Source organism: Cynocephalus volans, chromosome 13, assembly GCF_027409185.1.
Source record: "Cynocephalus volans isolate mCynVol1 chromosome 13, mCynVol1.pri, whole genome shotgun sequence".
In the NCBI taxonomy this organism is placed as follows: Eukaryota; Metazoa; Chordata; class Mammalia; order Dermoptera; family Cynocephalidae; genus Cynocephalus; species Cynocephalus volans.
This window is the reverse complement of record NC_084472.1, coordinates 55,724,658-55,796,746: the sequence shown is the minus strand read 5'-3', so window position 1 is coordinate 55,796,746 and position 72,089 is coordinate 55,724,658. Positions and strand designations below refer to the sequence as shown.

At 37.4% G+C, this 72,089-nt stretch overlaps 1 pseudogene; it reads right to left on the bottom strand.

Moving 5' to 3' along the window:
* Positions 1–19,548: 19,548 nt before the first annotated feature.
* LOC134361683 (tigger transposable element-derived protein 1-like) lies at positions 19,549–52,672 on the bottom strand (annotated as a pseudogene).
* Between the last annotated feature and the right edge of the window lie 19,417 nt (positions 52,673–72,089).

The window sequence follows — 72,089 nt, the reverse complement described above, 5'->3', positions numbered from 1 at the left end:
GCAGCAGGATTTGAGAGGATTGACTTCAATTCTAAAAGATGTTCTACTTGGGTAAAATGCTATCAAACAGTGTGGTAAGCTACAGGGAAATTTTTCATGAAAGGAAAGATTTCCCTGTAGCTTGAAAGACTGATGCAGCAAACTTTGTGGTCTCATTTTAAGAAACTGCCAGAGTCACTCCAGACTTCAGCATCAAACACCCTGATCAGTCAGCAGCCATCCACATTGAGGTAAGACCCTTCACTGGGAAGATTTTGACTCACTTAAGGCTCAGATGATCATTAGCATTTTTTAGCAAGAAATTATTTTTGTAAATTAAGATATGTACATTCTCTTTTAGACATAATGCTATTGAACACTTATTTACTATAGTATAGTGTAAACATAACTTTTATATGCACTGGGGAACCAAAAAATTCATGTACCTCACTTTATTATGATATTCACTTTGTTGTGGTGGTTTGGAATCAAATCTTCAATATCTCAGAGGTATGCCTGTATTAGTTTCTTAGGGCTGCTGTGCAAAGTATCAGAAAGCAGGTGACTTAAAATAACAGAATTTTGTTCTCTCATAGTTTTGGAGGCTAGAAGTTCAAGATCAAGTTGTCAGCAGGGCCACACTCCCTCTGAATCCTGTAGATGAGGATCCTTCCTTACTTCTAGCATTTGGTTTTTGCCATCATCCTTGGCATTACTTGGCTTGTGGATACATCTCTCCAGTCTCTGTTTTTATTGTCACTGACATTCTTCTCCCTGTCTGTCTTAACTCCTCTTCTTTTAAGGACACTGGTAATACTAGAATAAGGATCCATCCTACTCCAGGATGACCTCATCTTAACTACTTATATGTGCAATGATACTATTTCCAAATATGGTTATATTTTGAAGTCTTGGAGGTTAGAACTTTAATGTATCTTTTACCAGAATAATCACTGTAGTTGATACTTATCAAGCACAGATAATTATTAAACAACCTGAAAAGCCCAAGGCACCGGGTTTGGTTGTTTATGCACTGACCCCCCAAAGTATAATGCACTATTCCTTTAGTCCGGTTGGAAAGAAAAGATATACTTCCATAAAAATAAATGTCAATGATTGGTAGTTCAGACATGGTGAGTTTTAAGTGACAGAAATACATGTGAGAAGAAATACCTCACAGAAGTTTAGAGATAAGGCTCTGGAGCTTAAAAGAGAAGGTAGGGCTGGAAATTGAGATTAGGAGTAATGCACACAGAAGGGAGAGTAAAGCAGCGAGAGTTGGTGGGAACTCTGATGGTCAGAGTCATACAGAGCAGAGTACTGGCCTTCCATCAAGAAATCAGAGCCGAGTCTCTAGAAAAGAGAGATGCTGCAGCACAGAGAAGTTCAGACGTGGCAAATGCTATGCATCAGAGAGCAAAAGAGAACAAAGAGGAGAAAAGGCCACTGGGTAGTAGAATAAGAATGTTTTGGGAAACATGAGTATGCAGTTTCAGGGGTGTCAGGGTCAGAAGTCTGATTGTAGTTCGAACTTACGGTGGTGAGGACAAAAAGCTGAACTTTGAAGACAACTAGATGATCAAGAGAGAATGGGCTTACTCACAAGGAGGTGCTGTGTGTGATTTCTTGATTTCTGGTGATCATGATTTTGAGTATGTAAGAACTCGGGGTGAGGAGAATTGAATTTTAACACTACCTGTAGGTTCTAAGCTGAGGCATATTGTAATGGAAGAATGAAAAATTATAAGGAAAGTAAGTCTTTTTATTTTTATTTTTTTAGGATGTAAATAAACTTTATTCATTTTTAGTTGTATGACACAAATTTTTTATTAGCATATTCGTTATTACAAATCACGATTATTCTTTATCCTGCTTACCCAACCAATCCCTCCCCAGAACCCCTCCCCCTGCACCCCCTCCTCCTCATCTCTAGTATCCTTGAGTTTGTTCTCTCCTTCTGAAAGTACGTTTTATCATGGTCTTTTCTTTCTTTCTTTCTTCCTTCCTTCCCTCCCTCACTCCCTCCCTTCCTTCCTTCTTAGCACCCAGTTATGAGTGAGGACATGCCATATTTCTCTTTTTATGTCTGGCTTATTTCATTTGACATAATTTTCTCCAAGGTCATAAAAGATGTTTGTTACATGTTTTTTAGTGAATTATGAAAGGATGGTATGCTGACTCTAAAACAATGTCACGATGCTTAAAAGAGTGTCTCTTTACAAGTGTGGTGGTGATGCCCATTTCAAATTCATCATTAGAAGGGTGTCTTTGTGCAAGAAAGGGACTGCAGCATTGTTTCAGTTCAAAGGTCTGTGGATTTCTGATTCTGGAAAACTATTTTGGTATCAGAGACATTTGTTGTTTTGAAAAACCTAGCTGGCAAATTTTTTTTTTTTTTTTTATGTCTAAAGGGTGATAAATTACATCCAAATCTTTTATTTTGCATAGGCTCATGTTTTAAAGTTCTGATATAAATTGGGGGCTTGAGAATGGCATTTCTGGCACGGACGGTGGTGGTCTGGTGGAGAGAGATGAGAGGGCAAAGGGCTCGAGACAGTGCTGGCACTCCCACCTCCCATTCCCCAAATCCTCCAAAAGAACATACTCTCACATGACAGTGCCAAGAAAATAAGGTCAGTATGCATCGAAATAAATAGCAAAAGGCCCTTACTGTGCAGTAGGCAGCCAAGCCTGGAGAGCCATGCTGGGCTTTGAGTTATCACCAAATGTACCAGCTCTGTGGGAGAACTGCTTTCCTTGTCTTTATTGTGCTGGGGAAAGGAAGGCTGCTGCTGGTCTTCCACTGCCATCTTTACTGACGAGATACACAGTGACGGTGGCCTGCGGCTTCATCAACTGAGAAAAGCATGGTAAATTGGCAGCTGCTGTAATGGTTAGCATGTTTACTTCCCTGCCTGATTCTTTTTGTAAAGAACACGAGAGCGTATGGGAATGTGTGTCCTATTCTCTGACTTAAATGCATCTTCTCTACTGACCTGTTGATGATGCTGGTTATGTTTCCCTTGATGGCCTGGATCTATACTGATAGGCATCATAAAAACAGATAGAAACACACAGCCATGACTGCAAACTCTCATCACATAGCTGAGGCTTAACAGTCCAAAGTAGCAAATGGATCACATTTGACTCTGTAGTAAGATTTTATGTGTAATCATGACAGATGTTCAGGAAGATTATCCTTTTCCATCTCCGCCCTGCCTCCCTGCAACTGGCTCATGTAGGACTTGCTCTAAAATAGCCTCTCTTTTATAAATAGATGAAGCTTAAGGCCTTCAACAGTACAAAGTCAACATTCAACTCATCAAGCATTTGTTTCCCCAGCAGATGGATGCTCCTTTCTTTTAGGCCAGTACCAGGCTGCCCTGAAAGTCTCCTGCTTGGCTTTTTATGCCAAGAGCTACCTGATGCCAACCAGAGGCAACTTCAAAGCTACTTTATGTCATAATGAAACTTTAAGAACTTGTTCCCTATAATGATTGCATACTGGATAGTAAAGATTTTTTTGATGTGTATTTACTTTGTCGCTAATCTCCTTTCAGGAGTTTAAAAGTGAACAGGCATAATAAAATGTTCCTTGCTGTTTCACTTCAAATTTAAGGATTGCCTGCACCACATGCTTTCCATAGACTTATTTGGTTATCTCTGAATAAAAGCTTTTCTCCCTAAAGTTCTCAATTCCCAGTGATAGTTGAAGAGTGTTCTTTTTCCCAGCATTTCTCAGTTAAATTGTGACACCATATATATAACACCATCTAACATCAGATGAACTTCTCCAAGATTGGAGTGAAGGAAAAGCATAAGGGCATAAGGATCTCTTTGGAAAATTCTTTAAAGCAGGGAGTTACAGATCTATTTGGGCTAGTAAATAATACCTCTATTCTGTTTCTATTTTGTATTGTTTCTTATGCCTTTAAAAATTTTACTATTTTCTGGCATTTTCTCATTATTTGTTTGCATTTTCTAAGTTAAGGAAAAGGTATGATTAGGACTTACCTAGAGGGCACACACATTTAAATATTAAAAATTTTCCTATGCAAATATATTTAGTAAGGAGGTAAAAAAACAGGCTATTGAGAAAGAAGAAATGCTTTCATAATTCATTGTGGTCTTTAGGGCGCTCTAGAAGCTAATTAAGAGCAACTCATTGCTGTGTTGGTGAATACTTGAAACACAGAGCTGAACAAAACAGCAAGTATAAAGAAGAACCCTCATCAGTAGTCTGACCCCGTCTTCCATGAAGCACACTAGTTGCAATTCAGGTGCCACACCATACAAGTTCCTAAACTGTAAGTGAGGTTAGAAATCTTTAGCTTGAAAATTTGCAGTCATATGGGACAGTGAAGTCATCCAGATCAGCCCTCTCATCTCAATAGTGGATGCCACTAAAGCCTAAAGGAGCTTGGAAGGATTTGTACAAAGTAGTAAAACAAATTAGGCACTAGAAACTAGACCTCAAATTCCCTTGACAATTATTCCTTCTTCCAGGTGACAAAGGAAATGATTCCCAAAAGAATTTTTTCTTTTTTTGGATGTCTCAGTACCATGTCATTCCATTTTCTGAACTAATAAATTGTATGAGTAAAACAACAGATCTATACAAATCCATTTTGATTGGTCATTTATTTCTCTTTGAATCCTGTTTACTTTATTTTTGATTATCTTTCTCATAAATTCAGCATGGTTCTAATTCTAAGTAACATTCAGCCATCCATTTTAAAGTAACTTTTTCATACGTGTACTAGAACTTATATTCTAGGAAGATACCATATTGCCTAGGCGTTGGGAGACACAGAATGATTAGATATTAGGTATTTATCCTCAGGGAGCTTATCATTAATTTTTGGAAATGAGGAAGTTATGGGAAATAGTTAAGAAATAATCCAAGATGGCATAGAGCACAATGTTGAATATATGAAAGCTTGAGAAGGCTTCATGGAGGAGATGTGACTCAGGTAGATCTTAAAGAAATTGCAGGATCTCATTGGCCAGAAAAGAAAAAAGTAATATTAAGTGGTTAAAGTTTGGCCAGTAAAACCCAAGTATGGCTCCATAGTCTTTGTGGTCTGAAAGACTTCTTTTATTTCCAAATTTCAAAACTGATCCCACTGTACCTAGTTCTTGGGAAGATCATCAGACAAGCCAATCTGTAGGATTGTTTGAATCCCATGTGTTTAGCATTTGGATTAAATTAAATTAAGAATAAATTATGACATTCAAATTTCTTCAATGAACAGAAAGACTGTGAGGGTCCTCTATCTTTTCATAATTTGCTATTTATCTTCATTAGCTATGATGATGTGTTTTCAGAAGTGTGGAACTAATGAAGACAGTTATTAGTTCAATCTAATCATTGGCCAGTTAGTTTCATTTGATTTTATGGCCGTTGTTTGTAGGCCAAACATTTCACCAACATGTACTCTTAATTACAATGGAGCTCAGATGACAGGGTGCAAATGGCTCAGTGAAGAGGAATTACCACTGTTCTAGATTGTCCTCATCAAAAGGATGTGAAGAGAGAAAATAGAACCTAATAATAGAAGCAGGCAATAGTGTCCACCCTGCAGAAGAAAAAGGGCAAACCATATAGAATTCAAAAGTTCTGTTATATACTACATATATTGAAGACCCTTAATGTTGTGAAGGATCTGAAGTTCCAAGTGGTCTATTTGCTCTTTGATAATGGACTCAGTTTCCATGTCTCTAAATTCTTTGGGGGTATTCTAGAAGGACATAATTGACCTGGAAGTTGAAGGCATTCAACTTTATGTCCAGTCTGCTTAAGAAAAGCTTATTTATGGGATGTAGTAATCAAATTGGAAATGTGACTTTCTCTGCTTTCCCTTCTGCCAGCCCCCTCAGGCTCTCAGTTGACTGATGGGTAGGACCTCCCTCCATATGGCCCCCAGTGATCCCTTCTATTCATGCCCTTGTGTAATCCTCTACCCTTGAGTGTGGATGGAACTTCCAACCTGCTTCTAAACAATAGAATACAGCAAAGATGATGGGATGTCACGTAAGATTTTCACTTCTGTTTTACTAGGAGAGTCTCTCACTGGTTTTAATGAAACAAGCTGCCATACTGTGCACTGTCATATATAGAGAGGCCCATATGGCAAGGAACTGAGGGAAGCCTCTGGATGACAACCAGCAAAGAACTGAGGCCCTCGGTCAAACAGTCTACAAGGAACTGAATTTTTCAAACAACTGTGTGGGTTTGGATGGGAATTCTTCCCCAGTGGAGACTTGAAGTGAGACCTCAGGCCCAGCCAACACCTTAATTGCAGCTTTGTAAGAGACCCTGAAACAGAGAACCCAGCTAAGCCATGGGTGGACTCCAGATCTGTGGGAACTCTGAGATAATAAATATGTGTGGCTTTAAGCCAGTTTGTGGTCATTTTTTACACAGCAATAGATAACGAATACACTTCTACCTATCAGTTGTGAATGGATTACTATTCTTTTGTGTTTTGTGCATGTTGCACTGTGCCCCCTCATAATCATTCTTCTTAGGTGGCGGCTAAAGAGCCAACTCAGTTCTCTCCACAACTTTCCAAAGAACAAGAATCTATATTAGAAGATGCACTTCAGTCTGTTTTAGTTTTGTGTTTTCTGTTGTCCACCTCCAATGACTGAGGCTGGAGATTGGAGCAGCATTGCAGTTGGGGATGGGGAACCTAGAGGGGCTTTGCTTTCAGGGTCTGAGAATGAAGACAAATTTCTCCGTGCAAGCAGTTTGCAGAAGAGGGAATTTTGATCCCTTAATTATAAAATTAATAAGATGGCTATTTCTTGAAATGCTTCTCCTGTGACCTACTAGCTTTTACTACTTCTGTATATTGGAGACACCCAAAAACTCAGCCAAAAAGCAGAGAAATACATTTAGCAAGTAAGGTTTATTTATAAATTAGTAACTGGGAACTTCAACTTTCATAACAAGCTGATAAAAAGTTATCCTATTTGTGAATTCTACTAAAATATTCACTTGGTTAGTCTCAAAAAATTTCCAGGGGAATATGCAGTGAACTTTAATGCTGAATGTGGTAGCCTCCTGGCTTTACATTGGCATTAGTTTGAAGATTTCTAGCTAATATATTCCATTAAGAAGGCTGAAATAGATTATAGATTGTTTTTTTCTATCCCTGACGTTTTTTTTTCTTTTCCTTCAACTTCTCTCTTGAGAGAAAATTGAGTGTATGACAGGTAAGACAAGCATGAAACCTCTCATAATCCAGGCTTGTGTTCTTAAGAGATTGTTCTTGATATATGAGGCTGCTCAGTGGGTATTTCCTGGACTTTATTTATTTGACCACATTTCTCCAGACTTAAATGCCTCATTAATCAATACTGAGCTTCTCCACACTGAGTCTACAGATGAGAACTTTTTAATTAAAAAAAAGTAAGAAATATCCTAGCTGTATACATAATCCTTGGAGAAATAGCAGATCTATTACTGGCTGATAATATATTCACTGGCAATTGAGTTGTATTTTTGTTCTTATTTTAGGATTACTGATGGGATTGGGGTGAGAAGGAAGCAGTTTACTTAGAAACTTATTAAAGGGGCTGGGATTCTTCAAGATTTTAAGGCAAGGGCATTTCAGTTCATTCTTTGTCCATTGTCTCACCCATTCAATGAATATTTGAACTTCTACTATATTCCAGAAACTGTGTGCTTGCCTGTTGGACTATCTTGTGAACAAAACTGTCCCCACTGACAAGAAACTAGCAATAGAAGAGGATGAGATACATGGTAAATTGCCAATTATATTGGAGCTTAATAAAAGTTACAGTAAGAATAAGTTTAGGAACATCCAAACCTGTGTGTAAGGAAAGACTTCCTGTTATGGAGAGAAATGAAGACAAAGCCAAAGTAGCCTACTAATGATTCATCTGACTGTGAAACTTGAACTAGCACTTTATAACCCACTGAATACACTTTCCGTATCAGCTATGCTAGGATTACAAGTAGGCTTATGGGGGAAAACCAAGGTGAATGGGACTAGTATGAAAGTCCTGAACACGCTTCTTGGCTACCAGAATATCATTCTTTGTGCTATCATTTCTTTTTGTATCTGTATAGTTTAAGTTTTGCTTTGCTTTCAAACTAAAATGAATTTTAAATTAGTGGACATGGCATGCACTTTGATGTGGCAACACCTACAGAAAAAAATATCATTCATTCAATTCACATTTATTGAGCATCTATGATGCACTGGTACTTAATTAGGATGGAGACATACGCTGTCTTGTAGTTGGGAGACATTTCATTCTTAAAACAATGATGAACATATATATTATATAATGATAAATATACCATATATATAAAATCCTAAATATGTGGCTTCTGAGTGTGTAGTTCTTTGAGGTGTCAGCTTCATGAGGATAAACTAGGAGGACAAAAGAGAGGACAGCAGCCGTTTTGCAACATACACATCTTCTCCCAGTTATTCAATCAAACACCAATCTAGGTGCTGCTGTGAGGGGATTTTACAAATGCGATTATGGTTTTTTTTGAAATTGAAAATATTTTTATTAAAAATATAAAATAATTTGATTTAATAATTGTAAGTTTACTTTTTTACTTTATTTAACTGTTAAGTATTTTGACATGTTTTCAATATGTAAAATCTGTAACATTTTGGATTATTGTACCTTTTCCTGTTTTGTTTTGTTTTGTTTTATTGAATCGTAATTGATTGTACATTGGGACTCAATGTTGACATATGTTGATCAAATCAATATTACTAGTATGTATATTGTTACAAATTGTACTTACTCTTTATGCCCCTTGTCCAATCTCTCCCTATCCCCCTCTCTCTCCCCCCTCCTGCCTCTACTTACCCTAGATTTCTTCTCTTCCTCTGAAAAAGTAATGGTTGTTCTGTTGATTTGTTGCCTAGATGATCTGTCCAATGCTGAAAGGTGTGTTCAGGTCCCCTAATATTATAATAGAGCAACTACTTCTTCTGTCACTCTGTAATGGGCTTTGTGGAGAGAGACATCCTCTTCTTTTCTTTGGTCTCTGCTGGTGACTCTCCTTGTGTCAATGTACTCCAGTGGCTGGCAGACCATCTGTGTGATGGTTGTGATGTCTAGCCTCTTTTGCGGCAGCCGTGGTTACTGTGGTGGCTGTGGTAGGCCACCCACATGGAGGTGATGTTTTTGGCATGCTCCTTGGTGCTGGTGGTGTGCCTGGTTGTGGGCAGGGGGTCTGGTCCCTGGCTCAATGCCCTGGGCCCCCAGGTGGGTCCCAGAGGTGCTGGCAGTGTGCCTGGTTGTGGGTGAGGTACAAATGTGATTGTTATCCCTAATAAATTGACTTTAAATTATGGAGATTATTTTTGGTAGGCCAGTCCTTTCCAGATGATCCTTTAAAAGGGGCTGTACTTTTTATGGTGAAAGAGATTCCCAACAGAAGCTGGGTCTACAATGATTCTCCCTTCGATGGATCTGCCCTTCTTGACTGCCTGCCTTACTGATCTTAGAATTGCTTAGGTAACCTCCTCAGTAATGTGGAGCTGATTCCTTGTAGTAAAATTGTAATTGTAAGCTGATTCCTCATAGTAAATCAATCTCTCTCTCTGCCTGTGTGTGTGTTTATGGGGAAATAGGATAATTTAGTCAGGCTCCCTCAATATTTCTTGTAAACAAGTTGTGTGTGGGTGGAGTTAGTGCACATGTGCACCCATGTATCTTTCTAGTTAATTGCTTTTGTGCAGTTCTGCAGGTTTGTGAAGCAGTCTGGTGGCAGAGAGCTCCCGTCTAACTATAGAGCATGTTTACTCTGCTGGCAGCTGCTCAGTTTCAGTTTTCCTTTCTTTGCTGGTAGCAGTTGAGTTTCTGAGTTTCTCTTTGTACTGCCTAGCTCATAGTGTTGTGTGTGCTGAATAAGACTATTCCTACTTCAACCAAGCCTCCAAGGACCTTCTTGCCAGTTACCTAGCCCGTAGACCTGTGTGTGAAAGGTTTGTGAATGGGCTTGAGGGGTCTGTGAGCTCCAGACCCAGCCCTATATGGATGGATGTCTGAATGGATGTCAATGGATGTCTGAAACCTTGGATAGTACCAAACCCTATTTATACTGTGTTTTTTTCCTATGTATACATACCTATGATAAAGTTTATTTAATAAATTTGGTATAATAGATTAACAGTAACTAATGAAAAAATACAACAATTACAACAATGTAGTGTAATAAAAGTTATGTGAATGTGGTCTGTCTGTCTTCCTCTCTCTCTTTCTCAAAATATCTTATTGTACTGTACTCACCTATTTTCAGACCACCGTTAGTGGTGGGTAACTAAAACTGCAGAAAGGGAAACTGCAGATGGGGGTGGGGAGGCTACTATATATATATATTCTACCAGTTCTATTTCTGTGGGTGCATCATGACTGATGCACTAAGATTTAAAATAATACTGTTACCTCATTTAATGTATATTTTATGCTCAGAACAACTATCAATTTCTTGTGAAATTGGGAAGACATTGTTGATAAATCTATGCAATAATCACTCAAATATATTTCATGAAGTCTGATTGGCTTCCCAGTTCATTGTCTGTGCCTAAAATCTTTGGTTAAACTGTGAAAGGCATCTGGCTACTGGGTGGATTGCCCATGTGATTCCATCACTCATGCCTGCAGCTCTTTCTGGCTCTGTTCTGGAGTGGGGGTCTCTCCAGCTGGCTGATGGGAAAGCAGCATGTGCCAAGCTCTGCTGGAACGTTTTAAAACAACATTGCATATAAGTAATTAAGCAGGGATGACTGAAGACTTAATGCCTTCACTGACTACAGTTGAATCTAAGCTGAACCCAGAAGCTTCATGTTCTTTACATTTTTAAAGAAGAGAAAATAAAATTTATGGAAAACTTTAGACTCTGGTGCAGTCCTTTTCATTCTATCAAAATATAAAGAATTCTTCAAAATCATTTGATTCAAATTTTATAAGTTTGTTCATTATTGATTGTGAAAAAAGTGTATAGTTAAAAAAAAAAAAAAAGAGTAAGAGCCACCCATAATTCTATCAGAAATAACTATGGTTGTGACCATAGTTCTGCAGAATCTTCTCTGAGCATATCTAAACAAAACTTCCCCTGCTCTACAGTGTATCATAGGAGGCTGACTCCTGAAAATCCTCTTCTCTGGTTCTCTTGCCAAATGGCTTCTGATAGTTTCAGCCAACAGAAGGCCCTGGTGAGCAAGTGGGAGGACTTTGGCTAATTCTTGCTACCTTTGTCAAAGAGTTGGTGTTTTGGGCAGTGATTCTAGATCCCTCCAGAAAACACCATCTTCTGTGGTGTCCTCACTGACAGAACATTGTCTTTACTCTGGATCATCTTGGATGGCCTTAGCTCCTAAGATTTAATAATACCATTTCCTTCATTTTTACCCCTCCCAGCCTTAGGTGTGGTAGTGGCTCCCAGATGTTACAACTTCTGATTTGCTCACTTTTCCCTATTTGGTCTTTCAGTTCCTCCAACACCTTCATAAATGAGTTCCCACAAATAAATCTCTTCTATTAAACCACCTGAGAAAGGCATCCCTTTCTTGATAGTCCATTGATGAATCCACTTGCTCTCTTAACATATTATAAATGCTTTTCCAAGGCCTTATATACTGAGACCTACATATGATTTTTTATCAGCTTTATTAAAAAATAATTTACATGCAGTAACATTTACTAATTGTAAGTGTCCAATTTGAAGAGTTTTGACAAATAGATACAGACATGCAACCACCACCAGACTCAAAATATAAAACACTTTCATACCCCCCAAATTCCCTTGTGTTCCTCTACAGTCAATTTTTTCTTTCCACACAGACTAATACAACCACTGATCTGCTTCCCCAAATTTTACATAAATGGACTCATACAACATGTTGTCTTTTGTGTCTGACATCTTTCATTTCACATAATGGTTCTGAGATTAATCCATGTTGCTGTATATATCAGTAGTTTATTCCTTTCAATTAATGAATAGTATGCCATTCTGTAAATTGATGACAGTTTGCTATTTGTTCTTCAGTTGTAGGACATTTGTGATGTTTCCAGTTTTTGGCTATTATGAATAAGGTTTCCATGAATATTGGAGTACGAGTCGTTGTGGACATCTTTTGAAATGTTTCAAAAAACTGAAACATAGTTGATTGTGCATATATGTGGGATACAGGGTCAAATATCAATACTTGTGCACAGTATGTGATGCTCAAATCAGCATAACTGATATATTCAACATTATACAGTGTAATCATTTTTTGTGGCCCTTTACCAATTCCTCTTTACTCCCCTCACCCACCTCCTTTCCCACCTCTGCTAACTTCAGTTCTGTTCTCTCTTTTTGAAATTTCAATGTATTATTGCAATTGTTGTATCTTTCTTTCTTGATGTTTTTATTTATTTGTTAATATTTTTAGCTCCAGCTTATGAGTGAGGACATGAAGTATTTCTCTGTGCCTGGCTTATTTCATCTAGCATAATTTTCTCTAAGTTCATATGCGTTGCTGCGAATGGCAGGATTTCATTCTTTTTTATGGTAGAGTAGTGTTCCATTGTGTAAATATACTACATTTTCTTTATCCAGTCACCCAACAATGGACATTTAGGTTGGATGCAACTCTTGGTTATTGTAAATAGAGCCGCGATAAACATGGGAGTGCAGATATTTCTTTGACAGGATGATTTCCATTCCTTTGGGTATATATACTCAGCACTGGAATTGCTGGATTGTATGGCAGTTCTATCTGTAGTTCATTTTCCATAATGGCTGCACCAATTTACCATCCCACCAACAATGTGGGGTGGCTCCCCTTTCTCTGCATCCTTACCAGCATTTGTTATTCTCTTTTTGATAATAGCCAGTCTAACTGGGGAGAGATGATCTTGCAATGGGGCATTGTTTGGTATTTCCCTGATGCTGAGTGATGTTGATCATTTTTTCATGAGTCTGTTGGCCATTTGTATATCTTACTTTGAGAAATGCCTATTCAGGTCCTTTGCCCATTTTTTAATTGGATTCCTTTTTTTAGTGTTGTTTGAGTTTCTTGTATATTCTGAATATTAATACCTTGTCAGATGCATAGTTTGCAAATATTTTCTCCCACTCTGTAGGCTGTCTTTTCTCTGTGTTGACTGTTTCTTTTTCTGTACAGAAGCTTTTAAGTTTGATATAATCCCATTGATTTTTTTTTTCTTTTGTTGCCTGTGCTTTTGGGGTCATATCCATAAAGCCTTTGCCCAGTTCTACTTACTGAAGTGTTTCCCCTATGTTTTCTTTCAGGTGTTTTATAGTTTCAGGTATTATATTTAATTCTTTAATCCATTTTGATTTGATTTTGATATATGGTGTTATTTTCATTCTTCTACATATGGATGTCCAGTTTTCCCAGCACCATTTATTGAAGAGGCAGTCTTTTCCCCAATGTATGTTCTTGCTGCCTTTGTCAAAGATCAGTTTGCTGTAAGTATGTGGGTTGATTTCTGGGTTCTTTATTCTGTTCCACTGGTCCAAGTGTCTGTTTTTATGCTGGTACCATGCTGTTTTGTTTACTATAGCTTTGTACTACAATTTGAAGTCAGGTAACGTTATGCCTCTAGCTTTATTTTTATTTTTTCCTTAGGATTGCTTTGGCTATTTGGGGTCTTTTGTTGTTCCATATGAATGTTAGGATTTTTTTTTTTCTGTGAAGAATGTCATTGGTAGTTTGATTTGGATTGCATTGGATCCATAGATCATTTTGGGTAGTATGGACATCTTCACAATGTCTATTTTATCCAATAAAGGAATAGCTACTCCTGCTTGTTTTTTGATCTCCATTTGCATGGTGTATCTTTTTCCATTCTTTCACTATTAGTCTGTTTGTGTCTTTACAAGTGAGGTGAGTCACTTGTAGACATCATATAGTTGGGTCTAGTTTTTAATCCAATCAGTCAGCCTGTGTCTTTTGAGTAGTATATTTAATCCATTTATATTTAGGGTTGTTACTGAAAAGTATTGTTGTACTTTTGGCATTTTATCAATTTTCATTTGGATGTTTTAAATATCTTTTGTTCGCTTCTTTCTCTTATTGTTTGTCTTCTTTGTTTGTTGGGTTTTTGAGGTGATAAGATAAGTTTCTCTCTCTTTCTCATTTGCATTTTTGTTCTACCAGTGGGTTTTTTCTTTCTTGTGTAATCACTGTAGTGACCATCATTTTTTGGAATCCAGATGCAAGAGTCCCTTGAAGATTTCTTGTAGGGATGGTCATGTGGTGGTGAACTCCTGTTGTTTTGTTTGTCTGGGAAATATACTATTTCTCCTTCTTTTCTGATGCATAGCCTTGCTGGGTATAGTATTCTTGGCTGACAGTATTTTTCCTTTAGTATTTTGAATATATCATCTCATTCTCTTCTAGCCTGTAGAGTATTTGTTGAGAAGTCTTCTGTTAGTTTGATGGGGACTCCTTTATAGGTCACTTGGCTTGGCACTTTTCTATTGCCATTTTTAAGATTATCTCTTTGTCTTTCAGTTTTGCCAGTTTGACTATAATGTGTCTTGGAGAAGACATTTTTGGATTGAATCTGTTTGGGGATCTTTGAACCTCCCAAATCTGAAGGCCCATGTCTCTCTCTACACCTGGGAAGTTTTCTGCTATTATTTCATTGAATATGTTTTCAATGCCTTTTCCTTTCTCCTCCTCTTCTGAAACACCCATGATTTGCATGTTTGTGCACTTAAGGTTGTCTGCTAGCTCTCTTAGATTTTGTTCATTTTTAAAAATCTTTTCTTGGTCTACCTGAGATATTTCAAAAGACTGTCATCAAGATCAGAAAATCTTCTTCTGCTTGCTCTAGCTTGCTGCTTAAGCTCTCAGTTGTGTTTTTTGTTTCATTGAATGACACCTTCAGTTCCAGCAGTTCTGCTATATTATTTTTGGAAGTACTAATCTCTGTAAATTTCCTCCTTTGTATCCTGGATAGTTTTGTTCTGTTCATTGTGTTGTCTAACTAAGTCTTCTTGTATCTCTTTGAGTTTCCTTAAGATTGTTACTCAGAATTCTTTTTCTGTCATTTCAAGCTTTTCCTGCTTTATGGGGTCTGGCACTTGAGAGTTAATGTATGATTTTTGTGGACTCATATTTTCTTTCCTTTTGTTATTCATATTTCTGGTATCTCTACATTGATGTCTGCACATCTATAGAACAGTTGCTTCTTCTATTACTCTGGAGTGGTTTTAAGGAGAGAGACTTCCTCCTGTAGGTGTGTTTTATATTTGCCATTGAGTAGGATGTTTTAGTATTGGCTCCAGGTGGATGCAGTAGTGTAGTCTCTCTGTGGGTACTTGAACCATATTCAGTGTTGTAGTTGTGCATGAGAGCCTCCATGGCCTATGCACTGGGGCACTTAGTGACACCTTGCTGAGGTTATTGACACTGTGTTGGATTGTCAAGGATGTGGGCACAATCTTGAGTTCTTGGGAGAAGTGCCTGGGTGTGCTGTCACTCTTTGGTTGGGGTTGGTGACCCTGGGCAGGCTTGTTGGCAACCGGGTTAGCATCCCATGACCCTGATAGGTGTTCCGGGAATTTTCTACCTTGTTCTGGCTATCCTGGGTTTTTTAACTCTCCAGGAGTTCTGTGTGTTTCTTTCCCTGGATAAGATAGTTATGTGGCCTGCCAACATAACTCCCACCCCCATGTATGCTACCATGGGGGTAGCATGTTGAGCTACTGGGTTGCAGGTCTATGCTCACTCACCTCTTTCCCTGGACTCTGCTGGTGACCGTCCTTGTGTCAATGCAGTGGAGTGGTCAGCAGTCTCCCTACACAGAAGCAGTGGTTGCTGCAGCTGCTGCTGTGGTAACAGGCCTCCTTGTGGTGGTGGTGGCTGTGGCAGCCACTTTGGCGGGCTGTCTGCATGGCAGTGTGGCTCCAGCAGTAGCAGGCTGCTCATGTGACAATGGTGATTTCCTGGTGGCACCAGTGGTGTGGTGACTGCAGCAGTGGCAGTTGCAGTGGTTGCCTGCTCAGCTGTGGTGTTCTCAGCAGCTGCCTGCACAGCTATGGTGTCCACACTATGCGTTTTCTGCACAGTGGTAATGGGTTTCTCTGTGGCCTCCCTCACATTTGCAGTGTCCTTGGTGGCAGCGGAGTTACCTCATAGCAGCAGTAGCGGTGGTGGTGGTTGCAACAGCCTCCCTTGTGTGTGTGGTGTCTGTGGAGGCAGCAAAATTCCTGTGTGGCAGCAGTGGAGGCAGCTGCAGCAACCTTCTCTGGGGCTGTGGTATCCACAGCTGCAGTGACAGGCCACCTGCAGGACTGATGCTTTGTGGGGAGCGATGGTTCTGGGACCAGACAATGGCTCTGGCGATTGCACTGATGGCCTCATTTCGATCTTCTTCTCAACATGTGATTTTATTTATCTTAGATGAGTATTTAGGAGTGGGATTGTTTGGCTTTCTGGTAATCATATGTTTAATATTATAAGAAACAGTGAACTGTTTTCCAAAGAGGCTATACCATTTTTCATTCCCACCAGCAGTTTATGAGATTTTTAGTTGCTTCACATTCTTTCTACTACTTAGTATTGTCAGTTTTTGTAAGTTGTCCATTCTAGCGATATACTGTTGAGGTTTTAATGTGCATTTCCCTAGTGACTACTGACGTTGGACATCTCTACCTGTGCTTATTTGTCATTTGTACATCTTCTTTGGTGAAGTGTTTATAAAACACTTTGGCCATGTTTAAAAGAGCTGTTTATTTTTTTATCAAATTGTGATAGTTATTGTAACATTTTGCATACAAGACTTTTCTTTTAATTGTACATGTTTACGGGATACAGTTTATTGTTTCAGTACATGCATGTATTGTGTAATATCCAGCCAGAATAGTTAGCATATCTATCATCTTAACATTTATCATTTCTTTGTCATTATAACATTCAAGATTCTCTTTTCTAGCTATCTTGAAATATACAATATTATTAGCTATTGTCACCCTATAGTATTAGAACTTATTCTTCCTATGTAACTGTAACTTTGCATAAAAGACTTTTATCATGTGTTTTTTGAAAATATTTTCTCCCATTCTGTAGCTTTACTTTTTATTTTTTAACATTGTCTTTGTAGAGAATAATTAAACAATTTTGCCTAGATCATGTTATATTGGTTATATAGTATTCCATTTTATAAATATGCCATAATGTATTATCAAACTCTTTTCCCACAACTTGACTGCTGTAAAAACACTGCTTTGTTCATTCTTGTATTTATATCTTGTATGAGTTAATTATGTCATCTTAGGAAAGTGCTGTCATGGTTTAGAATTGTCAGACTTTTATCTGATACAAAATTAAATATTTTTAACTTAGTGGGCTTTCTTTTTAAATTTTTCATTGGAATACATAAAAAACAGTCTCTAAGTCATCTTAGTTAAACTTCTTTTAAGGTAAAACACATTTTCTCTCTTTTTTACTCCTACCCTTTTTAACCTGAGATTTTGAGATTCCTGTTAAAATGTATGTTTTATACTGTGAATATCTTTTTTTAAAAAGCTTTGAGCATATTAAAATTATATAATTCTTCTGAATAATCATGGTCAATCAATCACACACATTAATTTAATTAAATAATATAGGGATAAAAAGCTACAAGTCCAACAGGACCGATAGAAGGAGAGTGGAAATAACAGCAAATAAGTGATCCAAGAGGTTTCTTCCTTTCTTTTTTAACATGGAAATCATATGGAGAAGTAGTAGCTAATTAGCAGAATGGAGGAAGCAACTTCATGGGTTTCAGAGGAAGATATTAATGAGAAACTAGTTGGTTTCCTTTGCAGAACCCTGGAACCTAAGAGTTAGCAGATGGTAGGGGCTGATGTATGGTTGATTGCAGGATATTTATAGCTAGCCATACATCCTCATCAGGCAGAAAAATGGAGATTTTATCCCCAGAGAACTAACAAATCCCCAGGAAAAGAATCCCAGATACTGTATTTTAGCTGCCTTCTAATGGAAAAAAAACCAGCTTTGCAATCACTACAGTGAAGTCCCTCTCCACACTCCATCAGTATCTGTTAACTTACTGCTCCAGTTAAGCATTAATGAATAACCAAAGATTACAAGATTTTTGAGGAAAGCCTCTATCCAAAAGAGAAAAAAACATGAATTTGTAAGAAATGAGACACTGCAGGTAATAATGAAAACATCTAAAAAGATGTTTAAGAAATTTTCTAAATTGAATAAATGAAAACTACTACTATCGGCAACAAAATGAAGACGGGATAAAATAGACACATTCAGATGACAAAAAAGGATCTCTTTGAAATAAAAAAAGAATAGCTAAATTAAAAAAATAATTAAAGAGTTGGATAATAAGGTCAAAGAAATAGTTCAAACAGTAATTCAAGAAAGCATAGGGGAGAATAAAACCAGAATAGAGAATTAGGAGTTTCGGAGTCTTAGAAAATGAATTATAGAAATAGAGAACAGTAAAAACACACAAAAAGAAATTATTATAGAAATAATACAAAAAGTTTTCTACAACTGAAGGACACAAGTCTCAAAAAACAAATCTGACACAATGAAAAAAAAAAAAAGCCAACATTAAACCACATTATCATAAAATTTAGTATCTTAGAGATTAAGAGAAGAACTTTAAGCTTCCAGAAAGGGGGGAATATAGTTCATATTAAAAGGATGTAAATGAAACAAGATCTATTACCACTAAAATTGAAAGGAAGATACAATGGGATAATAGTTACAATATTCATATTGAAAATACTTTAAATTAGGATAAGAATACAATAGGAATATTTTCAAGCATGAGAAACTTGAAACATGTAACTTTAATGCACAATTTCTTAAAAAATTACTGTAGGAACATATGGAATAAACTAAGAAAGTGAAAAACTTAGGATTAATGAAAAAGGGTGACCCAACACAGGAGAGCAATGAAGGGGTGTCTAAGGATGACAGTATAGGAGATTCCAGGTCTACTACAATGCAGCAGCGCCAAAAAGCAACCAGTCCACACTGAGTGTATACTCATATATATGCACACACACATATATGCACACATATGTGTCATTTAACTGTGCTTTGTATAAAACTTATCCACACATGATAAAATAAGCACTAGCTTTTATTTAATATATATTAACATTTATATGTCAATATATTATATATTGAATAATAAATTATATAAAATTTTATTTATTAACATATACATACATATTAATTGGGAGTATGGAGGTAAGTGGGTAGGTGGGATGTGGGATAATGGTGGAGAGATAAATCCTCATCTACTATAAAAGGAAGTTGACAGATAATGCCTAAAACTAACATGTTAAAAATAGCATTACAGGCATACTTTGGAGGTATTGCCAGTTCAGTTCCAGACCATCCCAGTAAAGTGATTATCATAATAAAGCGAGTCATATGAATTTTTAAATTTCCCAGTGCATATAAAAAAGTCATATTTACACTATACTATAGTCTATTAAATGTTCAATTGCATCATGTCTAAAAAAAATGTACATACCTTAATTTAAAAATGCTTTATTGCTAAAAAACACTAATGAACAGCTGAGCCTTCAGTGAATCATACTCTTTTTGCTGGTAAAGGGTCTTGTCTCGATGTTGATGGCTGATGACTGATCAGGATGGTTGTTGCTGAAGGATGGGGTGGCTGCAGCAATTTCTTAAGACAATAAAAGTTGGTTGCATTGACTGAGTCTTTCTTTCACAAAAGATTTCTCTGTAGCATGTGGTGTTGTTAGATAGCATTTTACTCACAGTAGAACTTCTTTCGAACCTGGAGTCAATCCTCTCGAATCCTGAAGATGCTTTATCAACTAAGTTTATGTAATACTCTAAATCCGTTGTTGTCATTTGAACAATGTTCATGCATCTTCACCAGGAGTAGATTCCATCTCAAGAAACCACTTTCTTTGCTCATCTGTAAGAATCAACTCCTCATCCATTGAAGTTTTATCAAGGGATTGCAACAATTCAATCACATCTTCAAGCTCCACTTGCAATTCTAGTTCTCTTGCTATTTCTTCTAAAAATGCACTTACTTTTCCACTTAAATCTAAAACTCTCAAAGTCATTCGTGAGAGTTCTTGAACCTGTCAAAGTCATTCTTGAGATTCTACTTCTTCCAAACTCCTGTTAATGTTGATATTTTGACCTTCTCCCATGAATCATGGGTGTTCTTGATTGCAGCAAGAATGGTGAATCTTATTCAGAAGATTTTCAATTATTTTTCAGAAATTCATCAGAGAAATCACTACCTATGGCAGCTATAGCCTTATGAAATGTATTTCTTAAATAATAAGACTTGAAAGTCAGAATTACTCTTTGATCCATGGGCTCCATAATGGATACTGTGTTATCAGGCATGAAAACAACATTAATCTTCCTGTCTATCTCTATCAGAGCTCTTGGGTGACTAGGTGTACTGTGAACAGTGGGCTTAAAATCTTCAGTAATTCATGCTATAAATAGATGTGTCATCATTCAGGTTTTGTTGTCCCACATAGAGAGCACAGGAAGAATAGATTTAGCCTAATTCTTAGGGGCCCCAGAATTTTTGGAATGGTAGATGAGCATTAGCTTCAACTTAAAGTCACTAGCTGCATTAGCCCCTAATAAGATACTCAGCCTGTCCTTTGAAGTTTTGAAGCCAGGCATTGACTCTCTCTAGCTAGCAAAGTCCTAGATGGTATCTTCTTCCAATAAAAGGCTGTTTCACCTGCACTGAAAATCTGTTGTTAAGTGTAGGCACCTTCATCAATGATCTTAGCTAGATCTTCAGGATTACTCGCTGCAGCTTCTATATCAGCACCTACTGCTTCACCTTGAGCTTTGATGTTATGGAGATGACCTCTTTCTATAAACCTCATGAACCAACCTCTGCTGGCTTCCAACTTTTCTTCTGAAGCTTCCTCACCTCTCTCAGCCTTCATAGAATTAAAGAGTTAGAATCTTGCTCTGGATTAGGCTTTGGTTTAAGGAAATGTTGTGGCTGATTTGATCTTCTGTCCAGACCATTAAAACTTTCTCCATATAAGCAATAAAGCCATTTTGTTTTCTTGTCATTCGTGTATTCACTGGAGTAGCACTTTTAGGTTTCTCCAAGAACTTTTCCCTTGCAATCACAGCCCGTCTAACTGTGTGGCTCAAGAGGCCTTGGTTTTGGCCTATCCTGGCTTTAGGCACACCTTCTTCACCAAGCTTAACCATTTCTAGTTTTCTGTTTAAAGTGAGAGACTGCAACTCTTTCTTTCACTTGAACGCTTAGAGACCACTGTAAAGTTATTAATTGGCCTAACTTCAATATTGCTGTGTCTTAGGGAATAGGATGCCTGAGGAGAGGGAGAGAGATGGGGGGATGGCTGGTTAGTGGAGCAGTCGGAACACACACTACATTTATTAAGTTAGATGTCTTATATGAGCATGGTTCGTGGTACCCCAAAAACAATTAATAGTGCATAGTTTGTGGTCTGTTTCTTATAACAGAATACCCAAACTCGTTAATTAATAAAGAAATGAAATTTAATTTTTACAGTTTCAGAGGCTGGGGAGTCCAAAGTCCAGGGAACACATCTGGTGAAGATTTTCTTCTGGGTGGTGATGTTACAGCAACTCAGGGTGTCACATGGTGAGAACAGCAAGAGCAAGAGAGAGCTAACCTCCTCACTTGCTCTTCTTTTAAAGCCATCGGAAACATGCTCATTACTCCATGAATGGTTCAATCCATTTAGGAGGGTACAGTTTTCACAATCTAATCATCTTTTGAAGGTCCCACCCTTCAAATACCATAATCAGATTTCCTACCCTCTTAGTACTATTAAAATGAGATCAAGCTTCAGATGAGTTTTGGAGGAACATTCAATCCACAGCAAATAGTAACATCAAAAATCAATGATCACAGATCATTATAACAGATAATAACAAAGTTCGAAATATTGCGAGAATTACCAAAATGTGTGACACGGAGACCAAAAGTGAACTCATGCTTTGAAAAAATGGCACGGATAGATTTACTTGACACAGGGTTGCCACAAACTTTCAATCTGTAAAAAAATGCAATATCTAGGAAGTATAATAAAATGAAGTGCAACAAAACAAGGTATGCTGTATCGCTACATTTAAGAAATATGAAGGTAAATACTGGAAGAAACAGCTAAAAAGTCAAAAGTAGTTGGCCCTTGGGAGTAGGAATTGGTAGTGGAGAGGAATGGAGCAGGATTTGCTGTTTTTCATTATGAACCATTTATTACTACATAACGTATGTACATGACTCACCTTAAAAAGTTTGCTTAAAAATTTTGGACCCAGGACTTATAATGTATATATTCTTTTCCAACCATTAATTTCTGGCTAACTTCCAAGAAGAATAAATGAAATAAAATGAAAAATTTTTGATACATCTTGAACATGTTTACCTAACATTGCTTATGCTGTAATCATAGAATTCTTTAATATATTTCAGATTTACCGTATTAATTTTATGATTTTCAGTAAATCACAAACCCTAAAATGGGATTTCTTCAAGACATTTGGTTTCAGATTCAATTTTTGTAACATTTCTCATGGTATAGACTTTTAGACCCTTACAGTCCATTGGCTGAGATATAAGTTAACACTCAGCTTCGTGTAGTATACATGACTAAATCTTAGCAGTCACCCAAATTGTCTCATGGTGGGAAGAAAGAGTAGCCTATATATTTGAAGTTATTGAACTACATAAATAAATAGTGTTATTTTTTCCTTAGATATGGAGTGAAACAGGTTCAGAAACCTCACGTTTTCATGATGACAAAGCAAGATATATTAACCTTTTCAATGAGACATTTGGGACAGGCAGTTAATCTATGAAGCCATCAACTGGAAAAAGACATCACAATCTTTACTGCTCTATTGAATAACTGTCTAAAATGATGTATATGTATATATATTTTGGTGTTAAGGAGGAGAAGACCCCTTTTGAAAATTAAAATGGTAGTGTCTTAACCTTATTTGTAAAAGATGGCCCTAACAGATTCTTCGTATTTGATGGGAGTGTTTTCTCTACTGTGTCTTTTGTGGCTGAATAAAATTTCAAAATTAGGTACTCAACCAGAAGAGAATGTAGTAACTCTGGGAATATGCAGAACTGGCTGCTTATGATATTGTTTATGAGAGTTCCTATTTGAAACCAATTATTGGAAACCTTAAATAGGCTGGGTTTTGCATTTGATCAGATGTAAGTCTTTATTTTTATGCTACCTATTGCTTATTTCAAGGCTTCTCTAAATCATATTGACCTGAAAGAAAGTTCCATATCAAAGGAGATGGGATATGTTCTGAACTTTTTTATTTCTTAAAGATTGGTGCAGTTATTGTATCATGCTACAAAAATGAAGAAATAAAATTAAAGTAAGCACTGGAAAAAGTGCTCTGATTGTGATTATGAAGAAAGTTTTCAATGGAGAAGGAAAAATTACTTTATTTCTTGAAAGGGGAAGAAAATATTTTGTTGGAGTCAAAAAGAAAAACAATAAAAGAAAGCAGCCATGAAAGATCTAGAAATAATCCAAAAGGAGGTCAAAATTGAAAATTCCAAAATAATATGGAGTGCTGTGCAATTCAATAGACTGAAGTAAAGTTGGTTAAAAAGTTTGGTTGACCTGTGGACTCTGTTCATTTCTCCATGTCCTCAAAACATATAGTATTGCATGCTCCTCTAACTTAATGGATGGTGGTACAAATCACAGTATTTCAGTAAGGGGATATATAGAGGATCCAGACTGTTCTAATTTGGAGATGTTCAAGTTGAATTAGAAAATGCTGTCTCTGGATTTTTCCCTTCATGTAAATTTTTTTCCAGGTAGAGGAAAGATTCAGGACTCTTTTCCAGTTTCTGAAACCTGAGTATGGTTTCTGCTAATGGAGAGTTACTGTCTGCTCATTTATTGAGCTTAGAAGTTGGCTTGCTTAAGCTTCAGGGCATATGGAGCCACCAAAATTCCCAGAAGAACTCTTACAGATTTGTAATGGCAAACCTCAAAGCAAATGTAGAATGTGGCCTTACTGTGAGTTAAGAAGTGAAGCATCTGGGCGGGTATAAATGAACAGTTGTTAATTGGCAAGCTCAATATTCAAATAAAATTATGATCCTATTTGCCAAATCTGGCTCAGAAATGAAGGTGGTTATATTCAAGTATTGGGACCTACATGATTTCATACAAAGACTGTTCTCTAAAATTTTCTATGATAATTTAACTACTTTGCAAAGACTGTGATTTCTCTGTTCTAAAACATTTGGCTGATATCTAGGACAGAGTCGTGTGATGCCAAATCTATGTTTTTTCCATTCTGGAAAATAAATAAGAAAGTCAAAACTGGAATGGATTGGGATCCATGCCAGGATTTTTACCATTCCTTGAAAGCCTATAGAAAATTTTTGGGTTTCAGTGGAACACCTGTGGAGGCTGATTGTGTCTTACAATCTCCTTTATTTAGTCAAGGTCTCCTGAAACAATTAATAACTTTTGGTACCATGGTACCTTTCATTTTCTTTCCTCTTCATTTCCTCCTTTACCTCCTTGCATGGTCTAGATTCACAGTGAATGCAAAAAAAGTTAGTAGAGTAGTATAGATCTAATAACACAAAGTCCAAAAAGAGATTTAACATTTAAAATGAATTGGCATGAACACAGAAAGGCAAAAACATGAATCCATAGCATCTGCACTTATTTTGCTAATCATGTGATATTTTCTACTTATGGTGAAATAGTCTAGAATGCCCATACAACTGCAAAATATTCTTCTAACTGGTTTTTAAATTTATTGCATCAACAATCTATTTTTAAAAAATAACTTCCATTTTTTATACATCCTTTCTATAAGAAGTTAACTTTGCTAATATACAAGTTTAGAAAAAAATGGGCTCTTAAAAGCATATTAGTATTTTGGTCATATTAGACCATGGAATATCAAAAGATACATTAACATGGTGACATGAGAAACTTCATTTCATGGTCTTATTTTCTGAGATCCTAGATCATAGAAGAAACCAATTGAAGGGAGAATTAAGAAGACAATGGAATGGGCTGACCCTGTGGCGCACTCGGGAGAGTGCAGCGCTGGGAGCACAGCGACGCATTTGCCGTGTGTTCGGATCCTATATAGGAATGGCCGGTGTGCTCACTGGCTGAGTACCGGTCACGAAAAAGACAAAAAAAAAAAAAAAAAAAAGAAGAAGACAATGGATTATTGCATCTCATAATTTTTAGTGAAGGACTAATTTTCTTGCTCCAGGTTGGATCCAGGTACCACTTCAGTGGTAGACTGGAGTTAAAGTGGACACAATGTTTTCTAAACTTCTGGCAGACAAAAGTTGTATTGTTTTATGTTATCTGGTTCTATAAAGGACCATGGCTATTGGGGATAATTGGATTTTAGTACACTAACACGTTCTGAGTAGAGAAGTGTTTTTTTACAGGGGTGGGTCTGTATTATTTTTAAAATATTCCTTTGGCCTCAGAATTCACATTGATAGGGAACAGATTTTCAGAGGGAGAAAATTTCTGAGGACTGATTTCATCTGAGATGGCTATTTGTTAATATTTATTCATGCTTTCAGTAGAATAAGAATCAAACTTAAGTTCCTATCCATTTTCAGAGTCATCACTAAATTGACAAAAATAGTTATTAGTGAATTTAGAACATCCCTCAATATAACCAAACAAACGCAAAACATGTTTTATTATTCAGTTTAGTAAAACATATTTCCTTCCACTTTTTTCACCTAACTTGCCCCTCCCATGAAATTTTACTATAGCTTTTATTTTTTTAAAAAGAAAAATCTCTCTGTGTATTTAAGCAGGCAATATCTGCTCAAAATTGGCTTTAATCTTCCTGAGAAAACAGGCTTTTGAAGCAGTGTGTGCTATAGCTTCATGTCAAAACACCAAATGAACCTTTTAATATTTGCTAATAACTGTCATTAAAAGAGAAACATATGACATTGCAGGTTGAGTGTCTCAGAATTATACAAAAACAAAGAAATAGCATAGTTATTAGTTATAACAATACTAACATTTATATTTTGATGTAATATATGATCAAAATATAATGTATCATGGCCTACTTTTTAATTTATTATAGGACCTTTTCTGTCTCAGCCTTCAACAGGCTGCACCTTTTTCATGTCTGAATCATGTAAGAAGAATGCCATTTTTTTCTTTAACAGACAGCGAAATGTCACTGGTAAATCATTACCCCCATCACCTCAAATAACTCAAAGCATTCCTGTCAAAATGCAGGAAAGAATTCACATGACTGCAAATAAGCTTATCATCACCCATCCAGGACATAGTGCGTAGTGCTGAGTAGACAAGCATACCAAACTAATTTCAAGCCAGGACAGGAGTCTACTTTGAGCAGCTCCCTTGAACACAATGATAGTCCTCCAAATTCTATATTGCACAGGTGATGACCTTTATTTTCTCATAGTGATTATAGAGATAAACTGAGTCATCCACAGTCTCCATTCTAGCCTCTTTTATGACCAACATGCATGTTCATTAGAAATCCTGGCAGAAATGAACAGAGTTTATTTCTATGTGTCCAGAAATGAACAGAGTTTTTGGATGTCTGGGTTTGTTTTCTAGCTAGCCAGCATCTCAGCCAGTCAGTCACTGTCTTCATTCCTAAGCCATGTGACAAAAGCAGACGGGAAGGGTGCTGTATCTAGTTCCTTGTCCTGTATGCTAATTCTCTTACAGCCAGAATGCTGCTAATTGTGCCAAGCACATATCTCTTGTTTGTTTTTTCCTTTGCATAATTTCTTCAGGTAAGGATTCAAGTGCATCTCAGAGTGTGTTTATATACCTGTTTGGAATAGTCACTGACTTTTCTTTTGGTAAATTTGCCCTTTCATTTGTATGAGAAGCCAAAAACAATTAGTATTCTAGTCGAGTTCAGATTATAGCAAACGATATTAGCATATGGCCAAAAATTCCTCTTATGCCATATTCTACTTACTAGTTTTCACTTCTAGAGTCAATAAAGAAATCAATTCCATTGAAAAGGAAAATTCAGTAAGAAAATTCTTTACTATATAACTGTAATTATAGATGAGCAATTTCTTTTGTAAGAGGAAAAAAGAGCAGAAATATAAATAGTAACTCTCTTATAGATCATTCAACAGAACGTGAAATAGCTTTGCAAATGAAAATGACTATATTTTCATTATTCCTTACATAGAAATTCACAAGAGAGGGATTTGAATATTCTTTTTTCCTGACTAAATCATTGTAATATGTCATAATGGTAGTACATATACAGGAAAGGAAAAGCATTGTAAATATGTTAGATAAAGCAATAATTTATAAACTGGATGCTCTTCCTCCAACACATTGATTCAATCATCAAAGTTCCCATCTGTGAGCTGGTTTAGAAAATACTGAACTGAGCTGCCCCCGATGTCTTTGACACCATAGAAACTACATGCTCGCTGTCCAGGTTACCTGTTTAATGACCTCATTATCAATACGTGCTTCATGTAAATTCTGCTTGAATATACCCAGCTATTGTTTACTTTGTATAAAAACCAGAGAATTGTTTGCTGGAAAGTGAGCATATTTCATTAATTTTTATCATTCTTCCAAGGCTGTTTTTGCCCTCGATGTACAGTTTAAAATTATTATAATTCTGTGCCTTGGTTGGAATCCAAATCATGAATGTGAAAAGCAACTGTTTCATTTATACAATGATTAATTGAGAGGATTTAATATGTTAAATAATGTGCTGAATCTTTGTCGAGTTGAATTCTGGTGACTTTAACCTTAGCATTCCTATTCAAGTTAAGAAAATTAATTAGCTTGTTTGCCAGCACCTTCTTTACTGCTGTGTAACCCTTCAATCCCTTCAATTCATGGTCATTCTACAAACTTCCAAAAACACTTTCTTCAGGAGGACGGAAGCCTGGGGCTGATTAAATATAACAGAATTGGATACTCACTTCCACAGATGCATGTGGGCAAATCTTATTAAAAAAAACCGTGAGTCAAAAATCTCGTTATAAATAAGCTATTTACAAATGAAGCAAATTAAAAATAATTTAGCATAGGATAGGATCTTTGTAGTGTTTTAAAAACTACTATTACATGATGAAACTACTAGGCTAAATGGGTTAAATCACTCACACTTTTGGTGTTTATTTTTGTAAGCACCATGCTTCATTCACATTTGTTCTCTTTTTGGAAGGAGATCCAGCTTGAATTAATGTCAATGCATCTAATTACTTGAACAGGGAATCTTACTAGAATCCATTGGCTTGGGGTCCAGCGGGCTGGTGAACTGATTAAATTGTTTGATTCATATTTTTTTCTGGTGACAACATCCACAGTTTTCTTCAAGTTCCCCAAAGAGCTCATACCCCAAAGGATTTAGAACCTCTTTTCATCACCAGTAGAGGACTGGGGTGATGACAGTGATAAGCCACATTATTTCCAGGTCCAAAAGTTCATTAGCCCATATTCGATGTCCAAATCTAAAAGTAACCCTTTCTTAAGGAGTTTGTTATGTGATCTCTCAAGTTACACCTCTTTTTTCTTCCCTAAGAAAAGGGCCTAACTGATCCCAGTGTCTTGAATAAGAAACCTGGAAGTCATCTTTGCCTTTTCTTGCTCCATCACTCCCAACCTCCAATCAATCAACTACCAACCATGCTGTGTGGATTCAGCATTGTACATAGCTCTCAAATTTTGCAACTTCTTTCTGTTTTCTAATAACCCCATCATTTCTCAATGAGATTATAGGATTTCCTTCCAAATGGATCTCTGCCTACAATCTAGGACAAGTCATTTTTCTAATGTACAAATTTGATTAAATCACCCCTCCTGGTGTTTAAAACCTCTATGCCTTCCATCTGTTCTCTAACAGAGATATTACCAAGTGGCACAAATGCAAAATTCCCATGATGTAATGTGTGACACAAAGGATGAAGAACATTTTATGCTTTCATTCTCTTTCTGTTATCACTTTAGTTGATTATTTTCTGGTAATAGAATGGCCTATGTTTCAATGTTCCATAACTTCTAAGTGACAATGCAGTATGGATACAGATAAATCAAGTTTTTCATATGGCCAAAAAGCCAACTTGATCTGCTGGGACAAGATTGTTGCCTGTCGTGGCTTTTCAAAGGAGTAAGGTTTATTTGAGGTCTTAAGGAGGTACCATATAGGCAGGAGAAATAATGTTCCAAGTAGAGGAAACAGCATATAACACTTATTACACTCTATTGCCTGGCAAACATCTATGTCTTACACTAAACTAAATGTCTGTATATATATATATACACATACATAAGATACCAAAATACATATATATATATGTATGTATTTTGAGGTTAGGAACAATCTAATATTAAATGTTCAATATATACTCATGGGGTTTTGATTATTTGTGGTGGATTAAATAAAAATGACCGCAAAGCTTTATTCCTCCCTATATTCATACCCTTTGCAATGTGACTTTGCAATATCTCCCATTAGAAGTGGCGGCTTCTACCTCTCATTTAAACAGTGGGCTGCTTTTGTGACTTTCTTTGACCAACAGAATGTAGCAGAAGTGATGTGTCAGTTCTGCACTTAAGGCTCAGGAGACTTTACAAACTTCTCTCTCTTGAAACCCTACCCAGTTGCCCTGCTTATTTGCTAGTTTTCTAGGGGTGGGTGATGACATGAGATCAGAAATTAATTTTCCCAGCTGAGACCATCTTAGATCAATTAGACTTCAGTTGACCTGTTGGTTGATTGTAAGCACATGAATAAGACCAGCCTAAACCAGAAGAACCACCTATCTGAGCCCAGCTCAAATTGTCAGTCCATAGAATCATGAGTTAAATAAGCTTTGGGATGGTTTGTTATGAATTAAAAGCTAACTCACACACCATGTAAGGCTTGTAAAGCAAAATCAATCTGAAGAAATAAATATCATATTTAAATCTACCAGATTAGATTATGTTGACTGAACTAATTATTACGTGAGTGCCTTGCTGCTTGAAACGAATTTAAACTACAAACTTAAAACTTGGCAATGGGAAATTAGTTGGTTATTTGGAAGTCTGTCTTTCTCTCTCCTTTCTCCTATGGAAGAACATTTTATACCCAGCTTCTCTTTTTTTGCTTATTATTAGTAGATTGTACCCTGGATAAAAAGGGCTTAATGAATATTTATCTGGTTTTTGACAGAGTTAAATATTCAGGATCATTTCAAAGAATAAAGTTTTAATATAAAAAATCTAATATTATAAAATCCAAAGTTCTGAGCATAAACAATTTTATTTAGTAATTTATGTATCTTAATCCTTCAATTGGCCAGTCCTTAATTAATGAACCAACTATTTAAGTAAATAAGCATTTATTATAAGCTGGTGTAGTGCTAGATTCTACTATGGGAGAGACAGATAAGACAAAGGCCATCCTTTTACAAAGCTCATAATTTATTTTGGGTGTCAGACATATGACCCTGAATTATAAATTATAAATGATGAACTTGAGCTTTGAATTGTAAACTATAATTCCAGGCAGAATAGACAAGGACATACTAATACAGATACAAGTAAGGAGTGAAGAGGAAAATTATTAATCTGACTGAAGATACCAAGAGAAACTTTAAGGAATTGGAGACTGTAGAGTATATGACGTGCTTAAACAATTGGAAAGAGTGAGACCCAAGAGGTTGAGGGACTGAATGATGATAAAAGATCAGTTCCTATGTATTGACTTATTTCATAATTTTATGAAGCAAATGTGACATAAATTAGGGAAAACAGTGTGACTACCTTTCTGAAGACTTTGGGGGAAGAAAAGTAGAACATTGACATACTTGGAGGGGGATCTAGAGTACAAATTTTTTTTTTTTAAAAAGATATTATAGCATGTTTATAGGCTAAAAAGAATGGTCTGGTAGATAGGAAAAGACTGAGGATGCACTTGTGAAAGATATCCCTGTAGAAGAGAAGTTCATGACTTGGTAAGAGAGGCTGGGATCTAGAGCACGAGTTCAGGGATTTGCACTTGCAAGAAGCTGGGGCAGTTCCAGCATCAATATTGGCAGGAAGTCAGAGTTGAAGTCTACAAAGTAAGGAAGGTTTGTAGATTTGGTGGTGGGAAGATACAGAAATTCTGTGATAAAATTTTAGAGTGATATGGGTCATCAGATCAATTTATACTCCTAAGTCTTTGCTGATGGTGACTGTTGCCTCCTGTAGCACTCAGTGGTGAAGTGTTCTAGGGAGAGAGTTGGTTGCGCCAGTCACATACGAATTATGACAAGCCTCCTAATGACTGCCCAACCTGAAATTTGAAATGGCTTTCCATTGTCCCTGCCTTCATTCAGGCCCTCGTTATTTCTCTCCTGAATTACTTCAGTAACCCCCTAATTGTTCTCCCTACTGCTAAAAAACTCATTAAAAACTCTTTAATCCTTGTAAGACCAAATTTAAATTTCCTACCATGGGATTCAAGGCCTTCGCTGCCTGGATTTTCTTCCCCAACTACCACCGCTTCACTGCTGTGACTTGTGTGAAAATCGGGCTGATGTACTTGCAGTTCCCCCAATGTCTTACACTGTTTTTTGATTGTATGCACTTGCCACATGCTTCCCTCTGTCAGTAATGGCAGGTATCCTATTGCCTGTAGGGTGAACTCCTTCTTCTAGAATCAACTCAACTGTTGTCTCTTCTGGGAGGCTTTCCTTGCTCTTCCTGGCAGAGGTAATGAATTTTCCCTTTGTGCTCACATAGTACTTTGTCTCAGTTGTGTTGTAATAATTCATTATGAAGCTCTGGAAGTCAGAGACTAGATTCTCTTTCATCTTTGTGTCTCCATATCTCACATATGTGCTCAGGAAATAACTTTGAGCAATGCATAAATCATCAAATGAGAGAAATTGAGATTTTGATGTTTCTGGTGTGGGCACAGGTATGCCACTGAACATAATAAACACATAAGGAAATTCAAGTTTGGGTTATGGGGAGATGAGTAATAAAGATAAGCAAGTGAACAAGTTAAGGGCTTGGGTGGTCAAGACCCTTGAAAAGAATGGGAAGAAATGTGGAAGAGCTGGCTGGGTTAGTAGCCATAGGATACATTGGAATGATGCTTGAGGAAGTCACAACCATTCTATTTCTTTTTTTCTTCCCACTGGTCTTGAGCTTGTAAGTTTTCACCATACATCGGGCAAATTTTCAACTATATAGCTAACAATATTACCTTAGCTCTGTCCATTCAGAAACGGATTTTTATTTCACTTCAGAAATGTATAAGATTTAAATTTTTTCCCTGAATTAAGACATACAATGTATTTTTGAGTGTGTCTGAAAAAGCAAATTATTTACTGAAAAATCCTAAATTAATGCAACAAGTACTCTTAACCCATTTATTCATAAGATGTTTTGTATTTTCATTTTGTAGGACTTTCAAAATGTGCCATTGTGATTCTAGATTTAATTGAATCTAATTCATTTTAGGAGGAAATATACAATGGTTGAGGTATTTTGTATTATTGGTTTTCAAAATTATTATTATTGTTATTTGCTGACAGTAAAACCATCTTTTCAGACAAAATCTTATGAAGAATATCAATAGATAAGAAAGATGAAAGTGGAACTGATCTGGTTGAAGGTGGAGGTATGGAGGGGCCGAATCCTCTGTTAAACATTAACTCCACTCACTCTCCTTGGCATAGAAGTCTTTGAGGAGCCTCAAGGGACCTATAAAACACTGCAGAACAATTTTGATTGGGCACTGAACTACAGCAGCACTAAGTTTAATCATATTATATCTATTTCCAGATCGCTTTTGTTGACCAACACCACATGGGCTGTGGGTAGGCCACCTACTCTACTCCACTCTTAAGACCGAGAGCCAAAGATGGATCAAGAAGGGTAAAACTGGGGGTGAAGCTTTCAGGGCTAGAGCCACAAGCCTAAAAATCTTTATGACATGTAGCACCTTAAAGAAATCATTTTTCTTTCTTGGAACTCTAGTCTGGTAAAGCAGTTCACAGTGAAGATGAAACCTCTGACCTTCAAAAGACTAGTGGGCAGCATTTTGGTGCCTATGAGAAAGAAGGCAGAATGTAGAAGAGCAATTTAAGGCAATTAGATTCTGAGAAAGACATTTACACATTTTTTCAGTTCTGTGAGAAATAGGAAAAATAAGCACAACACAGTGTCGGTGAAAATGGCCTTTCCTTTATGAAATTGTGGTGACAGTAGATAGTACGTCCTATCTTGGTGAAATCAACAGGTGATTTCTACCCTATAGTGGTTTGCAAGTTTACTTTTGGAAAATTATTAGAACCAATGAACCGCAAAGCTGGGAAGTCTCTTTTCTATACCTCAGGGGTCAGCAGAGACATGAGACCTAGTCAGCCACTGAAGCAAGGAATGCGACTGTGTTCTTTCTGTGCAAGATAATTGGAGTTTTCTGCCTCTGTCCTGTTTTTTCTTTTTAATAGGCACACTATCTTTATTATTTATAAGCCAATGGTAATTCACTTTTTATACTCTACTAGAAAATCTTGATCACTGAATAATAAAAAAGCTGTGTGACTGTGTGTGTAAGAGAGAGAGAGAATCATGTGCTTGGTAAGTGAATTATTGAGCTCTAAGTGGTTGATTGGAGTTTGCAGTTAGGCTAAAGCTGTTCATAAACCCTTTACCTCATGCCATCCTCTAGTAATGACAAGAAGGCTAAATACACTTAAATTCTTAAATTCTCTTACAGCCATGAGCAGCCAGTTGACCCAGTTCTGACCAGTGAGATGTAAGCAGAGGCTGCTGCGTGGTGCTTAGGGTAAATCTTTTAAATGGGACAGACCCTATTGGCCTGCCCCTCTATCCACACACTTTTTACTCATTTCCCTCCTTCTCATAGACCACAGATACCATGCCAACAATACACTGGCCCTCTGTCATTATGGGGAGGAAAGCCAGACACTGATGTTTGCTAAGCAAAGAGAGGAATGAGCACGTGATGATGGAACATCCTAGAAGAGATGCACAAGCTTAGGCCTCCTGTTCTTGCACTTTTTGTCATGTGAGACCAGCAAGACCACCTCCGTGTAAACAACTGTTAGCTGGGTTTTCTGTTATTTGAAGCAGGTACAATTCCAAACCCAAACAGGGTCTAGCTGGGTTGAATAGTAGTCAGAGATCAACTTTCACAAGAGTACAGGTTTTAACTGCTTTTCCCCATATTAATGCACATATTTTTTATTTTGCATAGTGCATAGAATGTTTTTATCTGACCTATGTGGTATTTGGTAAGGTTGCAAACACATTTTACCTCAATTGGCAGGAAGACAAGTCTGCATACTTATTGTATAATTAACATAAACTTTACTTCAGGAGTGGGGTGAAAACATTTTCATGAACAACAATCTACATTCTTGGGGATGTTTGTGGTTACCTTACTCTAGGTCTGAGATTTAGCTTTACCCTTATTTGGTGAGGCTCCACATAGCTTCTTGATTTGATTCATCTATGATGAACTTAATTCTGTTTGCAGTAGTGTATCCACTATCTCATTGTCATTCACTAGTGTATCTCTCTCTCATTGTCAAAATAGTGGGATTCAGAAGGCTAAGTACACCAAGGAGATCTAGGAGGAGAAAACTGAAGTGGCTACTTGATCTATTTTTCATCTAGCCTTTAACCTTCATGGGTCAAGACATTCTTGTGGTGCACTTACAGTCTACTTCAGCTTGCTAAGCACATTGGCATTAGGGATCAAAGGCATGAGTGGCAATAAATGGGCTCAGTATGCCTGTTTTCCTTGTGCCTAGCCCCCCACAGGAATTTGCATCAAGATTAGTCTGTAGAAGACTCAGAGACTCTAAGTTCTCCCCGATTTGCCAAGTAAGGTGAAGACATGCCCAGAGAACTGGAATTTGGGAAGCAGACTCTCTTGGGAACCTTAAACTGCAAGAACAGCTGTAAATTTATAGATAATGTTCCACATGGAGGAAACATGGCTCTTGTGCTGGAAAAGGGATAGGTAGAAACTTAGGTTGACAGGGATGGGAATTCATTTACTGTGCCAGAACAGACTCTGCAAGAGCAGCTGTGTGTCTGCTGGGTAACACCTCACATGGAGCAAAGAAGAATCTTATCTTGGGAGGGATGAAAATTTGTTTTAAAGGCCAGAAAGGGCTCACACAAAAACCAGTAAACTTGCATTGTGCATATATTTGGACTTGCTGACTGGCATAATCTTCACTACTCTAGATTATCTTTTCTGTTTTCCTGAATCTTAGCCAAGGATGAGAAGCAGGCATGTTTTTCAGCATTTATTATGGGAATCCAAGTTCGGAAACCCAGAATGCCAACCACAGGGGGCTCTTGTTATAAAAGGGATTTTCTTGACTTATTTATTGCCAGTTTATTTATTACAACTCACAGTCCAAAGAGGACTTTAAGAGAACCAATGTTTGGAATCCCTCGCTGTGAGGAAAACCAGTTCCTAGGGCCAGAGGGAACTCTGTAGGTTTTTGTAGCTACTGATTGTTGTTATTTCCATGTGAACAGAAAGTTGTTGTTTGGATCTTGAAAGGAGATCCTTGGGAATTTAGGAAGAAATATGATCAATGAAAAAACGATTATTGAAGTTAATGCAGAAACTGTGGGAAAATGAAAGCAGAAAAGCAGGGCTCTTCCCTACTCTAAAGAAAAAGAAAATGGGGCTCTTCCTACTCTAATTGGGGTGGTTGAAGTTGACCAGGTAAAGAAGTAAGGAAATGCTTGAGAGAACTAGGACCTCAGAGAGTCAGGGTGAGATCCTGATGTAACTAGAAAAGAGGTTAAAATAGGAATGTTTATACTACTAATGAAATGTGAAAAGTTGCTCAAGTCCCAGGAAATTTCAAAGTTGAGGAACAGAGTTTATGTGAGCAATTTGGGCATCACAGTTTTCTCATGGCCACTTAAGGGGATGGGCTTAGATAGAAGCAAGAGTGGAAGTTTGGGGAAGGATTTCTCCCAAATACGGAAACACAGATGAGACTCTTTTTTGGTAATTGGAAATTATAAGCTGAAAATATTTCTGAGCAAGGATTATAGTTATGGGAACGGCCGAACCAGTTTGACTTGGTTTACTGATGAAGAAATACTGAAAGAGCCAAGGATTGGGATCATAGAGAATACAAGTATAATGACCTGGAATTTAGAGGATCACATGTTATAAATGTGGATTACCTTGCTCACAGGAGAGAGGAGAGTTCAGAACACAAACCTCTCAGTTCCACCCTGGATTCCAGAACCAAGGGGGAAAGCCTTACTGGAGTAGGAGGCGAGGAATTGTAAGTAATCCTATGCACATGAATGGAAACATTCTGCATATGTGACCATCATCCCTCATGGGCATTGACAGCAAACAAATCTGAGGCATCTTGGTCTAGGCTTTAAGATAATAGAACTGTTCTCAAATTGCAGGCTGCTAAACTAATCATGTTTAGTGCTGAAATTTGGTTGTGTTTCCACATCTTATGGGCATTATGTATTTTGAGAGCTCCCAGGTACTCTGAACAGATTGTGCCCAATTTGGAGGAATCCATCATAACTTCAAATAGAAGTGTTCGAGGCTGCAGTCACCCCAGGCTGCAGGTGCTCATGAAGAGACCCAGACTTCATCCAGTAACTGGCATGAGACTCCTTAAACTGAGACTGAGCCACATGCTGGGAAACTTTATTTCACGGATATTTGGAGGGTGGTTGCTTTGTATCAGGCACTGTTCTGTGTGTTAACAGTGAATATCCTGGTACCCTAGGGCTTATGTTCCAGTGTGATGTGACAAACGACATGCAATAAATATAGTAATAGGACATATGTGCTGTAGGAAAAAAGAAAGAGTAGGGTCAGGAGGATTAGGATGCCAAGGTGAAGGTCTGCAGGCAGTTTTCAGTGCTGAACAGGGGGTTATGGGCAGGCTTCAATTAGAAAGTGATGTTCAAACAATGACTTGAAGGAGTGAGGGCGTTAGCCTTCTGGGGAAGGTCTTGTGCAGGGTCAGCCTTCCAGATAGAGATATGTAGAGTGTTAGAGGAACATGAGAGGCCATTGTGTCAGGAGGGAGAGAAAGGAGAGAGAGTAAAAGGAAAGAGATCAGAAAGGTGGTAAGGGACATCATAGGCGACTATACGAATTTTTTAATTACAACAATGAAATAGCAGATACATGAAGGATCTGAGTGAAGAGATGAGATGATCTGACATATTTTGAAAGGATCATTCTTAAGTTCATGTGTAGAGTAGACAATAGAGGAGCAAGGGGGGAAGGATCTACCCAGTGTGTAGCAATGGGGGTGGTAAGAAGAGTCTAGATTTTGGGTACAGGTCGAAGGCAGAGAAATAGGGATGGATTGACTCTCAGTATGAGAGAAAGACTGGAATGAAGCTTTTTGGCATGAGCAACTGGAGGAAGGAATGACCGTCTACCTAGGTGGGGAAGGATGTGGGTGCAGTGGGTTTGGAGTGGAAGGAAGATTAAGAATTCAGTTATGAAACTGTTATGGAGATGCTTTTGCCCGTTTCTGACACTTGTATTTGTGGGTAATTGTATTTGTGGTAAAAAAGATTTATTTTGTTTAACTTTAATATGGCAACAAGCAAGGGACTAGAAAAAGGGGGAGGATTTGAGGTATCCTAGGATGGGGTATATTTTGTATATCTTATAGAGATGATGTTGTATCTTTCAGATTATGGCATTACTTTTCAGCCACACTATACTCTTGCTTAATAACCTTGATTTGATTAAACACTAAGATAGAAATAAACAAGGAAATTTGGTTGGGAGATATGGAAGGGTAAAGAGAGACTGAGAATCAGATTAAAAATTTTCTTGCAAGAAAATCCGTGGGACTGAACTGTCCATCTTGTTGATCCCAGGAATGGTGGGGATATTTAGAATAGCAACCTTGCACAACGCTGAAAAGGCTTTTATGATACGGCACCCATTTTGCCCCATAAGGAGAACAGGTGGATCTCTTGCTTATCTTTTAAGCCCATTCAGCTGAATAAAAAGTACCAAATATGGAGGAGTGTCATTGGCACAGTCCAAACTGTAAGAGGAGAGCCCAAGATTCCTTCTCTTTCCTCATACTTCATGAATAATAACATTGAAATATCAAATCTGGCCTATAACAAAAATGAGTAGAGCCTTGTATGAGATCAGCAAAAATGACACAATCCCTGGCATCCATGTGAAATGTTTTTGTGGTGATTGATGTACTCTCTTGAAATCCCATGCAGTTTATATGGCAAAATGTTCTGGGTTTCCTCCTACTGGGAGAAATTGTCCTCCACTTTGGGAGGCTCAGAAGGCAACAAAAGTAATACACCAACAAAAGGAGGCTTTGGCCAGCTGTGGTTTAGGGGGATTTATCTCCATGACTTCTCTCAATGACAGAAACCAGTGTGAGGAATCAGACTTACCTACAATCCTGCCTTAATCACTACCTGGTATTATCAGGTCTCTAACATAAATCTCTTCCATAGACACCCTAAATGAACAATTGCTGTATCTTTAATACTAGTCAGAAGTTCTGGTAATATAATGAATAAAGGATTAAAATTCTATATGTATTAAAATATTCTGTCTAAGAAAATTTCATTTTAATTGCAGATTGCAGAATGTACGATTATGTTAATCTATCTTGTTTTTAAGATAATGAACACACCCTTGGACTAGAAAAACACAAGGTCCCAAATTAGCTATTTTAGAACAAAAACACCTTCAATTTTAAAGCAGATGTAATCTCTTATTAAGCTTATATTGGAAAGTATGTTTCTCCTTAAACCTTATTATCTGATTTTTTTTTCTCTCATCAGCATTTTCGAGGCAATAATACACATAACTCTAACCATGGGACTCTTGCTATCAAGATTTAAAGTGGTGTTGTTAAAAGACCTCCCACATAGCTTTGAAGCCTTAATATTAAATATGTTTGAGGGCTACACGACTAATTAGCCATAGGTAATTAAATATGGTTCACTTGGTGACTATAGCCACATTCTAAACTATTTGGAAGACTCAAAGCTCCCTGTAAATAAAAGTAGGATTATTTTCATTTCAAAGACCAAGGCTGAAAGAAGGACCCCATAGGTAGTCTGTCACCTACTAGTCCGCACATGTGACTGTGTAAAAATAACTTTCTGAGAGTAAAGATCAACGGCTCTCCTTAAAAGAACAGAGGGACTCAATAACTAATTAGCTTATGTCTCTCTGTTCCTGTAATTACAAACCATGCTGGAATCAACTTTCTGAAAGTGTGAAATAGCTATTACTGTACACGGCTTGCTTCTACCACCACACTCTATTTTTACACGTGGGATATTTCTTTTCTATAGACCTAGTTCAGCTAAAAATTTATATAAGAATTCTCTGTCATGTCTAAAATATAAATATAACATCCTTTTCTAGGGTGAAACTAACACTTTTAAGAGGAATACAAGGAAAAGGTTTAGATTAATGAGCTGAATGTTAGAAGTCAAGAGCTATAGACTCTTCTTTTTATTTTCAAAACAAACCTGTGCCAATTTTCATTTTGGAATAGTTTTCTCATAATTTACTTCTTTTTTTTTGACCTTAAAAATGGTATAATCCAATAGACATCCATATTTATTATCAATTCAAACTTATTGGAAGGATTCACGCAAGTGAATTGTTTTAAGGATTGAATTTGGTTTTTTTAAATCATAAGTCGCATTTAAAAATAGACAACTGAGTAAAAGTAACATAGTGACATAAAGATAGACATGTATTTTCACAAAAATTTATTACAACTAGTTGAAAAATGGGAAAAAAACCCCAACAAACCACCAACTAGTTAATTTGATCTACTCAATACCAAATATTCTTCAATACATTGCCCTGTTGTATTTATCATAGCAATCAGGCATTGTCTTCTTCCCCTGCCATGTTCACTGTTGGCTGACAGTGTATAAAGATGAGCCCAAATTTGATATATGACCATTATCTCAGAACCTTTTAGACCTACAGTGATCTGTGATAGCTACACCTGGATGACTCCTTCTCATTTTTCAGCTCTCAATGTCCTGTCCTCAGAGAGGTCTTTGTTAATACGCTGCTATCTAAAGAAGTGCTCTCTCTGTCTAAGCACTTTCTCTTTTACACATCACTTTGTTTCATCCCTTCAGAACACATTATATATAAATAAATTAAATTAAATTAAATTACTTTGTTTTTAAATTTTCTTTTGGGTTATTACCTAATTTTCTACTCTAGAATGAAAGTTTCATGAAGACAGGAACCTTGCTTCTCTGATCTATCAATACCTAGCTCAATGCTAAGATGCTCAGGAAATAATTACTAAATGTATGAATTAATGAAGGTGGAAAATGGATCACTCTCAAGATCACTCAATACTGTTAATAATTGATCAACTATATGCTGGAGTTATAGGAAAATACAAAGAATTATATGTCATTCAGTAAGTGGTTTTGTAGTTCTAGAAATCAGACATTTACAAGCATGCTTAGTTGTAGAAATATTTTTCTACAAACTAGGGATGCAAGAAAAATAACTGTCATTCCAAGACTAATTTCTATATTGAGCACTGGTTGAGCTGGTGGAAACTTAATTAAAGCAATTTGATGTCCCTCCCACCCTCCACTGAGTTATATTTAATTTCAGGTGGCTGAAATACTGACAAAGTATTCAGTGGTTATTTTAGTATAATGGTAATCATTTAGCCACAAAGGCCCCAAGTGAGATGCCCATCACCAACTATTTGACCTATCCTGTCCAGATAAGACACCCCTTGTTTCTGTCCTGAAAATTTTCTTCAATGTTGTCTTCTTCCACGGAATTGAACCTTGCTCATCAGTACCATACCCTTATTCTGACTCCTAGGACTAGAGAAAGACAGAGTGGAAGCCAAGCGATTTTTAATACCTTAAAACAACCATCACTTATTTGCTCTCAATTCTGCAGGTCAGCAGTTTGGGCAAGGATTAGCTGGGATGGCTCGTCTCTGCTCAAGGTGGTGTTGGTTGGATTCATTTATGCATTTCTGGACATTTGGCAGGCAGGTTGGGGGCTGACTTGTTCTGAACAGGCTCACTAACATAACTGATAGGTACTTGAGGCTATCAGCCGGGGTGCCTCAGGTCTCCTTCATGTGCTCTGTTCACATGGCAGCTGGGTTCTAAGGCAAGTCCTAATGTATAACTACTCATCCTGCTTCTGTTTGTACTGTATTTGGCCAAAGAAAGTCACATAGCCAATCCCAGAATCACTCAGGTAGAGAATTACACAGGGTATGGACAGTGGGAGAAGTGAGTCATTGAGGGAACAAGCTAGATGATGTTTTGCAGGCAACAATAGACTAAGAGCTATATCTTCTACAAGCCATTGTTATGTCCTCAAATATGATTAAAACAAACCAGCCCAGAGATCACATAATTAGAATTGAGAAGCACAGGGTTTATATCAATGCTTTCATGTCTGAGGCAGTGTTTCCTGGTAACTCATTGTTAGAAGCATCAGTATGAAATCCAAGGCAGAGTTAAAAAGCTTGTTAAGTAAATCCTTACTGTAAAAAAGTGAAGCCACCAAATATTGGAAACAACAACTCATTCATTTTGAGAAACAAAGAACACACCAGGAATTAAAGAAGCATTTCTGGCTACTTAGAAAATCATTAGCTTAGCAAATCTTTCTTATGTAATTGGTATTTGAGGCAGCTTAGTGGAAAAGGATGTTATTTTGTTTTTATTAAGCATCAAATATTTAATGCATTCATATAACACATTTTAAGAAAAATCACCCTTATCTGAGGCAATCTTGACTGTGCCATGCTATCAAACTTTATTGCTCATTTTGTAGTCATGAGGAACAGTTCATAGTTCTAATGAAACAGGACATATTTTGATTAGCATAGCAATTTTTAGTGAAACATTTATAGTATCCTAAAATGATTAAGTAATAGTAATTAATGCCATATTCATTTCTTATTGTAAAATAAAGATGGTTAATATCATCATGCAGTGTAAGATAAAATGGATTGCTTTACTGAGAATCAAGTCACAAAGTAGAACGTCCAGATTACACACAGCCACTTCCGTCATCTGTTCCCTGCTTTTAGTCTGTGTTCCAGTGTTCTTTAGTAATGCAAACACCACACAGGTATTTCCTATATGTTACTGGAAGGCTATGGATCAGACAAAGTTGTGAAATAATGAAAAGAAACAAAATGCCCAGAGACAGAAAGCACAAACAGCTTGCTGAGTGCATCTTTCAGTGACTCTGCTGAAACTGGGTTAGATAGCAAGACTGCAATAATAGCCTTCAGATATAACCATTTAAGAATCATTATTTCAGCCATATCTTAGCATAGGAAAGAGAAGAGAAACTAATGTTTACCATGAGTGTTTTCTATGTGCCAAGAAGTGATCTGATTACTTCACATGTATTGTTTCCTTTAGACATAGGAAAACTCTCTGTCTGCCAACTAATTCATGATGTTGTTGATTAACTGACCAGATCTTGGAATTTCTATGCCATGGTATATGTAGACAGACAACAAAAAGAGGAAAATAAATGGAAACTAAAGGTGGAAGGGAATGATTTTTATATTCTTTCCCCCCTAGAGTCCTCCATTATTACTTATAAGCATATCTCCAAGATATTTCAGGTTTGGCTTCAAAGCACTCCAATAAAGCGAGTATCACAATACAGCGAGTCATGTAAACTTTTTGGTTTTCCAGTGCACGTAAAAGTTACATGTAGTCTATTAAATGTGCAATAGCATTATGTCTAAAAATATACATACATAATTAAAAATGTCTTATTGCTAAAAACAGCTAATGATCATCTGAGCCTTCAGTGAGTCATAATCTTTTGGCTGGTGGAGGGTCTTACCTCCATGTTGATGGCTGCTGACTGATCAGGGTGGTGGTTGCTGAAGGTTGGGGTGGCTGGAGAAAATTGCTAAAATAAGAAAGTAATGAAGTTGGCTGCATCCATTGACTCTTCCTCTCACAAAAGATTTCTCTGTAGCCTGCGATACTGTTTGATAGCATCTTATCCACAGTACAACTTCTTTCAAAATTGGAGTCAATCCTCCCAAATCCTGAAGCTGCTTTATCAACTAAGTTTATGTAATACTTTAAATCCTCTGTTGTCATTTCAACAATTTTTTACAGCATCTTCACCAGGAGTAGATTCTCTCTCAGCAAACCACGTTCTTTGCTGATGTATGAAAAGAAACTCCTTATTAGTTAAAATTTTATCATGAGACTGAAGCAATTCAGTTACAACTTCAGGCTTCACTTTTAAATCTAGTTCTCTTACTATTTCCACCACATCTGCAGTTACTTCCTCCACAGAAGTCCTGAAGCTCTCAAAGTCATCCATGAGGTTTGGAATCAACTTCTTCCAAACTTCTATTCATGTTAGTATTTTGACCTCATCCCATGAATCACTAATGTTCTTAATGGCATCAAGAATGGTGAATCCTTTACAGAGGTTTTAAGTTTACTTTGCTCAGACCCATCAGAGGAATCACTGGATTAAATAATAAGACTTGAAAGTCAAAATGACTCTTTGATCCATGGGCTACAGAATGGATGTTGCGTTAGTAGGCATGATAACAACATTAATCTCCTTGTACATCCCCATCAGAGCTCTTGGGTGACAAGATGCATTGTCAATGTGTAGCAATATTTTAAAAGGAATCTTTTTTCTGAGCAGTAGGTCTCAACAGTGGGCTTAAAATATTCAGTCAACCATGTTATGAACAGAGGTGTTGACACTTCTTAAATGCCCCACCTTTCAACGACTATAATAGGATTATTACACCCTCTTAACATGGTTACAACGGAGATCAAGTTTCCAATATATGAACTTTTGGGGGACACATTTGACCCATAGCACATACCTTTGTATGTATGTGAATATTTCTGAGAGATTCCTGGAAATGTAACTGCTTGGTTAGATGATACGCATATTTTAAAACTTGGATTAATGATACTGAATTGTTCTCCAAAAAGTGCTATCTATTCACATGTTCACCCTCTCCAAGTGTTAATGCCTGATTTCCCATAAAATGTTTAACAGTAATTAGTGTCAATTTTTATAATTTTTGCAGTAGGATGGGTGAAAAATTCTATCTTGTTTTATTTTACTTTTGCCTGCTTTTTAGTGAGGTTGAGAATCTATATTTTTATCACCCAATTGTGAGCATTCTGTAAATTTTCTATGTAATACATTTACTTGGGTTGCAATTTTCCACAGTAAAATAATTTTAGATTAACTTTACATATATGTAAATATAGTTCTGCATTTCTCCTGAGAATTCCTATTTTTCTTAAACTCCAAACACAATAAAGGTGACAGAGACGGTAACTCTTTTGCTTCTTCTTTCTGTTTATATGTACAGGCTAACTTCCAGCTGCTTTAGAAGAAAGAACATTAATTTTTAGATCATCAAAATATATTTTTGACAGGAATTCATTTCATTGTCACTACTCTGTATTCTAGATGCTCCAAAGGTCATGTCATTTCAACAGTCTCCCTCACTGTTGAAGGACAAACAAATATATTTCATCATATTTGTTGAAACAGTGAAATCTATTCTTATTTTGCTTTCCAAGGCTGATATTAAGTGTTTCAACAAAAATCCTTCACGAAATGTGGCATGAAATCATTTCTTCAAATTCTGTTTAGATACATAATATGTGTATTTCATCACTTTAAAAGAGATACTACTAAATTATTAGAGGGGATGCACCTACGAGTTTTTAGACAGAATTGTAGTATGAGGATGTGAATGTGAAAAAAAAGATGTGGATATAGTACACAGGGGATGAATTAGGACACCTGGGTTTTGGCCCTGTTATGGCATTAATTAATTTCCTTTTACTTGTGATATGTGTAGGTTGTATTTTATAGTTTCTATAGTTCCTTTTGTCTTTTACCTTCTGTGGTACATGATACAATTTTATGCCCTGCACTTTCTTAGCATGCTGGTATTCAGATTGAAAATATTCTTTTGAGGTCAGTGAAATGTTGGCCAGTTGTCCCCATGAAAGGACACAATGCTTTAGAGGAAAATATGAGGTAATACTATGACCATTACTAACTACAAAACATTTTTGATTCTCTACTTTATAAGCATTTTTGCAGAGAATTCAAGACTATATCAAACACTCCAACTGGCAGTCAGATTTACAGAAAATTTAAAGCTTAATTCAGCAGTGAAATTTGTCAGTCAGAATGACTGACATCATAACAACTCTAAACCTACATCTTAATTTGTCACTTGAAGGCCAACTATTCCTTGTCAGTATTAAGCTGCCTTGAAATAAACTCTTGAACCTCAAAAACTATAAAAATATAAATATACAAAACAAAAGTTTTCTTTTGAAATTGTTAATTCAGATTTAAAAATGTGTCTTTAACACTTTATTTTTTTTATTTTTTATTTTTTATTTTTTTTAAATTTTATTTTGTCGATATACATTGTGGCTGATTATTGCTCCCCATCCCCAAAACCTCCCTCACTTCTCCCTCCCCGCTCCCCCCCAGCAATGTCCTTTCTGTTTGCTTGTCGTATCAACTTCAAGTAATTGTGTTTGTTATATCTTCTTCCCCCCCCCGTTTTGTGTGTGTGTGTGTGTGTGTGTGTGTGTGTGTGTGAATTTATATATTAATTTTTAGCTCCCACCAATAAGTAAGAACATGTGGTATTTCTCTTTCTGTGCCTGACTTGTTTCACTTAATATAATTCTCTCAAGGTCCATCCATGTTGTTGCAAACGGCAGTATTTCATTCGTTTTTATAGCTGAGTAGTATTCCATTGTGTAGATGTACCACATTTTCCGTATCCACTCATCTGATGATGGGCATTTGGGCTGGTTCCAACTCTTGGCTATTGTAAAGAGTGCTGCGATAAACATTGGGGAACAGGTATACCTTCGACTTGATGATTTCCATTCCTCTGGGTATATTCCCGGCAGTGGGATAGCTGGGTCGTATGGTAGATCTATCTGCAATTGTTTGAGGAACCTCCATACCATTTTCCATAGAGGCTGCACCATTTTGCAGTCCCACCAACAATGTATGAGAGTTCCTTTTTCTCCGCAACCTCGCCAGCATTTATCGTTCAGAGTCTTTTGGATTTTAGCCATCCTAACTGGGGTTAGATGGTATCTCAATGTGGTTTTGATTTGCATTTCCCGGATGCTGAGTGATGTTGAGCATTTTTTCATATGTCTGTTGGCCATTTGTATATCTTCCTTAGAGAAATGCCTACTTAGCTCTTTTGCCAATTTTTTAATTGGGTTACTTGTTTTCTTCTTGTAAAGTTGTTTGAGTTCCATATATATTCTGGATATTAATCCTTTGTCAGATGTATATTTTGCAAATATTTTCTCCCACTCTGTTGGTTGTCTTTTAACTCTGTTAATTGTTTCTTTTGCTGTGCAGAAGCTTTTTAGTTTGATATAATCCCATTTCTTTATTTATCCTTTGGTTGCCCGTGCTTTTGGGGTTGTATTCATGAAGTCTGTGCCCAGTCCTATTTCCTGAAGTGTTTCTCCTATGTTTTCTTTAAGAAGTTTTATTGTTTCAGGGTGTATATTTAAATCCTTAATCCATTTTGAGTTGATTTTAGTATACGGTGAGAGGTATGGATCTAGTTTCATTCTCCTGCATATGGATATCCAGTTATCCCAGCACCATTTGCTGAAGAGGCAGTCCCTTCCCCAGTGAATAGGCTTGGTGCGTTTGTCAAAGATCAGATGGCAGTAAGTGTGTGGGTTGATTTCTGGATTCTCTATTCTATTCCATTGGTCAGTGTGTCTGTTTTTATGCCAGTACCATACTGTTTTGGTTATTATAGGTTTGTAGTATAGCTTAAAGTCAGGTAGTGTTATGCCTCCAGCTGTATTTTTTTTGCTCAGCATTGCTTTGGCTATGCGTCGTCTTTTATTGTTCCATATAAATGTCTGGATAGTTTTTTCCATTTCTGAGAAAAATGTCTTTGGAATTTTGATGGGGATTTCATTGAATTTGTATATCACTTTGGGTAGTATGGACATTTTCACTATGTTGATTCTTCCAATCCAAGAGCATGGGATATCTTTCCATCTTCTTGTATCCTCTCTAATTTCTCTCAGCAGTGGTTAGCAGTTCTCATTATAGAGATTTTTCACCTCCTTGGTTAACTCAATTCCTAAGTATTTTATTTTTTTGGTGGCTATTGTAAATGGGCAGGCATTCTTGATTTCTCGTTCTGCCTGTTCACTATTGGAGAAGAGAAATGCTACTGATTTTTGTGTGTTGATTTTGTATCCTGCTACTGTGCTGAAATCATTTATCAATTCCAGCAGTTTTTTTGTAGAGGTTTTAGGCTGTTCGATATATAGGATCATGTCATCTGCAAACAGGGACAGTTTGACTTCATCTTTTCCAATCTGGATGCCCTTTATTTCCTTCTCTTCTCTGATTGCTCTGCCTAGTACTTCCAACACTATGTTGAATAGGAGTGGTGAGAGTGGGCATCCTTGTCTAGTGCCTGTTCTTAAAGGAAAAGCTTTCAGCTTTTCCCCATTCAGGATGATATTGGCAGTGGGTTTGGCATATATGGCTTTAATTATGTTGAGATACTTTCCCTCTATACCTAACTTATAGAGGGTCTTTGTCATGAATGAGTGCTGAACTTTATGAAATGCTTTTTCAGCATCTATAGAGATGATCATATGGTCCTTGTGTTTGAGTTGATTAATATGGTGTATCACATTTATTGATTTGCGTATGTTGAACCAACCTTGCATCCCTGGGATGAATCCCACTTGATCGTGATGAATAATTTTTCGTATGTGTTGCTGTATTCTGTTTGCTAGTATTTTAGTGAGGATTTTTCTATCTATATTCATCAAGGATATCGGCCTGTAGTTTTCTCTTTTGGTTATATCTTTACCTGGTTTTGGTATCAGGATGATGTTTGCTTCATAGAATGAGTTTGGGAGATTTGCTTCCGTTTCAATCTTTTGGAATAGTTTGTAAAGAATCGGTGTCAATTCCTCTTTGAATGTTTGGTAAAATTCTGCTGTGAATCCATCTGGTCCTGGGCTTTTCTTTGTTGGGAGCCTTCTGATAACAGCTTCAATCTCCTTTATTGTTATTGGTCTGTTCAAATTTTACGTCTTCACGGTTCAGTTTTGGGAGCTTGTGTGTGTCCAGAAATTTATCCATTTCCTCCAGATTTTCAAATTTGTTGGCGTATAGTTGTTTATAGTAGTCTCGAATGATTCCTTGTATTTCAGATGAATCAGTTGTAATATCGCCTTTTTCATTTCTAATTTTTGTTATTTGAGTCTTCTCTCTTCTTTTTTTGTTATACATGCTAATGGTTTGTCAATTTTATTTATCTTTTCAAATAACCAACTTTTTGATTCGTTGATCTTTTGAATTGTTTTTTGGTTTTCAATTTCATTCAGTTCTGCTCTGATCTTAATGATTTCTTTCCGTCTGCTAACTTTAGGTTTGGATTGTTCTTGTTTTTCTAGTTCTTTAAGGTGAAGTGTTAGGTTGTTCACTTGCCATCTTTCTATTCTTCTGAAGTGAGCGTTTAATGCAATAAATTTTCCCCTCAATACTGCTTTTGCAGTATCCCACAGGTTTTGGTATGATGTATCATTGTTTTCATTAGTTTCAAGAAATTTTTTGATTTCCTGCTTGATTTCTTCTTGGACCCATATGTCATTAAGTAGAATGCTGTTTAATTTCCATGTGTTTGTATAGTTTCCAGAGTTTCGTTTGTTATTAATTTCTAGTTTTAATCCATTGTGGTCTGAGAAGATACATGGGATAATTCCAATTTTTTTGAATTTATTGTCCCAAGAAGTCTTTTGAGGAAAGGTGACAACCTTTGTGGAAAGCAGAATCAATGCTATAATAATAAGCTTACTGATTCTGAGTGAAAGGAAGCCATTGTGAATTAATAAATATATCAATATTCAATATTTTTTACCTTACTTTGTACTTTACTTTGTTTGATTCAGGACAGACATCATGGCAGAGGGTCAAGAACATCTGACAAATTGTTGGGAGATGTAAATTCTGGTCCCGGCATTTGCACTGACACCTACAATCTATGTCACTTTGGAAAGGTAATCTTTTTAGGCTAAGGTTTCCTTATTTGCCAAATGAGGTACTGATGGTTCTTGAAGTCCGTTCTGTCTCTGATATTCTGATTCCAAGATTCGCATTCATCATGACAAATTCTCCAGTGCATGAACTACTAGCTGGAAGTAGTCAAAGTACTTTTGTGAGCAGCTATGATATTTCCTACCACTCATTTATTCATCAAATATTATTAATTTTTTAATGTAGGCACATTCTAGGCATTAGGAATAGAATATGAATAAAATATCATCCCTGGTCCTAGGAAACATATAGATTAGTAGGAGGCAGTCATGTAATAAAAAAGTGTTGTAAAATATTACAGATACTCTGTTAAAAGTCTGTACACAATATATAATGCGCAGGGGGTACACATGAGGGAGAAATCAGTGCTACTGTTTGGCTGGGTATGGGGGAGCTGACTGGAAAGATTCTGTAAAGGAGGCAATAATTGAATGATCTTTTAAAATATGAGTTGACTAGAGAGATGGTGGATGGTAGCAAGTAGGTGAGAGTGGGGAGCGAAAGAAATACTGCACCAAAACAGTTATTAACTTACAATAAATTACAGTTTTAGACTCAAAGGGAGCATAATCATTTGATGAGCTAAATTCCACTTTGCAAATTAACACCAGGGAATTATGATTGTTAATTTATATGATGATCACCCCTGAGTTGTAGTAAGGTGTTCACAACACAGAAGAAAGTTGTAAGTTGTCCTTCTGAGGAAATTTAACTAAAAGAGCTTCATAATTTGTAGTTAATTGCTTTTATTTATTTTTTCTTCCTTGTGCATGTAATGGATCATGACATAAAACAGAAAGGTACGCTGTTACATCTATTTTTTAAAACTAAAGAATAAAGAAAATAGATTGCTTATTGCTGAGCGAAACTTTATATCTAACTATATATACTAGGAAGTATGCTTTATCAAATCATAATACCAACAGAACAGATTATGACTAGCAGGTTAATGTTTGGTATTTAACAGCCCAAAGTAAAAAGCAGGCACTAATGCTACAGCAAGCTGGTCATTAACCACTACGATTTCTTTGGGTTATCAGTGTTATATCATGATCATATTTAATGGCTTAACGGTTTTATATGCTGTGTACATTGCATTTACCTCACCTACTGCTCATAGAGATGGCCTTTATATCCCTGCAGAAACTGTGCTTCTACAAAAATATTGGAAATGATAATGAATCTATTATTCTCTTTTATTTGTGTTGATCATTATGAGGAGAGGATACTTGAATGTGACATGGGTCGAATGACAAGCCTCCCATATGCCATTTGAGCTGTTCAATTCTGGGCTTTGTGTGACATAAACACATCTCTTATCTCCTAGACTAGACTGTAAGCTACTCTGAGGTAATGGCCTTGTTTTACTTTATTATTATTATTATTATTATATTTCATTATTAGGAGTTCTGCCCTCCTTCTCACCTCAGAACTGGTGGAAGGCTTCAGATACGCCTAAAATGATACTCTAATGTTTGCTAAAGAAATAGCATAAATACACAGCATATAACACCTCAATGCAAAACAAATTAGTGTTTCATATTTTTGTCATTGGGACATGAATTTTGTTAATGAGCAGTTCATCTTGCAGTTAGCCAGCCTTGAATTTGAATCTGGTTCTGTAAGGAATGGTAAAGTAGATCATATTTGTTGGGGGGCCTGTTAATATTGTATGTGCAGTATTCCAAACATGTTGAGTTTCCAAATCTCATCGAGTCCTTATAACAACACTAAAAAGTATGCCCAACATTCTCTTTCACAGTTGGAAGAACTAAGGCACAGACATGTTAATTCCCCAGGTTCCTCCAGCTGATAAGTGGTGCAGCTGGGATGCTACACAGTCATTACCCAAAGTTTGTACACTGCTCTTTTTCCAAAAGCCACAATTCCTGTGTGCCCCTGGGTATGTTATTAGCATCTCTAAACCTCGATTTTCCTATTTCTAAAAATGAAGGTGTGATGGTTAATTTTATATGTCAACTTGGTTCAGCTGTGGTGCCCAGTTGTTTAGTCAAATACCAGTCTAGATGTTGCTGTGAGGTATTTTAAAGATCTGATTAACCTTTCAATCGGTAGACTTTTCTTAGTAATAAAATAAGTTTTATAATGTATACACATAACATCTTTTTAAATTTACTAAATGTATCAGCACGAATATTCTGTTACTGACTGCAGTGACATTTACTTATTTGCTTTCACACGTGAGCAGTGATAATTCATATACACCATGTGGCTGTGAGCAATTGCTCCCTTCTGAAGACAAAGGTTAGAATGGTCTGTAGTCATCATAAGTTATTCACTGTGGGTACAATGTCAATACATATTTCCCACAATGTTGTTCTGTCTCTTTATTTTCATCTAGATATTCCTCATCTTCATGCAATACATTTTTTACATTGGAAAAGCATTTCATTATTAATTTCTTAATTGGATAAGTAGTATGGTGAATTTGACACTCAATTCACTTTTCCCTCCACAGCAAATTAGAAAACACTGCGGTTGTGAAGTCTTATATTGAGAATCTATAGGGATACAAGATGAGAGAAAGAAAGAGAGAGAGCAGGAGGGAAAGAAAGGGAGAAAGAGATTTGAGAGGGCATCAGGAAGGCTCTTTATTTCTTAAACTATTACCAGCATCTAATTTCTAGTAGCTGAAATTTAATTACAAGAAAGGCTTAATTCTAAATACTCTTGGGAAGGCAGCATATAGACAGAATTCACACTAAGATGTCCATTGCAAGCTCCTACAGGGCAGGAACTGTATCTTGAGCACTTTCGTAGACTGGACTACTTGCACATAATAGATGCTTAATACATATTTTGATTAAAGAAATGATGCTAGAATCAATTCTGGAGACTGAATTTGATGAGTTAGGTAAGTGTTGATGTAGCAGAAGTTTGACGGCCGAGGTAGGGAAATTGATGGTGTAGGAAGTGGTAAAAACAAAAACAAAAACAAAAAACAAAAACACTGAGAAAACTTTGCAAGAGAATAAGCAAACTGTACACATTTATCGATTTGCCAAGACAGATCAGGATCTTGTTAGGCTTTCTACTTCTATTTAGGTCTTAGGTATTGTGTTGGTTAATTTTATGTCAACTTGACTTGCCATGGGATGCCCAGATGAAACATTATTTCTGGGTGTGTCTGTGAGGATGTTTCCAGAAGAGATTAGCATTTGAATTAGTAAAGATCACCCTCAACGTGGGTGGGAATCATCCAATCGGTTGAGGGCCTGCATAAAACAAGAGTTGAAGGAGGAATTCTCCCCTTTTTGCCTGCCTTACTGCATGAGGTGGGACATCTCACCTCTTCTTCTCTGGTCCATGTATTGGGATTAACATACGCCATTGGCTCCCCCAGTTTTCAAGCCTTCATACTTGGACTGAATTACACCACCAGCTTTCCTGGGTCTCCGGCTTGCAGACAGCAGCAGATCACGGGACTTCTCAGCCTCCATAACTGTGTTAGCCAATTCCTCATAATAAATTTCTCTCTTTCAACACATACACACACACAGACACACACCTTCTCTCCCTCTCTCTCTACTGGTTCTCGTTCTCTTTCTTTGGAGAACTCCGACTAATACAGGTATGCATTGTGTAGTGGATTGAATTATGCACACCCAAAACTCACTAAAACTTGAATTGTGTCCTGCAAGTTTTATGTATTAGAAAGTTGGCCCCAACTGTGACTGTTAGGAGAGGGAAAATCCTGTTTTGGTGGTAGAAAGGTGGAGCCTTGAAGAGGTGATTGAATTGTGGGACCATACCATAGGGAATGGATTAAAAATGGTGGTCAGCAGTGTCTCTGAGGGCTTTAAAAAGAGTGTGTGAGGAACTCTCTCTCTCTGTTCTCTCTCTGCTCTGCCATTTTTGCAATGTGATACCCTGACATTATTGAAGACACCACCAAAGAAAGCCTTCATCAGATGTACTCCCTGGACTTTGGACTTCCTAGCCTCTGAAACTGTGAGCAGTAAATTTCTTTCTTTCTTTTTTTTTATTGGTTATGAATATTCATGGGGCACAAAGCAAATTGTCACCAATTGTTCCTAACTTGCGGTGGCCAGATCCATACTAGCAGCAAGCATGCCCATTACCACAAATTATGATTATACCCCATGTCCCCCACCCATTACCCCCCAATTATCCCTGACCTCCCTCCCCATCCCCCTTTCCCCACTCCACTTCTTATCCCTAGGTATGCTCTCTCCCTCTCCAAGTCCAATGCACCACTGTGGTTTTTATTTCTTCCTTCTTTCTCTCTTAGCTCCCACTTATGAGTGAGCACATATGGTATTTACCCCTGTGGGCTTTGCTTATTTCACTCAACATAAGTTTCTCCAAGCACATCTATGTTGTTGCAAATGGGAGCATTCTTTTTTATGGCAGAATAGTATTCCATGGTGTATATATACCACATTTTCCTTATGCAATCATCCATCGATGGGCATTTTAGGTTGGTTCCATGTCTTGGCTATTGTAAACAGAGCTGTGACGAACATGGGAGTGCAGGTATCACTTTGACATGATGATTTCCATTCCTCTGGGTATATACCCAGAAGTGGGATTGCTGGATCATATGGAAGATCTATCTGTAGTTGTCTGAGAAGCCTCCATACTGTTTTCCATAGTGGTTGTACTAATTTACAGTCCCACCAACAGTGCAGGAGCATTCCCTTCTCCCCACATCCTCACCAGCATTTGTTATTCTCTGTCTTTTTGATCATAGCCAGTCTAACTGGGGTGGTGAGATTATCTCAGTGTGGTTTTAATTTGCATTTCCCTGATGACTAGTGATGTTGAGCATTTTTTCATGTACGTGTTAGCCATTTGTATGTCTTCCTTTGAAAAATGTCTATTCAGTTCCTTTGCCCATATTTTCAATTTCTTATAAATCACCCAGTTTCTGGAATTTTGTTATAAGCAACAGAAACAGACTAATACATACTGTGTTGTTGAGTCAACTGGTTAGCCAGCTACTCTGCCAGTAGCAGTTGAACCAAGAGCATCCCCTGCATTAAGCCCAGGAGGCAGCCAATGGTGGGGATGACAGGCATCCAGTGATGCTTGGCTGCCCTTGGCTGAGGTCTTGCCCTGATCAGCAAATACAATCTCCCTGCCATGCCTACAACACAATGTCTGTACTCACTGCTGCACTGCTATCCCGAAAGGGTTTATGTAGCTTCCATAAGGGGCCTAATTTGGAATCTTGCAGCAGCTTAGTCACTGAAAGAAATATGGCTCATTGCATGCCATGTGATATAAATTAAAGTTAATGTTATATATGATGAAATGTGCTTTTAGATATTATGTGTAATTTTGAATATTAGGAAGTCCCAGTAGGCTAATTTTTTAGAATGCAGTGTGCAAGATTTCCTGCTATATTCCTTCTTTTAAATAAAGTCCAGAAAAGGTTATATGAATAATCATATTTTTAGCATAGAAGGTAGACTAAACATATACAAAGTTATTAATAATATGCTGAAAATATCTATCACAAAAAAACAGGCAAAAGGTTAGCATATATTACATAAAAACTCAGACTTTTTTTTTTGTAATAAAAACAACGAAACTCCCCAAAGACTTGCATAAGAGGAGATATAATTTGTTAACATGCATATGGAAAAAATGTCCAACTAGGCTACAAAAAAATTAAATTTAAAGCATCTATGAAATTACCTCAGATTCTAGCTGTGTGACCCTGGAAAAATTATTTAATCTCCCTACTACAGGTTTTTCATCCGTTAAATGAGGTAAAAATATGACACAGGAATGCTATGAGAATTTAATGTATTTTTATGCATGTATTAACTATGCATGAAAAATGCTGAAATACTACCTGGCTCAGAATAAAAATCATTACACTTGTTACTATTATTACCCCAATATTTTTAAAAAAAATTATAATCCCCATGCCAAAAATCATGCTGGGAAATGTGCATATGCCAATATTGCAGCTATCAGTGTAAAGGAGAATAAACTTGCTGGAAATCACTATAAAAATGTGGCTTAAGAATTATAAACTTTTATGCTCTTGACATAATAATTCCAATTAAGGTTATTTATCATAAGGAAAAAAATCCAAAGAAAAAATAATAACTCTTTGCACAATTTACATATCCCTCGCACTATTAGAATGCTTAAAAATTTTTTCCCTATAAATACGATGCAGTCATTACAAATAATAATTATAAAGATTATTCAGCCAACCAAAAAATATTACTATGATAAACTGAATAACACAAAAAGAATATAAAATGGTCCTTGTAACAAAGGTATCTTATAATTTTTCATTACAGTGAGTTTTTCCTCTTTCTGGATCCCACACACCATGTAGCTCCAGGATAGAAGGCAAATGCCTCTTTGTGAAGGAATAGAAAGCAACATGAAGACAGAAAAAGGAAACTGATTCCAGACCCCTTCTATTTCTGTGGAGACAGAAAGGCAGACAAGGCAAATACAGTAATGAGGCATGCCTGTCATGGCCTCCCCTCCGAGCTGAAATATTGGACAGAATGGGTATTACTGAATACATACAGTAACGAAGAAGCCACAAAACAGAGAAGCTTTTAGCCCTGCTCTCTATTTGAGTGGTGAAGAAGAGGAAGTCTGTCATGCATGGTGGCAATATGGGGCAGTGGGATGAAAGAGTGCATGCTAAACTTTAGTGGACAGGCACAACTAGAGCTATGAAGCCACTATTAGCTCCAATTGACAGGGTTCCAAGGGCAAATGGGTCCAAGAGTAAGAGGATATGCACCAGGAGCTGTGAGGGAATAAAGGAAGCAGCTAAGATGAGAACTGTGATGGTTAGTTTTACGTGTCAACTTGACCTTGTCATGGGGTTCCCAGATTGAACATAATTGCTAGGTGTGTCTGAGAGGGTGTTTCAGGATGAGATTTGCATTTGAATCGGTAGACTCAGTAAAGTAGATGGCCCTTGTCAACGTGGGTGGGCCTCATTCAATCCACTGAGGGCCTCAATGGAACAAAAGGTGGAGGCAGGAGAAATTCAACTCTTTTGTTTCCTGCCTGCCTGCTTGAGCTGGACATTTGTCTTCTCCTGCCCTTGGACTGGGATTTACACCAACACCTCCCCTGGTTCTCAGGCCTGCAGACATAGAGTGGATTATACCACTAGCTTTCCCGGGTCTCAAGCTTTCAGATGGCAGATCGTGAGGCTTCTCAGCGTTCATAATCACGTCAGCCATTTCCTCATAACAAATCTCTTCATATATACATACATTTATACACCCCCCCCAGCATTGGTTCTGTTTCTGTAGACAACCCTGACTAATGTAAGAGCCTTTCATGAAGAGTTTGTTTTGAGGTAGAAAAGACTTTGACACATAAGCCATGGGAAATTCAGTTCAACTAGGAAACACTTGAAATCTGTGACTGATACCCAGGGAAGTGAAAGCTAGGTGGTGACAAAAATAAGGGAGGTTGTCAGTCTCTGTTTGAGGCAAAAGAATAAATCATAAATGTACCACCACTTGCTCAGTGGATAGCAATGTAAAGGACACCGTAGGCAGAACAATGCCCCCTGCCCCCAAATGTCCATGTCCTAATCCCTGGAATTTGTAAATATGTTATCTTAGATGACAAAAACAACTTTGCAGATGTGATGAACCTGATGGAGGGACACAGATTAGCAGGGACAGAGATTATTCTGGACTATCCCTGTGGGCCCAAGGTAATCACAAGGTCCCTTATAAAGGTGAAAAAGGGAGGTAGGGATGTCAGATAGAGAAGGAGATGTGATAATGAGAGCAGAGGTCAGAGGGATATGGCCATGAGCCAAGGAATGTATCACAAGGTCCCTTATAAAGGTGAAAAAGGGAGGTAGGGATGTCAGATAAAGAAGGAGATGTGATAATGAGAGCAGAGGTCAGAGGGATATGGCCATGAGCCAAGGAATGTGGGCAGCTTCTAGAGAGTAGAAAAAGCATGAAAACAAATTCTCCCCTACAGTCTTCAGAATCAAGGTGTTAGCTCTGCCGACACCTTGATTTTAAGACTTCTGACCTCCAGAATTGTATAATAATATACTTGCATTGTTTTAAGCCATTAAGTTTGTGGTAATTGTTACAGGCTGCAATGGGAAACTAATACAAGGCCCAAGAAATAAACCAATAGAGATCCAGAAGGCACCATGCAGATTTCAAGTCCAGAGTCTGCCATGGCCATGTGAGCTCATTGGTGCACCCATATCCCAGGCACCACCTTGAGGAGTTAGGGCTGAGATAAGAGGTGTTCCGTCTCCCTGGGTTTGGGTTTCAGCACACACCTCTGGGTTTCAAGCCACTTCTCAAGGTCTCAAGCTCCTCCTGTAGGCCCTATTCCCCTAGAGGAGAGTTACTCTTGCTATTTAGACCTATTATTGGCACCATCGGGGGAAATTGAGACCACAAGGAGCTGGTTTATGTAAATCCAGTGGCTGGGCATGCTCAGTAGAGAAGGATTGTATAACCCTGGAAGTTGAACATGCTCAGTGGGGTCGAATTTATCCTTTGAATGACCTTTCATTAGAGGTGCTAAAGAGCACAAAATATTCTTGAATATGTTTAGAACATTCAATAGAATTTGACCAATAAACATGCTCCAAAAGGAGACCAACTGAGCATATGCAAGACTATGTTACATAACAGGGAACCACTCCTTAATTGAATATTCATTCAGTAGTATGAATATGTATTAGACAGTGAAACTATAAAAGCTGAATCCTGGCAGAAGGTGGGGTTGTTGCTCACATTCCTGGGGCCAACCTGCACATCTCTGGCTGAGGTGTGTTTGCTTTACTTTTGTGTTGTCACTCTCATGAGCCAGCCTGCACTCTGTACTAAACTTTAAGTGTGTATTTCTTACTTTTGTATTAAACTTGGTGTGGGGTCCTGCACAGTCTCTGGAGGTAGGCCGCACTTTCTCTGTGAAGTCTGTATTTCTTATCTGTTATGTTAAACCTGTTTTCATCTTCTGCTGTGACTCTGTGCTTGATCCTTTCCTGGCAGAATTAAGAACCTGGTAAGAGGACAGGGTGGATTGGAGCTGGCTATTGGGCCTTCCCAGACCCTCTCCTCTGACACTGGGGGGAGAGGGTGGCAAAGGTGTAAATGGGGAGAATCTAAAAGTCGGAGAGTATTTATGTGAAAGATACTGGCTTATTTTAATGAGACAGTTTAAATCAAAACAGGCATAAACTTCTCCTAATGGTCAAGTTTAATTTTTTTCTCCTGCTATTTATTTGGAGGAGACTCACAGGAAAATATATCAGTCACAGAACTAAACTGAGGAAAAGTAGGTAGCTAAATGGCTACAAATGATCTAAACCATGCCATGATCACAAGTAATAATATTAACATTGAGTTTTTATTATATGCCAGGCATCATTCCATGCACTTCAATATTTAATATCTGTGTAAATACTTGCAACAATACCATGAGGAAGGTACTAATATTTTCACTGATGAAGAAACTGAGGTATCAAGAAATTAAATAATTTGCCAAAGGTCTTGTTTTTTAAGTTTCTGAGCCCAAATCTGGACACAAACAAGCCTGAAAGGAAATACAGAAAAATGAAAACTGTTTGATTTATTCTGTTGGCAGGATTATGAATTTGTTCTTTTTTGTTTTAATTTTTGTTAATGGCAAAATAAACCCATTATAACACTTTTTAAAAATTTAATATTGGCAATTTTCAATCTGTGAACAAATTGTATTCTGAAATTATCAGTCAAGGGAGTTTGAAAAGCATGTGGTTTGTAGAGAAACACTGCTGTGTTTGAATCTCTACTTCAGCATTTTTTAGAGATGCTAAATCGGGCAACTTACTTAACCATTCTGAGTTTCAATTTTTTTAATTTATGAAATGAAGGTAATGACACCTCTACTGAAGGCATTTTGTGAGTACAGTGCCTGAAATATAGTCACTCAACAAATGCTTTCCTTCCCCCTACCCCCCCCAAAAGCTTTCTGTGGATAGTCTTGAGTTAACAACCCAGTTTCCTGTTTAAAACAATAAAATTCTCAGTGATGTATATGTATATCAAAACATTATGTTGTATAGCTTGAATATATAAAATAAAAACGAGTGCAGATCAGTCAACACATCTGTGTCAGTCACAATTTACTGGAGGTATTACAGTAGGAGTGTTATTTCAACTATTCATACCTATCAGTCCTAATATTGCTTCTGTGGGGAAATAAAACTTGAGTTACAACTTGGTACAAGGATATGTGCTGTCAGGTCCCAGAAAAAATTATGAGAACTACCCTCCCTGTCTTCACTTCCCACCAGCCTTGGCAATGAGTTCTCTACTAATATTGTGGAAAATTGGCTACTGGTGGTGAGTAGAAGGTGAAAATGGGGATTCTGGAGGAGTGTGGGAGAGAGCGTTTTCACAAAGGGGTTGAGTAGATATTACTGTGCAATTTTTAGCAAACTCTCTGTGGTTGTAGCTACATTAAGAAGACAAACATTCTCCTTGTGGTTTCATTATGACCAAAGGATCGCTGCTCCTATCAGTGGATCCTCATGGCTTAGAGTTGACTCTATTTCCCATTGATCACACAAGTCATTCATAAGATACAACACCTAGAATGGATTCTTGTACAAGGTGCAATGTACAAAGCCTTTCCCCAAACTCACAGGCAGGCACTATTTGTGCACTTACCTGAGAAAATCTACACTGTGCCTGAGTAGACTTCCCTATGTAGCCACATAGATACAATCACTTGATTAGGACATTATTTACCATTGAGTGTTTTATGTATGTTATATACAAGCACTGCTCTATTTTAAATGATGTGAAGAAAGTGTGTCAGGTTAAGAAGATGGGGGAAAAAGATGAAATCATCAAGTGAATAAATAAATGTATTCAGCCGTAAGGCCGGTAATGAAAACTGAGCAAAATTCAAAGACATGAGAAAGGGGAGAAGCATGCTGTTAGATGTGATCTAAGAGATAGAAGGCTGATGGAGTGTTAATCAATCGTGCTATCTCAAGCAGTTCTCCAGCAATGAATTCCGATATTTCTGCGCTGAGGTCATTGCCATGATTTCATAAAAGAAAGAAGGTAAACAGTCCATTTCTGTTATGCACACCTGCACGCACATGCACACACACACACGCCAGCAACACAAGAATGTTTTCACTTCCTTGCCACCAGTTGATCTATAAAGATCTGTTACTTCTCAAAAATCTTAGGTTGACATCATCAAATGAGTTTTTCTTTTTCTTTTTCTGCTTTTTCCTGACTAAAGAACCAAGTCCCTCTATTTGTACTGTTGCCTTTATCATTGCGATTACATTTTTTCAACCAAACAGCTTATTCATGAAAAACCATAAGGCATAAAATGAATAATATCCCACTTTTCATGTTTTTCACCTTTGGTGAAACCATGACAAAAATAATGAAGACAAGACAAATACAAAATACACTAGGAAGCTAATTTTAATCATTTGAGAGATCAATGCTTTCTACCATTTCTTGCTCAAAGCATCCTTTTGGACTACTGCTTTAGTAAATCCTGAACAGCTGGCTTTTGGGTTGATTACATAACAGTCTGGGGGACACAGCTATGGAATTATAGCATTAGAATTTAGCAGGCTTATCACGCAAAAGTTATCATCAGCAGGAGTCCATGAGTTGTGGATGAAACTTGTTCCGTGTATATATCCAGGTCCCAAATGTTGGAGAGGAAGGAGCAGCCCCATATCAAGAAGATTAGCACCTAGAGGTTATTTGAACAATTTCAGTGAGTCCTGGATTAGCACTAAGCCTCAGTGTTAACAGCTTGATGTAATGCAGCAATTTTCCACCGACATCATTCGGTCCATACCAAACTCCCCAGCTGACAAGCAAACCCAAAGAATCTTCAATCCACATGCAGAGCTTCTCAGGAATCTTTGCTTTCACCCATTTGCTTTGTTTGGGGTAAATGTGAGGACATGTAAGTGAGCAAGGAAGACAAACACAGAAACTAGGACAGGGAATATTGAAGGGGAAATTGTAAAGTATAAAGGGTTTATTTAGTTTTATTTTTAAATAGCTTTTCAGTCAAAAGATAATTTTTATAATGTAGATATTATATAATTGATATACTAATTTGAGGAGAAATTACTTTCAGAGCATCATATATATATTTTAGTTAACCAAGAAGGGATGAATAAATAAAGGGAAGAGAGTATGTCAAGAGTACAACTTTAAATTTCTTTATTTCAAAGAATTAGGTTCCTGAGCACCTGAAAACAAGGCTTAGGGGGTGAGTGTGCATACTTTAAAAGCATCTGGAAGAAATTCAGAAACCCTCTGGCTATACAATCTGCATGGCATCAAATATCTGGATATTTGGAGGTGCTGGTTACAGTTCTGGTTCTTTTTTTCCATATATTTTGAGATTTCTGAGCAGTCACTAAGTCACATTGACAGGAAGTATAGGGTGAAATAGGTAATTATTGATTGTACCTACAGGTCTTTTTAACTTAAAGGGAGGAGGTTAATGATACTAAATTTAGGGTCTGGGGTAGAAAGACCATGAAGGTACCTTTATATCTTTTTTTTGTATAGCCACTTTTGGGATCTTCATGAGCTTAGTGAGTTCTTTTACTGACTACCTGGAGGTAATATTTGTTGAGTGGACAAATAGATATGGAAGGGCTGAAGATAGCCACACAGCTGTTTAAAAAGGGTTCCTAGTTGAACAAAGCCACATAGGCATCAAAAATGGAATATTTTTCTCAATCAGAGTTTTTACTATTTTTGCCTTCCATATTGTATTCATTCGTGTTAGCAACAGAAAGATGGGAGAAATAACAAAACAGCCATCAGAAACATGTCTAAGGAAATGATAATCAAGATATAAAAAAGCAAAGCTTTTATATCTGAGTATCATTGCAGAATGAGTAGGATCTATGGAAAGTTCTGGAGTACTTGTTAAGCACTTGGTGCCAGGTTTCATGTTGGACCATGCTGGTGCTATGAATTCTCCACCAGGCAGATGGGGAGATAAGACAAGTTGCCTGTGTGTCTGTAACAGCCTGGGATATGCCCTGATGTCCAGAGGGAGTCACAAGACCACAGTGTAGGGCACTGAGCAGTACATCATTATTTCTTCCAGTGGGAAAGTGGTAGAGATTAGTTCAGGGGATAAGGCAGTGTGATGGAATGGGGGTGAAGGAACTCCAGCAAAAATCATACTGCATTTCTCACCTTACTGCTACCCCTTTTATTTCCCTGGTTATGTCCTCATCTCACAGTATTAAATATTTCCTCTTTGATAATCATAATAAAAAAGGTAGGCAATGAATAATATGGACCCTGAGTATTTTGCATAAGGAATTTCTCAAAAGCTCCCATGTTTTAAGAAAGGGACTCGACTCAAGCCAAAGCATTTCGTTAAGAAAACAAGTTAGAAAAAAAACATAAGAGTTCTATATATTCCTTCATATAGTGTTCTCCTGGGAATTCTGCTTGAGGGCCAGTTCTGAACAGGCTTGACTGCAGGTCTAATGATGTGGGAAGTACGAACAGGAAGAATGCAAGTCTAGAAGGCACAGAGGTGGCATTAGTACATGCTAGTAGGACTGTTAAACATGTGCAGGTAGGTGAAAACTTTTATTTGTACTGTACATATTTTAGCATCTGTTGTTTGAAGATGCATTTAGGAATTAAGATTTAAAGCACTCAAAAAAGCACCTCCAAAAGATCCATATGGGTAGATTAAATTCCAAAATTCAGCAACAAAATACTCTGATCATCAATGTTACCAACTGAGGAAAAATTTAATTCTTTATGCTGAAAGATGAGCAAAATCTACAATTCCAATTTCTCCAACTGCATTACAAGTGCAATTTATTGAACACAGCCTGCTGTCATTGCTTTGTTATATCAATTCTCCAGGTAATTAGTCTCATGGACTGTCACCAGATGAGCATATTTTATTCTCCTGATATCCCTAGGAATGTCTTAAATGCTTAAGCGTAGGTACTTTTTACCACAGGTTCATATTTATAAGTGTGATGAATGGAAAACAACAGTCATTTATTTGGGTTTTAGGAAAACACCATCTCCTTCTTGTATGACTTCAAACTTTTGATCTTGCAGAGATCAAGCCTAGGTGATGGGCTGAATTTGTAGGGGTATCTTTGTGACATGGTAAGATGTTAAAGTAGAACTATTTCTGCCTTGGTTTTTACTGCAGCGCCAATTCAACACCAAAGTGGCTATCAGACACACCCTCCAGATAGAAAATTTACAGGTGAATTTGTGTTGAACTTATTCTATGATTTGTGGATCACTCAGCTAGACCTAGGATATAAAAGTAGGTCAGAGTGGAAAGAGGAAAGGATTTGGGATGAGATTTATTTGTTGAGTCAGTGCTCTGAGTCAGGCAAGTCCCCACCCCCCAAATGTAAGGACGAGACTCCCATGGGAACACCTCATAGCACTTTGACTATGTTCCCCGTGGTTTGGAGACTTGCAGGCTAGAGTGTTACTCTTATGCACACAGGAAAAGAAGTGACTGCCTTGAGTCCCCTGCTTTCCTGGAGTCTGTCAAGGTGGGGAGTGAGGAAATGTTTTTCATGAACCAAATGTGGGTGAAGAGAAAGAGAGATGGGCGGGTTTACTTTAGACCCTGTAAAACGGCACCAGTTGGAGGGATACAGGGCCCCCAAAAGCAAGAATATGGAAATAAACGCTGTATCACTTGAGGATGAGGAAAGAGTCACAAGTTGGCTCCCAGCATCCACTTAGTTAGGGACTTACTTAGACACTCCTAGCAGGGTGTATTAGTCCATTTCTGTTGCATATAACAGAATACCTGAAGCTGGGTAATGTAAAAAGTAATGAAATTTATTTTTCACAATTTTGGAGGCTGGGAAGTCCACAGTCCAGGGGATGTATCTGGTGAAGGCATTTTTCTTGGTGACTCTCTATAGCATTCGTTGCAGGGTGTCACACTGCAAGAGAAATGACATGAACAAGAGTGAATTAACCTTCTCACTCAGTCTCCTTACAAAGCCATCAGAACCATGCCCATTACTCCACGAATGAATCAATCCATTCAGGAGGGTACAGTCCTCACAATCCAGTTGCCTCTCAAATGCCCCACCTTTTAAATACCATGATTGGATTTCCCACCCTCTTAAAACTCTGACAATGGGGGTCAAGTTTCCAATACATGAACTTTTGGGGGATACATTTAACCCATAGCACAGGGAATATCCAAATAGCCTGCAGAGAGGCCACAAGAGCGTCCCCATTAAACCTAGAAGGGCAACGTTGCACAGAATCTACGTTTAATGCTATTAAGAAGGTCTTTCCAGCCTGCCTCACTCCTTCCATCTGCTCCTACAGATAAGAAACAGACAAGCAAGCTGGGATGGGCTTGAGGGAGGGGTGATTACAAAATCACAGGGCAGAGAAATCAAGAAGGAAACTCCTTTTTATCTCAGGCTTCCAGTCTTGAGGCAGGGCAGATTGCCAAGCAAAGCTTGGTGCCTCTAAATTCACTTTCACATTTATTTTTATTTTTAAAAATGAAATGAGATTGTTCTTCATTCTAGTTTCTGAATGAGATTGTGTTTACAATGGATCTTAGGGATGCCTATTACCTAAGAAGGATCAGAAAGTCTCTACCTTGCTGTGACTTGCATTCTGGGGCAGCTGAAGTTTACCCATGTTGACTAAAGATTATAGGGATGGTGAGAGATAAAAATCAAGTTGTGTTTTGGTTGTGTCAGAAGTTGTACTGGCTACAATACCTAAAGACCTGTGTCGTGATTGCTCTGGTTTGACTGCTCATTCTTTCTGGATCCTGCTTCAGATGTGATGTTGGCTGGCTCAGTTACAATTGGACCAAGCTGGGCCAGTGCCACATAGCATTATACTAGAGCCTGAGGCAAGAAAAAAATCAATAACACTGATCTTGTTTCTTTTAAAATTCTGCTATTTTGTTCATCATAGGTTTATTTGCATTTATTTTGATTGTGAAATGTATTACACAAAATGTTATTTATCTCATTTCTGGTTTTTGACGCTCTCTTAAAGTTTGTGCTTCAGGCAGTGTCTTTAATCTTGACCTGTTTGGAGCAATTTTTCCAGGGAAAGAAAACTTCAATATTTTTCTCTCCCTTCCTCCTATGTTATCATTTTGCTGCCAGATATTTCGTCTTTTCCAGACCCCTCTGGAGACCTTCACTTTCCAAACCACCCACGGATATCTTTCTCTGGGCATCAGTTCCAATAAGTGATTGCAGTATTGCTGCTGGGGGTAGTGGTATCATTGCCAATGTGGCCAAAAGGTAACAGAAGTTTTTTCTCTAACAATAGAAGTGTTTTATTCTGGTGTTCTAAACTAGGGGTTGTTAAACTTTTTCTGTAAAGGACCAAATAGAAAATAATCAAGGCCTTGCAGGCTATAGGGTCTGTGTTGCAACTACTCAACTCTTCCATTGTAGCTCAAAGCAGTCACAGACAATACATGAAATGAACTGGCATGACTGTTCCAATAAAACTTTATTTACAAAATGAATGCAGGCTAGATTTAGTCCACAGGTTGTAGTTTGCAAACCCCTGTTCTAAGCTGTGTTACTTAGTCACCCCACCCTTCTTTTTTTTTTTTTTTTTTTTTTTTTTTTTTTACCTCATGTACAATTTAAAAAGGAATAGGAATGTTTGAATAAAAATTGCTTTAGGGATCTTTATTTCACAAGATTTTTTTTTTTTTTTTTTTTGCTATAGAGGCATAGATTTAGTCTGGTTTTCCAAATTAATCTACTAGTGGAAGTGCTCATCAGGTAATAAACGGGCTGCCTGTTTTTATAATAATAGCTGCCATTTATTGACCCACATATGTAGATTATTTATACCGATCTTTTAAAAAACTGTGCAATCATTATTAATCCCACTTAAAGATGAGATAGTAAAGATTGGAAGTCAAGCAAGTTGCTTAAGTCCAAAGAGTTAGTTTGCAGTAGATTTGAGATTTGAGGCAAGTCTGTTAAATAACAAAGGCCCAGTTAGACTAGCTATAATCAAAAGGATGGTGAATGACAAATGCTGGCAAGGGTGTGGGGAGAAGGGAACACTCCTACTCTGTTGGTGGAACTGTAAATTAGTACAACCACTATGGTAAACAGCATGGAGTTTTCTCAAACTACAGATAGATCTTCCATATGATCCAGCAATCCCACTTCTGGGTATATACCCAGAGGAATGGAAATCATCATGTCGAAGGGATACCTGCACTCCCATGTTCATCACAGCTCTGTTTACAATAGCCAAGACATGGAACCAACCTAAATGTCCATCAGTGGATGATTGCATAAGGAAAATGTGGTATATATACACCATGGAATACTACTCTGCCATAAAAAAGAATGAAATACTCCCATTTGCAACAACATCGATGAGCCTGGAGAAATTTATGTTGAGTGAAGTAAGCAAAGCTCAGAGGGATAAATACCACATGTACTCACTCATATGTGGGAGCTAAAAGATAAAGAAGGAAGGAAAGAAAGACCACAGTAGTGCATTGGAGTTACAGAAGGAGAGAACATTCTATGGGCTACAAAGTGGAGTCCGGGGGAAGGGTGGTGGTGGAAGGAGGTTGGGGATAATTGGGTGGGGGACATGGGGTATGAATGCAATTTGTGGTTATGGGTATATGGCCAGTATGAATCTGGCCCCCATATCACAGGCACAAGGGGTGACAATCAGCTTTGTATCTCATGAATAGTCATAACCAATAAAAAAAAAAACAAAGCCAGTGCAAACGCCCCTCCCTCTGTCCTCTGCCTCTCCATCAGAGTCCTCCTCTGGGAACAAACACACAAGGTAGCTTAATTAGAGTACAGCTTAATGCTTTATTAGAGTGCAGTTTGGTACTAACCTGCAAGAAGACAATAAGGAAGTCATGACCTTAAACGTTGACAAACCACCCAGAAATGGGATCAGCAAGCAGGGGGCTATTATTTTGATGACTTCACATCGAAGGTTGACTGAGGATGAGTTTTCATTCTATGTGGCATAGAGAGCTCGAATTGGGGCTCAGATGCTTCTTTCCTATTAAAGTTGGTACCTTGTTTCATACTTAGATATGAAGGCGAGTGACCTGGAGCACTTGCTATAGTGTTCCCTTAAGTGACTCCTTCTTACCTTTTCTGGCTACCTTAGCTATTTCGGTGGAGACTGACATAAATATACTTCTTGGACTTAGATCTACACAGGTAAACTTAAGCATTTTTGGAGTGGCAAAAACTAAGGGAAGTCTAAGAAATTTTATCTGTATTTGGAAAAATAGCATACACACATTTATATATGTATGTGTGTGTGAATAAAATCACCTGTTTTATGGTAAATATTCTGCTTTTCTTAAAAATATAGACCTTGCTTTTTAGAATTAGAATTAGTTGTTGCAAGCTTTTTACTTTTCAAAATATTGGATATGTTCACCCCTAAACTCTTTCTGATTTTAAAATGGCTTCATGATTTAGTGAATTATTAATTATTAGGATGACATATAAGGATAAGTTTTAGCCTCAATTGAAATAAAATAACGACACTGACCAGCTTTGCTCCATCTGTCCGCCTGCACACTGTGCCTTGTGTGAAGAGGTAAGATGTTTGTTCCCCCGCCCTTGGAGCATATACCTAATGTAGGCATTGTTTCCAGTTTACTTAAAGCGTAGAACTGCTTGTTTTGTGTAATGCAGAAAAAAGAAGAATAGTTTTCACTTTTTAACAGGTTGCCATGATATTAAAGTGCTCTCTATATGTCTATTTGCAGAAACCCTGAAGGTTCAGAAAAATGAATTTGTGAGAATAATTAGGGCAAAATGTCTGTAGAATAAAAATCTTGGCCAAATATAAGTTCCTAAACAAAATGAAAAGCCAGAGCAGTGAATATTAAAGCGAGCTGGAAAGGCAGGAGGTGACCTTTCTAGCTAGTTGGCTCTATGATGAGCCGTCTAAACTTTTAAAGCTCTCCAGAGGCAGGGAAGGTCCTACACAAATGGATCATTGATTGTATTAAAATGAATATCTTAAAATGTTCATTTTTATGTTTTAACACTGTAGGGCTACTTCATTAAATACAAAGCAAAATGCTGTCTTACAATTAGTTTAGCAATGCCCCAGCTGTTTTGTGAACATGCTTGACCTAGGTTGTGTGATCCTTTCAAAGCCTTCTTATTGCTTTCATTTTTCCTTTCTATTTAAGTACTTTGTTTTGATGTCCCTACCTAATTTAAGTACTTCTATTGCTTTCATTTTTCCTTTCTATTTAAGTACTTTCGTTTCTAGTCCCTACCTAATTCTGTATATAGTTTTCCTTAAAAATCTTCCAACTAGTAGCAAAGAGTTTCTGAGGAAGCCTGAGAAAATTAAAAATGCTAAAGAAATGTCTCAATATTTTGCAAAATTACATCGAGCATTCTCTGGTTTCAAATACTTGCCTTTTCTTCTCTCACCAAAGATTGATAAGAACAAATAGTAAAACATATCAGAGTTGATAAGACCTTATTAAAGCAATCCTTTGTTTAGTTTCTCAGGAAAAAAGATTTTGCAGATTGGTAAGAACTGGTCAAGTTTTATTTTATATTTCTTAAATTCATTTCAAATGCTTAAAATGGTCTAACAAAGTATTCTTAATATCTATGTGCTTGGCTCTAAGGCATTGAACAGGAGACTCTGTCATTCTATACCTTCTTAATGTGCCAAGTCTTCCCACCCTAGGCATCTTCTTATCCCTTACTGTAAACTCCTGTGACAATGTTCTCCCAAGTTTCTGTGCCACTTGTAACCTTGTTTACTTTAAACACATTCCCTGGGAGAACGAATCACTTAACTTGATAGCAGTTGTTATCAACTCTCTCTCTCTCTATATATATATATATTCAGTTTTCAGCTATATAAGATGCATGAGGACACTGAGCCAGTGGGAAATCAAAAAGACAAAAGGTAATGGAGCAAATGCTTCTTGACAAGGTGAGCATCTGAGCAGGCAGGGCCAGGTGAAGCTCTGTGGGAGGAGCCCTCATGTGCAGCAAAGGAGCTGGTCATTTAAAGAGTGTGGGTCGAGTTTGTACATATGTTCATTGTGATTTTTGTATATTTTGTTTACATTACAGAAGTGTCTTTAGGCGGCTTCTTTTGTCCATCGGTATGGAGGCTTAATGTGTTTGTGGGTAACCAGAGGACAGGTAAGTCTCTCCGGTTTAGGAATTTCGACAAGACACCAGCTAGACTCTGAATTTGTTGACATCACCTGTGGTCTTGATGGTTTTTTTTCTCTGAGGGGACAGTACTGGGAATGTGGCATTTCTCCTTTTGGTCTTCATTACTTAGGCTTTAGTGTTAATAACTATGAGCACAGGAAGGCTGAAAGCTCACAACCATCCTTCTGGAGCTGCAGGCTCAAATCTGGGAATTAACCCATCAAGGAGCAGGTAGGAGGTAGCAAGGTGGGAAGAGTGAGATCAATGGACAAGTTCCAGTGTAAGCGATAGAGTTTTGTTTTTGTTTTGTTTGTTTGTAAAGAGGTTCTCATGGGACTATGAGTTTATTCTAGGGCCACTGTCCCTGGCAGGTAAACTCGCTAAAATCCCAAATAAACCCAACATGATGATAAGCAATGAAACTGGAATGACTTCCAACCCTTACACCTTCTCCTCTTCTGTCCTAATCTCTTGAGCTACACCCATTTGCTAAGCTTCCTCTTAGTCCTGTGATCCCTTTCCATCCATCCTCTCCCTCTCACCATAATATCTTACTCATTCACCCACTCAGGAACTGTATTTACTAGAAAGACTATGTGGCAGTCAGTGTTCTAAGTGCGGGGACGGAAATTTATAGTTCAGTCTCAAAACACCCAACAATAATTTTTTGTCCTCAAGACCTAGCAGTGAATCCTCAGTTCTGACTCTCCCAACCACTAACTCTCAATATTTTTCTTGAGCACTAAACTTTTTGAAGGAGCAGTCTAGACTTGCGCCTATACTTCTTCAACTGGTATGTATTTCTCAATCCAATATCTCACTCCAGAGTAACCATAGTTATAAGGTGACCAATAACCAACCAGATGCCAAATCCAGTGGTCATTTTTCAGCTACTGCCCAATGGCTCCTCTATTGCATTTGACATTAATTGCTACTCTTTCCTTCCTGAAACACTGTTTTTCTAAGTTCTCCCCTTCTGTCACCTCTCTTATCACCACTTATTTTTAACTTTTTTTCTTATCTATCCTTTAATCACTCATGTATCTCAGGGTTCTGTTATTGTCATTTTTCTTTGGCCTAGAATATCTCACCCACTTCAAAGTCCACAAGGATAATTATTAGTATATCAATATTTATCAATATTATATCAATAATTTGACATATCAAATTATTGACATAGTATATCAATAATTACCATTTACTGAGTCATGCTCAATCCTAGGTGATTTATAGATTAATTACTACATTTAGGGCTGTCCAGTTAGCTTAGTTGGATTGAGCATGGTGCTGATAACAGCAAGGTTCAGGATTTGAAACTTATACTGGTCAGCTGCCAAAAAAAGAAAAAAAAATACTACATTTATATGTATTAATTCAGTTCTATTAAAGCACTGAAAATGCAGAAATATTCCCTTCATTTCAAAGTTGAGGTAACTGAATCTCAGAGAGACTACAACTTGCTTCAAACCACACAGCCAGTGAGTGGCAGAACTGGAATTTTGAGATCATCTCCTTCTGCCTGGAAAGCCCATCCTCTTCCCATCATGACGTGTTGTGTCTCAGTGTATTCTCTACTTTAGAATCTACTTTTGTGTTTTTGATTGCCTTCTGATTATCGATTTGCTCTTTTAATTAAACAAACATTTGTGGGATGCCCTTGTGTGCCAGACACTGAACTAGATACATAACATAGGAGACACCCAGTGCCTCTTAGGGGCTTCCATTTCCACAAGTAACTAAATTGCATTCTGTTCAAAAGTTCTTTCTCCTCTGCTAGCTGGACCAGTTCTTTCTCCTCTTCTCTTCAGTGCTACTCCCTGTCTCAGTGCTTCTCAGTCCTGGCTCTACAGCAGTCTCTCCTGAAAGCCTTGGAAAGAAAGCAAGTGACTGGCTTTCACTCCAGTCCTACTATTTCACAGTATCTAGAGGTGGGTCTGGGGCATGTGTATTTTTATAAAACTCCATAGGTGATTTTAGCATACAGACAAGTTAGAGAGCCCTTTTCATGTCTCAAATCATGGCTTTATCTGATCCCTTGCAGGTACTCTAAAATCTTTTTATTTTTAACCACCTCTGTATATTCAATTAGTCACAAACATTCTGCCAATGCAATTTCTCAAGTGTTTCTTGAAGAAGACATCACCTTCTATTTATTCTTTTATTGACACTACTGTATTTCATATGCTCATCATTTTTCATAGATACTGAAAAGCTTTTTAACAAATCTTTCTTCTTTCCCTCTTGAATAAATCTACATTCCCATCAGAGCAAAATTTTGAGAACTCATATTTAATGGCACCATTATCCTGCTCAAAACTGTCTATGTTACCTGTAGGATAAATTTCATACCCTGGGGCTTGGCATTTAAAGCCTTTAACAATGTATCCATCTCTATTACATTTTTGCAACCTGGCCTCATCTCACTTAATGAGTAAAAAAAGAATGGAGTTAGGATCTAGCCACACAAACTATTTCAGTTTTCTGCACATGCAGTGGGATGAGATAGTTATGCAATTATCAACACAAGTAAATGAACACTTCTTGAAATATTTTGGAGTACACAGCTTTCTGGGTGAAAGAATTTCCTTTATAGCCAGAGAGTAGCAGTATTTTCTCCCCTGCCCCAGCTTTATTGAGGTATAATTGACAAA